The sequence below is a fragment of the Salmo salar genome, chromosome ssa09 (genome assembly GCF_905237065.1).
Source record: "Salmo salar chromosome ssa09, Ssal_v3.1, whole genome shotgun sequence".
NCBI lineage: Eukaryota > Metazoa > Chordata > Actinopteri > Salmoniformes > Salmonidae > Salmo > Salmo salar.
The window spans coordinates 108,015,141-108,076,088 of record NC_059450.1 but is presented as its reverse complement, the minus strand read 5'-3'; the positions used below and the strand labels follow the sequence as shown (position 1 = coordinate 108,076,088).

The window sequence follows — 60,948 nt, the reverse complement described above, 5'->3', positions numbered from 1 at the left end:
CTAAGTTCTAGACCTCAGCTGAATCTGGTAATGAATGGTGTGGCTGTTGAACAAGTTGAGGAGACTAAATGACTTGATAATACCTTAGATTGTAAACCGGCATGGTCAAAACATATAGATTCAATGGTTGTAAAGATGGGGAGAGGTCTGTCCGTAATAAAGATATGCTTTGCTTTTTTGACACCACACTCCACAAAGCAAGTCCTGCAGGCTCTAGTTTTGTCTTATCTTGATTATTGTCCAGTCATATGGTCAAGTGCTGCAATGAAAGACCTAGTTAAGCTGCAGCTGGCCCAGAACAGAGTGGCACGTCTTGCTCTTCATCGTAATCAGAGGGCTATACTGTATCAACACCGTGCCCACCAGTCTCTCTTGGCTAAGAGTCGAGGAAGACTGACTGCGTCACTTCTTGTTTTTATAAGAAATATTAACGTGTAGGAAATTCATAATTGTTTGCACTGTCAACTTCCACACAGCACTGACACACACACTTACCCCAGCAAACATGCCACCAGGGGTCTTTTCACAGACCCCAGGTCCAGAACAAAATTCAAGGAAACATACAGTATTATACACAGCCATGAGTGCATGGGACTCCCTTCCATCTTATACAGTGAACAGCATACCTGGTTTCAAAAACGAATAAAGCAACACCTAATTTCAGTTGAATGCATTCAGTTGTACAACTGACAAGGTATCCCCCTTTCCTCATGGCACAACGCCTCTCCTCCATGTGACCTACTTGTTGTGTGTATGTACTGATATGTATGTGGCTCCCGAGTGGCGCAGCGGTCTAAGGCACTGCATCTCACTGGATCACTACAGTCCCTGGTTCAAATCCAGGCTGTATCACATCCGGCCGTGATTAGGAGTCCCATAGGGCAGCGCACAATTGGCCCAGCGTCATCCTGGTTTGGCTGGGGTAGGCTGTCAACTGACTTGCCTAGTTAAATACAAATAAATGTGTAACTGATAGATGCATACACTATATGTCAATTATACATTATTTTGTCTGTACTGTCTTTTTCATTATGTGTCAGACTAGCTGTCACCATTGGCATTGGCTAATGGGGATCCTAATAAATCAAATCACCTGGGAAACCTGGATCATTTCAAATTTAAGAAAACCATTTTGAGAGACATTGCACTATACACCACATTAAAATGTATGTGTTTTCAAGTAATTGAATATTCATGCTTGGACATATAAGATTACCATATTTTATTAACATTTGACATTAGTCCTTATTTGACCTATAGTTGCCATTGAAGCAGATCTAAAGTATTTTTTTAAATATTGTTGAAATTAGTAAAATTGTATGGAAATTGACATTCTAATATGGCATTGCTGGTATGACCCTCAGACTTCTCAACCGCCTGGTAGAGAGAGCTCTGTTATTTCCTTTTGACTTCTCAACTGCCTGGTAGAGAGAGCTCTGTTATTTCCTGTTGACTTCTCAACTGCCTGGTAGAGAGAGCTCTGTTATTTCCTGTTGACTTCTCAACCGCCTGGTAGAGAGAGCTCTGTTATTTCCAAAATAACCATCAAGTAAAAAAAACTATTGGAAGTTATTATTTGGGTTGTCATTAACAGGAATTTAAAGTGAAATAATTTCTTCAACATGTTTTTCAGGAGACAGTTTTGTTTTTACATTGTTGAACATACAGTAGCTTACAGGTAGATTCAGCGTTACACCATCATTAAATACAGCGACACCCTGCTTACAGACATAAACAACAAGAACAACAGATATCAAATCTGCCACAAATCTGCCACAAAAATATAAATCTAACTAAATAAAACAGAGAGTATATAAGATAAACGCTCTTCCAGCTGTCTCAATGGCGATACAGCGTTGTTGTCACAGTCTGATGTTGATCTCACTGCGTGCTCCGTCATCACCGCCACTCTCGTTGCCGTCGGCGTCGGACAGCAAACCGCTTCCGACGGTAACCGTGGTGCCGACGCTGTGTTCCAGAGCCGTGATTCGCTGCTTTAGACGTTGCTGCGCGGTGGCATACTCCATTTGTAAACGTGCCAACCGCGTCTGGAGACGATCCACACACGCCTCCAACTTCTCCACCTATAAGAGGACAGTAGTTAAGATGATGATGATGAGTATTATAATTCTGTAACCGGTTCACACACACTTCCAGTTTGTCTCCTATGTGAGGCCCATGAGGAAAATGAGTCTTCCGTATACTCTTAGTGGGGCAGTCTTTAAGGCTAGAGTCCTACGGGGGCACTCCTTGAGGCTAGAGTCCTATGGGGGCAGTCCTTGAGGCTAGAGTCCTCTATGGGGGCCATTCAGGAAACACATAGGTCTTTAATGTGTCCACCTCAATCATCTTGCTATGCATGTTGTGCTTCCTTACAAACAAACAAACACACACCTTCTCCTCCATTTCCTCCACTCCCAGGCTATCTCCTCCCACTTCATCCAGTAGCCCCTCCTTCCTGAGGATGTCCCGCCCCCTCTGCTCCAACTGGGTTCTAGCATGAGGGAAGTCGCTGAGTGCCTCGGTCAGATCTCTCTTAGACAGACAGAACAGGTCAGAGTAACCAAGGCTACGGATGTTAGCTGTTCTCCTGTTTCCCATCTTACTGCCCCGGATGTTCAGGATGCTGACAGAGGGAAACACACAAACATTATAGTATTTATGTAACAACAATTAGACAAAAACACGCACAGTCGTGCAATCACACACACACACTAACACACACTCCCACGCCCACACACCCCCCACCCCTCCTACCTGATCTCCCCGAAGCAGCTTCCTGAAGTGAGCATGGCCAGCTGAGTAGCTCCATCATCTCCCACCACCGCCAGGCGGCCATCTTTAATAATGTACATCTCCTTCCCAATGTCTCCTTTACGACAGATATAGTCTCCTGGAGAGAAGACCTGGGGACGCAGCTTCAATACCAACTCTACTAGCAGGCCTGCTTCACAGTCCTGGAAGATACGCACCTAGAAGAGTGGGGGACAGAGAGGAGGAGAAGAGAGAGGAGGAGAGAGAGAGGCAGGCCGAGAGAGGAGGAGAGAGAGAGGCAGGCCGAGAGAGAGAGCGAGAGAGACAGGCCGAGAGAGAGAGAGAGCAGAGAGACAGGCCGAGAGAGAGAGAGAGAGAGAGAGGGGCAGGCCGAGAGAGAGAGAGAGAGAGAGAGAGAGGGGCAGGCCGAGAGAGAGAGAGAGAGAGGCAGGCCGAGAGAGAGAGAGAGGCAGGCCGAGAGAGAGAGAGAGGCAGGCCGAGAGAGAGAGAGGCAGGCCGAGAGGGAGAAGGCAGGCCGAGAGAGAGGCCAGAGAGGGAGAAGGCAGGCCGAGAGAGAGAGAGGCAGGCCGAGAGAGAGAGAGGCAGGCCGAGAGAGAGAGAGGCAGGCCGAGAGGGGAGAGGGCAGGCCGAGAGAGAGGCCGAGAGGGAGAAGGCAGGCCGAGAGAGAGGCCGAGAGGGAGAAGTAGAAACAGCTTCAATACCAACTCTACTTCAATACCAACTCTACTTCCTCACAGTCCTGGAAGTTACACACCTCGAGAGAGAGGGGAGAGAGAAAGAGAGGGAGGTGAAGAGATTGGACAGCAAGTGTGTGAGAGTATGTGTTTGTGGGTGTGGGTTCTACCTTCTTCAAAGTCTCCAGGTGCACATTGATAGCGATCTCAGCCCTCAGTTTATTGGGCAGGCTCTTCAGAACTTCCTGTTCGTCTACCGCCTTCTGATTGGTCCAGAGGTAGTCAAACCAGCGAATGACACGGTGCTCCAGGTCACGGCTGACGTGTCTGAACTGCATGTAGTGTTTTACCTGGTCGATGCGGCTCTGGAACTCTGCCCGCGTAGCGTTCATGTTGGAGATCATGGCTCCCACATTCCCACGATGCTGGCGAAGATCAACACGCCCACCTAAAATGAACATACCCAATATGTTAATATTCTAGGATTAAGACACCCAATATGTTAATATTCTAGGATTAAGACACCCAATATGCTATTGTTCTAGGATTAAGACACCCAATATGTTAATATTCTACGATTAAGACACCCAATATGTTAATATTCTAGGATTAAGACACCCAATATGTTAATATTCTAGGATTAAGACACCCAATATGCTAATATTCTAGGATTAAGACACCCAATATGCCAATGTTGCTAAGACACACAGTATGTGAAGGTTTCCACAGAGGGTTCTACATGGAAACCAAAAAGGGTTCTCCTGGAACCAAAAAGGGTTCTACCTGGAACCGAAAAGGGTTCTCCTATGGGGACAGCTGAAGAACCATTTAAGAACCCTTTTTCCTAAGAGTGTATCTGATCTGGGGAATAAGGTGCACTATCTAGGGAATAGGGAGCACTATCTAGGATATTGATTTTAATATAATTAATTTTGAGAAACAGACATACAACAAAATATAGAATGTGGATCCAGAGGATAATATTTGAAAGTATTAATTAAAACGGTTGTTTCCAAAGTGGTCGGTCGATGGTAAAAACAATACATATAATGATTAAAAGGCAAGACTAAATTACAAATTAACATAAATACATTCATTTATATTGACAAGTTAAAAGTGGCACTATTCACTGCAATTTTCCCTAACCTTCAATATCAATAAACATTTTACATTAAAACAATCTATAATTGCACATCATACCTATCATTCAGATAAATACACCTGACCAACAGCAGGGGGCACAAGGGGCAGTGAGTGGTTTCCCTTACTGAGACAACCTTGACAAATGAAAACCTTTGCCTGCTTTTTAAAGCTATTTCTACTTTTTCCCTGCTTGATCTCCAAGGGGAAGCTATTCCATAGACAAATGCCTGTATAGAAAAACCTGCTCCTCGTTGTAGTGTTTACTCTTGGGGATTTTACAAGACAACACAAGCTCTGGTATTGTGACTGTGTTGGTTATAGACCATATCAATGTGGTTTTCATATAACCTGGGGCACGATCATTTAAGAAATCATACATATAATTAAGTTGGTCCAATCTGGACACCAAAGGCAACCTCCCAGGACTCCTGTAGCCCCATGTGGGTCCTAAGGGGGGAGGGGGGACTTTCAACATAAACCTGGTAACATTATGTTGGTCCTGGGGGGGGGGCATTCAGCATATACCTGGTAACATTATGTGGGTCCTGGGGGAGGGGGCATTCAGCATATACCTGATAACATTGTGGGTCCTGGGGGGGGATATTCAGCATATACCTGATAACATTATGTGGGTCCTGGGGGGGGGATATTCAGCATATACCTGATAACATTATGTGGGTCCTGGGGGTGGGGACATTCAGCACAAACCTGATAACATTATGTGGGTCCTGGGGGGGCATTCAGCATATACCTGAAAATTATGTGGGTCCTGGGGGGGGACATTCAGCATATACCTGGTAACATTATTTTGCTTGACCTGGAGTTAACTTGTTCAGCTGTTTTTGATAGCCCACTATACCAAGCAGAGCAGGCATAATCAGATGACACTGAATCAAGTTTGAGACAAGCAGTTTCTTACCTTTGATGTTAAAATATTTAGTGTTACGATATCAAAACGTCAATTTGTTCGCAATTTTAGAAAGAATTTTCGAAGTCTTCAGAAAGGGATTGATCTAGAGACAAACTACGATACGTTACACTTGTTTTAGATTCAATCTCCACAGTTTACCTTTATCTTGTCAGCCCTAAGCAATCTACGTTTTGTTAAAAACAAAATCAATTCAGTTTTTCCCAAATGTAGTGACAATTTGTTGTCCATCAACCAATCTCTGTAACAAAATGCAATTCCTTACTCAGGGTCTTCTCTATGTAATCTGTATCCTTCCCTGATACCAGCATGGTTGAGTCATCAGCATAAAGCAGGATTTTGCACTTTACTGTATCTGGCATATCATTAGGCCTCACTCCCCCTATCTGAGATATTTACTGCAGCCTCATCCTCCACCCGTTCTGCCAGTCACATTCTGTTAAAAGTCCCCAAAGCTCACACATCCCTGGGTACAGTTTACAGTTCGCTGCAGGTAGCGGCTGGAACGAGCTGCAACAAACACTCAAACTGGACAGTTTTATCTCAATCTCTTCATGCAAAGACTCAATCATGGACACGCTTATTGACAGTTGTGGCTGCTTTGCGTGATGTATTGTTGTCTCTACCTTCTTGACCTTTGTGCTGTTGACTTTGCCCAATAATGTTTGTACCATGTTTTGTGCTGCTACCATGTCATGTTGCTACCATGCTGTTGTCTTAGGTCTCTCTTTATGTAGTGTTGTGTTGTCTCTCTTGTAGTGATGTGTTGCTGCCTTGCTATGTTGTCTTAGGTCTCTCTTTATGTAGTGTTGTGTTGTCTCTTTATGTAGTGTTGTGTTGTCTCTCTTGTAGTGATGTGTTGCTGCCTTGCTATGTTATCTTAGGTCTCTCTTTATGTAGTGTTGTGTTGTCTCTCTCTTGTAGTGGTGTGGTGTCTCTCTCTTGTAGTGTTGTCTCTCTCTTGTAGTGATGTGTGTTGACCAATATATATATATATATATATATATATATATATATATATATATATATTGTTTTCATCTCCGTCCCAACAGGAGGCCTTTTGCCTTTTGGTAGGATGTCATTGTAAATAAGAACATGTTCTTAACTGACTTGCCTAGTTAAATAAAAGGTTAAATAAATAAATACAAATAAATGTGTAACTGATAGATACACACACTACATGTAAATTATAAATTATAAATAATAATAAATAAATACATGAACATATATTAGAAATTAGAGAGGCCCTAAAATGGATCCCTGTGGTACTCCACAGGATATTTCTTTGGCCTCTGACATCACCAACATTACATACTTGTGTTGTGTTGGTCAGATAAGACCTAAACCACTGCTACATCATTTAGACCCCTGCATTTCAGTTTCATCAGGAGAATATCATTGGTCCACAGTGTCAAAAGCTTTCTACAAGTCTAACATGACCATAGCTGTATAGTTCCACTTCTCACTTTCCTGCTTAATGTGGTCAAAAAGGTGGATAAGGCAAGTAGTGGAATGAGCTGTTCTAAAGCCAGACTGGAGTTCAGAAAGAGGATTGTTCTCCAGAAGGTATCCTTCAAGTTGATTAGAAACTAATCTCTCAACAACTTTGGATGAGGTTCTGAGGATTGACACAGGCCTGTAGTTTCCTACATTTGTTTTACTGCTCTTCTTGTGGAGTGGAACCATCCAGGGCTGTTTTGAGATCATTGGGAAACGTACCACTAGTAATAGAAAGGTTTACAATATGAGTTATCATTTTTAGCAGTGACACAAGCACTATCCTTTATGAATCTTGCTGGAAGGTTATCCAGCCCAGTTGCTTTGTTGGTGCTCATTAAGCATAGTAGATTGGAAACTTTGTCCTCTGTTACCATGCACAGCTCAAACAAATCATTAGTGATCCTTTGCTATGGTAAAAGTTGTTAATAAAGACTGGCCATGGTGTCCAGAGTAGGTGGGTAACTTATTAACCAGATATGAGGCTATAGTTGTTAAAACTGGGTTAAAATAATTAGCAACCTTTGCCTGGTCATAACATGAAACATCATCAATATCCAGGTTAATACTACAGGATTTTCCCTTATGTAGAGCTTTTGAGCCATTGTCCTTTAAAATGTTCCACAGTTTACGAGGCTGATGTAAGTTGTCATTAACAGTGTCTATGTAATGTTAGGATTTGGCCTTATCCATTTTGTATCTTGCCTGGTTTCTACAGTTAATATAACCATCATAATCGTATTGTAGATTTGTCCTTCTGAATCTGGCCAGGTAGCGATCCCTTTTCCTTTTCTAAGATCTCAGAAGTGATCCATTTCCCTGACCGCTAGTTTGATTCTAATTTGTTTCATTGGAGTCAGAGAGTTGAGCGCAGACAGAAACAGATTGTTAAAAAGATACCAAGCTGATCAAATCAAACTTTAATTTGTCACATGCGCCGAATACAACAAGTGCAGACATTACCGTGAAATATTTACTTACAAGCCCTTAACCAACAGTGCAGTTCAAGAAGAGTTAAGAAAATATTTACCAAATAAAATAAAATAAAAAATAATAGAAAGTAACACAATAAAATAACAATAACGAGTCTATATACAGAGGGTACCGGTACCGAGTCAGTGTGCGGGGTACAGGTTTGTTGAGGTAAATTGTACATGTAGGTAGGGGTGAAGTGACATCACAGTTTAGTACATGAGACCAATCCAAATGTCCAAGTCCTTCTGCAAAACGTTCCTTTGAGTTTTGTTTTATAGATTGTACCTTCATGTAGTTATTACCTGTCTCTAGTAGCAGTTTGGATGTCTTACGGGTACAGCAGGTTACCATATGATCACTAAAACCAATATTTAAGACTCTGACTGACAGACGTTCTCTTGGTCTGATACAATAATCAAATCCAAAGTTGATTTACTGTCAATACACACCCGGGTTGGCTCAACAATCAGTTGTTTCAGTCCAAATAACTGATTAAAGTTATCCAGGGCATTTACTAGTGTATTTCTCTGGGATGGTAACTGTACATTTGTATTAAAACCACCAATCAGAATACATTCTCTATCAGCCAATACATTGTGATCACAGCAATTCAGTTCAATCATAGACATTCTTCTGCTTAGGAGGCCGATAACACAGACCAACCAGTACAGGACGACATTCAGGAAGAAGTGTTTCTACCCATGCAACCTCAAGACCATCCATTTTCAGATCTGAACAAGGGATAAAATGCACATCCTTCCTAGTAAAAACACACTGCCACCATTTCAGTTTCAGATTATTCTATAAATGCTTAAACCTGGTAGCTCAACCTCATCGTCCTCAGTAGACCCATCAGAGTCATGTCTCAGTCACAGCAACTACTGAAGCCTGGGTGTTAGAAGCCAGGAGTTTTAAGTCCTCTAATTTCGGCAGCAGGCTCCGTGCGTTCACATGGATAAAGTGAAGACCTCTCTGATTGAAACAGTCAAACATGTCATCTTCTGTGCCCACTGCTGATACATCAACTATCTCATCTAGATTTCACTCATCATCCCTGCTTGTGCCCAGCATCCCAATGTTTGGAACCACATTTACACAGCATACATTGCAAACAAGCGAAATGTTACTTTGAGACTTTACAGATTCATCATATGACAAGTGTTGGATATCTCCACACTTTATGTGATCAAACAAATCACAAATGTCATTAGCCACCGCATTGGAATTCTTCCTTACGGTCTTACCGCAGTTTGGGCATAGTTGTTTAGCTTGCTTTGTGGTGTTTGGGCCAGGACAGGGGTGTACATCACCACAGAGTAGCAGACTGAAAGTAAAAAGCAGCTTGTTAGGGTTAACACCGGTCTCAGCTGCGCTGCAGAGTTTCCTGTGTACATCAAGATAAGAGGATTCTACTGCACCTAGCACCAAGATAAGAGGTCTCTACCTCTTTGGGATACGATACAGTCCATGGAGAATAAGAGCACCTCCTCCCAGCTGCCCACTGCACTGAGGATAGGAAACATTGTCACCACCCGATAAATCTACGATAATCGATCATTTCAATAAGCATTTTTCTACCGCTGGCCATGCTTCCACCTGGCTACCCCAAACCCGGCCAACATTTCAGCACCCCCCGCAGCAACTTGCCCAAGCCTCCCCATTTCTCCTTCACCCAAATCCAGACAGCTGATGTTCTGAAAGAGTTGCAAAATCTGGATCCCTACCAATCAGCTGGGCTAGACAATCTGGTCCCTCTCTTTCTAAAATTATCCACCGAAATTGTTGCAACCCCTATTACTAGCCTGTTCAACCTCTGTTTCGTATCGTCTGAGATCCCCAAAGATTGGAAAGCTGCCGCGGTCATCCCCCTCTTCAAAGGGGAGACACTCTAGGCCCAAACTCTTATAGACCTATATCCATCCTGCCCTGCCTTTCTAAAATCTTCAAAAGCCAAGTTAACAAACAGATCACCGACCATTTCGAATCCCACTGTACCTTCTCCACTATGCAATCTGGTTTCCGAGCTGGTCATGGGTGCACCTCAGCCACGCTCAAAGGTCCTAAACGATATCATAACCGAAATCGATAAAAGACAATACTGTGCAGCTGTCTTCATCGACCCGACCAAGGCTTTCGACTCTGTCAATCACTGCATTCTTATTGGCAGACTCAATAGCCTTGGTACTGCACTATCTAGGGAATAGTGTTCTATGTCAGACATAAAGTAGTCCACTATCTAGGGAATAGGGTTTATGGTATAGGGTTACATTATACACTCACCAGGAAGTCAAAGACCACGAAGAGGAACTCCTCATCTCGTACGGGTGGCGGTGTCTCCTATGGTGGTGAGGGTGAGGGTGGACCAGTAGAGGCAGTAGATGTAACCCCGCGACAGAGTGGTCTGGTTGGGATACACCCAGGAGTCAGACCCCAGTCCCAGGGCCTTGGAGAAGGAGTAGTACATACAGGCATTCCAGTGGATGATCACCTGGAGGAGAAACAGCAGGTTAGGGTTAAATCAAATTAACATTTATTTGTCAACAGGTGTAGACTAACAGGAAAAGCTTACTTATGGGTCCTTTTCCAACAACCCACTGGGCAAAAACTGGTTGAATCAAGATTGTTTCCTAGTCATTTCAACCCCTCAAATCTATGCAATAACGTTGAATCAGTAGCAGACAGACTCAGGGTAGTAGACAGACTCAGGGTAGTAGACAGACTCAGGGTAGTAGACAGACTCAGGATAGCAGACAGACTCAGGATAGCAGACAGACTCAGGGTATTAGACAGACTCAGGGTATTAGACAGACTCAGGTATTAGACAGACTCAGGGTATTAGACAGACTCAGGGTATTAGACAGACTGAGGGTATTAGACAGACTCATTGGATTTGCTAAAAGTCATCAACGTAAGGGCATTTAGTATTTTTTTCACCCAACTTTTACCTTTAATCCAATGATAGGTAGCCTAGCGGTTAGGAGTGTTGGGCCAGTAACTCGAAAGGTTTGTCGTTTGAATCCCCAAGCTGACTAGGTAAAAAAATCTGCCGATGTGCCCATGAGCAAGGCACTTAACCCTAATTGCTCCTGTAAGTCACTCTGAATAAGAGGGTCTGCTAAATTACTCAAGTGTGTGTGTGTGTGTGTTGGGGTGTCAGTATATGTATGTGTGTATGTGTGTATGTTGTGTGAGTGTGTGGGTAGATTCAGTGCAAAGAGTTAGCTGGAAAAAGGGTCAATGCAGGTAGTCCGTGGTAGCCATTTGATGAGCTATTTAGCAGTCTATGGCTTGGGGGTAGAAGCTGTTCAGGGTCCTGTTGGTTCCAGACTTGGTGCTCTGGTATGCTTGCTGTGCGGTAGCAGAGAAAACAGTCTATGGCTTGGGGGTAGAAGCTGTTCAGGGTCCTGTTGGGTGGCTGGACTCTCCTCCTGATATAGAGGTACTGGATGGAAGGGGAACTCGGCCCCAGTGATGAACTGGGCCGTTCACACCACCCTTCCCAGTGATGTACTGGGCCGTTCACACCACCCTTAGCAGTGATGTACTGGGCCGTTCACACCACCCTTTGAAGTCAGTGCATTGCAGTTGCCATACCAAGCAGTCGGCGCAGCCAGTCAAGATGCTCTCAATGGTGCAGCTGTAGAACCTTTGAAGATCTGAGGCCCATGCCAATCTTTTCAGCCTCGTGAGAGGGACGAGGTTGTGCCCTCTTCACAACTGTGTGGGTGGACCTTGATAATTCCTTAGTAATGTGGACGCCAAGAAACTAATACAACCCCATTGATGTGGATATGGGTGTGCTCGCTCCTCCGTTTCCTGTAGTTCGCGATCAGCTCTTTTTAATGTTAGAGTCTGTGTGTGTTTATATACTGGCTTAATTCTGTTTGCTTATTAGTATAGCTTCCTTGCTGATGAGCCCAAACTGGTATTCGATGTTGAATCCTCAGCCTCGCATACCCATGTGTGACCACCCTGTTTGAAACACTTTGGACAGCTGCGCCACCAAACAACTCGCCACTGGATGGTGCAGGTGGTGGCATTTTTAGCTGAGCTGTAAGTTTAACTAATTCAACTTGGTTACACATGCATGCTTGTGTGTGTAAATGTGTTAGTTTGTGTGTGTACCACATATCTCTCACCAGTGTGTGTGTGTGTGTGTGTGTGTGTGTGTGTGTGTGTGTGTGTGTGTGTGTGTGTGTGTGTGTGTGTGTGTGTGTGTGTGTGTGTGTGTGTGTGTGTGTGTGTGTGTGTGTGTGTGTGTGTGCACGTACCCAGTATGTAAAGGACCAGGTTAGTGATGCGGAAGGCATTGGGGTAACTGGTCCTGGTCTCTGTGCGGTCGAAGAACTCGAACATGCGGTTGAACCGCAGCAGTCTGTTGAAGCGGAGGAGAGGAGTGTGTATTCCCAGAGATAGGTAGAACAGGTCAGTAGGCAGGATAGACAACAGGTCTAGTTTAAACTGAACCGTCTTCAGATAACTGTCTCTCAGCTTAGAGAGGTCCTTCACCAACAGACCCTGCTCCAGGAAACCTGATAAACAAACAGGTAGAGTTACACAATCAGTGTTAGGGCACAGGCTCAGGGTAGGCAGACAGACTCAGGGTAGGCAGACAGACTCAGGGTGGATATTGTCCTCCAATGCTCTTTGAGGAGGTGAGAACAGGGGACGTGAGGATTCAAGGAAAGAGAACAGAAACACGACAGAAACACATTGTGAGAAATTGACCTCTGACCTGTGCGTAGCCTGACGGCTGTGTCCAAGATGTAGAGACCGTCACACAGGTAGTCCAACACCAGCCACACGATGGCACCACTCGTCTGAAGCTCATCAAAACATGCCCTGCACAGAAACACAACAATTCTGTCACTACATTACTGTCACTACAATACTGTCACTACCTTACTGTCACTACATTACTGTCACTACATATCTTTAAGGTGAGCAAAGAATGAACCAGCCAGTCTGATGCTAGGTGGGGTAGCTTCAAATCAAGACACATTGTTGACTAAAAAGGAGTGGTCGAAATGTACACAATTTCCCTTGAGGAAAATGGGGGAGGGTCATCTGTTTAAAATTTGAATTTAGATTAAATGTCATATCGCTCAGGGGTTGATAATGAGCTGCTTGTTATAGTATCTCATCAGGGGTTTCACATTCTTGAAATAAAGTGGTGATCCTAAGACAGGGAATTGTTACTAGTATTAAATGTCTTATCGCTCAGGGGTTGATAATGAGTTGCTTGTTATAGTATCTCATGTGTGCCCGATGATGCCCCTCATCCCTGATGCTCTGCTGGGCGCTCAGTATCAAGTTATGTTAGTGTGGTCTTGATTACTATAGGCCATAGGCCTAGGCTACAGTGGCTTGCGAAAGTATTCACCGCCCCTTGGCATTTTCCTATTTTGATGCCTTACAACATGGAATTAACGTAGATTTTTTTGGCGGTTAATATCCTTTGATTTACACAACATGCCTACCACTTTGAAGATGCCAAATATGTTTTATTGTGTAACAAACAAGAAATAAGACTTGAGCGTGCATAACTGGTCATCCCCCCAAAGTCAATACTTTTAGAGCCACCTTTCGAACAATTACAGCTGCAAGTGTTGTGGGGTATGTCTCTATAAGCTTGGCACATCTAGCCACTGGGATGTTTTCCCATTCTTCAAGGCAAAACTGCTCCAGCTCTTTCAAGTTGGATGGGATCCGCTGGTGTACAGCAATCTTTAAGTCATACCACAGATTCTCAATTGGATTGAGGTCTGGGCTTTGACTAAGCCATTCCAAGACATTTAAATGTTTCCCCTTAAACCACTCAAGTGTTGCTTTAGCAGTATGCTTAGGGTCATTGTCCTGCTGGAAGGTGAACCTACGTCCCAGTCACAAATCTCTGGAAGACTGAAACAGGTTTCCCTCAAGAAACTCCCTGTATTTAGCGCCGTCCATCATTCCTTCAATTCTGACCAGTTTCCCAGTCCATGCTGATGAAAAACATGTCCCCAGCATGATGCTGCCACCACCGTGCTTCACTGTGGAGATGGAGTTCTCGGGGTGATGAGAGGTGTTGGGTTTGCGCCAGAGTACCAGAGTACCTTCTTCCATATGTTTGGGGTGTCTCCCACATGCCTTTTGGCGAAAACCAAATGTTTTTGCTTATTTTTTTTCTTTAAGCAATTACTTTTTTCTGGCCACTCTTCCGTAAAGCCCAGCTCTGTGGAGTGTACGGCTGAAAGTGATCCTATGGACATATACTCTAATCTCCGCTGTAGAGCTTTGCAGCTCCTTCAGGGTTATCTTTGGTCTCTTTGTTGCCTCTTTGATTAATGCCTTCCTTGACTGGTCTGTGGGTTTTGGTGGGCGGCACTCTCTTGGCAGGTTTGTTGGAATGCCATATTCTTTCAATTTTTAATAATGGATTTAATGGTCCTCCAGTGGGATGTTGAACGTTTTTTATAACCCAACAATGATCTGTACTTCTCCACAACTTTGTCCCTGACCTGTTTGGAAAGCTCTTTGGTCTTCATGGTGCCGCTTGCTTGGTGGTGCCTCTTGTTAGAGTGTTGCAGACTCTGGGGCCTTTCAGATCAGGTGTATATATACCAATTGAAGTCGGAAGTTTAAATATACCTCACCAAATACATTTTAAACTCAGTTTTCTCAAATCCTGACATTTAATCCTAGTAAAATATTCCTGTTTTGGGTCAGTAAGGATCACCACTTTATTTTTAAGAATGTGAAATGTCAGAATAATAGTAGAGAGAATGATTTATTTCAGCTTTTATTTCTTTCATCCCACTCCCAGTGGGTCGGAAGTTTACATACACTCCAATTAGTATTTGGTAGCATTGGCTTTAAATTATTTAACTTGGGTCAAACATTTCGGGTAGCCTTCCTCAACTTCCCAAAATAAGCTGGGTGAACTTGGGCCCATTCACTCCTGACAGAGCTGGTGTAAGTGGAGTCAAGTTGGTAGGCCTCTTTGCTCACACCCACTTTTTCAGTTCTGCCCTCGCATTTTCTATAGGATTGAGGTCAGGGCTTTTGTGATGGCCCACTCCAATGCCTTGACTTTGTTGTCCTTAGGCCCCATTTTGCCACAACTTTGGAAGTATGCTTGGGGTCATTGTCCATTTGGAAGACCCATTTGCGACCAAGCTTTAGCTTCCTGACTGATGCCGTGAGATGTTGCTTTGATAAATCCAATATTTTTCCTACCTCATGATGTCATTTTGTTCTGGGGTGAACAGTCCCTTCTCGCCAAGCAGCCCCACAACATGATGCTTGCCACCCCCGTGCCTCACGGTTGGGATGGCGCGCAGCTCCCCCTTTCCTCCAAACATAGCGGTGGTCATTTATGGCCAAACAGTTCTCTTTTTCTTTCATCACACAGAGGACACTTCTCTCCAAAAATACGATCTTTGTCCCCTTGTGCATTTGCAAACAGTAGATCTGGCTTTTTTATGGCGGTTTTGGAGCAGTGGCTTCTTCCCTTGCTAGACGGCCTTTCAGGTTATGTCGATATAGGACTCGTTTTTACTGTGGATATAGATACTTTTGTACCTGTTTCCTCCAGCATCTTCACAAGGTCGCTTTGCTGCTGTTCTGGGATTGATTTGCGCTTTCCGTAGGAAAGTAAGTTCATCTCTAGGGACAGACGTGTCTCCTTCCTGAGCGGTATGATGGCTGCGTGGTCCCATGATGTTTATACTTGCTTACTATTGTTTGTACAGATGAATGTGGCACCTTCGGGCGTTTGGAAATTGCTCCCAAGGATGTACCAGACTTGTGGAGGTCTACATTTTTTTCTGAGGTCTTGTCTGATTTCTTTTGATTTTCCCACGATGTCGCACAGTCAACTTAGTGTATGTAAACTTCGGACCCACTGGATTGTGATACAGTGAATTATAAGTGAAATAATCTGTCTGTAAACAATTGTTGGAAAAATTACTTGTGTCATGCACAAAATAGATATCCTAACCGACTTGCCAAAACTATAGTTTGTTAACAAGAAATTTGTGGAGTGGTTGAAAAACTAGTTTTAATGACTCCAACCTAACTGTATGTTAATGTCCGGACTTCCACTCTATACTGAGATCATGTGACAGATCATGTGACACTTGGATTGACACCACCTGTGACTTTTTTAAAACTAATTCTGACTTTTTGAACGTAATTGGTTGCACCACATCTTATTTAGGGGCTTCATAGCAAAGGGGTGAATACATATGCACCACCACTTTTCAGTTTTTGAATTTTTTTGAATTTTATGACAAGTAATTTTTTCATTTCACTTCACCAATTTGGACTATTTTGTGTATGTCCATTACATAAAATCCAAATAAAAATCGAATTTAAATTACAGGTTGTAATGCAACAAATAGTAAAAAAACATCTGTAACGATCGTTGTAGAGAGGGGACCAAGATGCAGCGTGGTACGTGTTCATGATTATTTATTTGAATCAAACAAACACTCGAACAAAACTAACAAAGGCAAAAAGAAAGCGTACAGTTCTGTCAGGTACTGAAAGCACAAAACAGAAAACAACTACCCACAAACACAGGTGGGAAAAAGGCTGCCTAAGTATGGTTCCCAATCAGAGACAACGATAGACAGCTCTGATTGGAAACCATACCTGGCCAAAACATAGAAATATTATGACATAGAATGCCCACCCCACATCCTGACCTAAGAAAATAGAGAAATAAACCGTCTCTCTCAGGTCAGGGCGTGACAACACTAAGGGGATGAATACTTGTGCAAGGCACTGTATATGAAGAGCATGCTCAGGGAGAAGCACAGGGCAAAGTTATATATCTAAGAAATTACCTTCCTTCCTGAGTATTTGCACTGCTGGAATGGTGTATAAAAACTAGGCTACCCTGCATTACCCACTGCAATGGATAGGCTATCCCAATCATAAGCCCTGGCCTGCCCTGCTCTTGCTGGATGTAAACCCTTTTGTGTTGCCTAAACAATGGCTGTGCTGTGTACAGTGGCACTCAGGAATGAATCAAAGGCTTCCTCTGATTATTTTCTTCTTCGTTTGTTTAAAAATGCAACAACTATGAGGAGAAAGCGAAGATGAGAACGAGGGCTGGAGGTAGGCTTGGTACTGCTATAGTTTTTTTTTGAATAAAAACAATACGTTTTGTTGCCCATAATGAAGCTATTGAACAAAAGTATTGACCACACAATAAGCCATATATTCAAAAAATTCCTATAATTTACATTACTATGAAGTGGAAGCTGCAGAGATTGACAGCGCCTGGGTGCTGAAAGTAGGCTAATTTGAGAAGGCCTAATTAAATTAAACAGTCTTTTAAATTGACTTCAGGCTACTAACAACACAAGGGTTTTGTGTTGGAGACAATTTCTTCCTATTCAGAAATAAGAGGTAGGCCTACCTGTTGGACATGTTATAATATATTATAATAATAATAATAATAATAATAATAATATCTGCATTGTGTCCCACCACCCACCAACCCCCCTATTTATGCTACTGCTACTCTCTGTTCATCATATATGCATAATGACTTTAACCATATCTACATGTACATACTAACTCAATCAGCCTGACTAACCGGTGTCTGTATATAGCCTTGCTACTCTTATTTTCAAATGTATTTTACTGTCGTTTTATTTCTTTACTTACACACACACACTTTTTCACACTACTGGTTAGGAGCCTGTAGTAAGCATTTCACTGTGAGGTCTACACCTGTTGTATTCAGCACACGTGACAAATAAACTTTGATTTGATTCTATAGCGTTTTTCATAACAATCTCAAAGCGCTTCCAAAAGCAACCAGAAGCAATACATCATCATGAGAAACGTAACTATAACCAGACTACTCATGATGTATTGGTTGATCTAACTATAACTAGACTACTAGTGATGATGTATTGGTTTTTCTAACTATAACTAGACTACTAGTGATGATATATTGGTTGATCTACTATAACTAGACTACTAGTGATGATGTATTGGTTGATCTAACTATAACTAGACTACTAGTGATGATGTATTGGTTGATCTAACTGTAACTAGACTACTAGTGATGATGTATTGGTTGATCTAACTATAACTAGACTACTAGTGGTGATGTATTGGTTGTTCCAACTATAACTAGACTACTAGTGATGTATTGGTTGATCTAACTATAGTTGCATTTGAATGAACTTTTAGGAACACACAGGTTTGGCCAGTCTTTGGATAGAGAATCATGGTGATTTGTGCATGCCTTGTTAATTTAGCCTATCAGATGCTCTTCCATTCCCATGCCCTGATCAGTCACCAGGACATATATTTTGCAACAACAATATAGAGGAATGAATTAGAAAATGTGCTTATATAAAATGTGCATACAGGCCTAACTAATGTGTTAAGAAACAAATGGCTTTCCCTCTAATTCATTGATCATCAGATACTTCAGTTGTAACTGCTGAGCTACATTTTTAAAGTTGTTAGATTTAGAAAAATATATATATGTATTTCACCTTTATTTAACCAGGTAGGGCCAGTTGAGAACAAGTTCTCATTTTACAACTGTGACCAGGCCAAGATAAAGCAAAGCAGCTGAGACTAAAACAACAACACAGAGTTTCACATGAAATAAACACATGTACAGTTAATAACACAACAGAAAAATCTATATACAGTGTGTGCAAATGTAGTAAGATTAGAAAGGTAAAAAGCAACAAATAGGCAGAAATAATTACAATTCAGCATTAACACTGGAGTGAATAGATGTGCAGAAGTGATGTGCAAGTAGAGATACTGGGGTGCAAAAAGAGCAAGAAAATAAATAACATTATGGGGATGAGGTATGGAATTTACAGATGGGCTGTGTACAGTACAGTGATCCGTAAGCTGCTTTGACAGCTGATGCTTCAAATTAGTAAGGGAGATATACAGTGAGGGAAAAAAGTATTTGATCCCCCTGCTGATTTGTGTACGGTTGCCCAATGACAAAAGAAATGATCAGTCTATAATTTTAATGGTAGGTTTATTTGAACAGTGAGAGACAGAATAACAACAACAAAAATCAGAAAAACGGATGTCAAAAATGTTAGAAAATTATTTGTATTTTAATGAGGGAAATTTGACCCCTCTGCAAAACATGACTAAGTACTTGGTGGCAAAACCCTTGTTGGCAATCACAGAGGTCAGACATTTCTTGTAGTTGGCCACCAGGTTTTGCACACATCTCAGGAGGATTTTGTCCCACTCCTCTTTGCAGATCTTCTCCAAGTCAAGGTTTCAGAGGCTGACATTTGGCATCTCGGAACCTTCAGCTCCCTCCACAGATTTTCTATGGGATTAAGGTCTGGAGACTGGCTAGGCCAATCCAGGACCAATGTGCTTCTTCTTAGTTCCACTCCTTTGTTGTTTTGGCCATGTGTTTTGGGTCATTGTCATGCTGGAATACACATCCACGCCCCATTTTCAATGCCTGGCTGAGGGGAAGGAGGTTCTCACCCAAGATTTGACAGTACATGGCCCCGTCCATCGTGCCTTTGATGCGGTGAAGTTGTCCTGTCCCCTTAGCAGAAAAACACCCCCAAAGCATAATGTTTCCACCTCCATGTTTGACGATGGGAATGGTGTTCTTGGGGTCGTAGGCAGCATTCCTCCTCCTCCAAACACGAGTTGATTTGATGCCAAAGAGCTCCATTTTGGTCTCATCTGACCATGCCACTTTCACCCGCAGTTGTCCTCTGAATCATTCAGATGTTCAAGGCAAACTTCAGATGGGCATGTAGTATGTGCTTTCTTGAGCAGGGGGACCTTGCGGGCGCTGGGATTTCAGTCCTTCACGGCGTAGTGTGTTACCAATTGTTTTCTTGGTGACTATGGTCCCAGCTGCCTTGACATCATTGACAAGATCCTCCACGTGTAGTTCTGGGCTGATTCTCACCGTTCTCTGATCATTGCAACTCCACGAGGTGAGATCTTGCATGGAGCCCCAGCGAGGGATATTGACAGTTATTTTGTGTTTCTTCCATTTGCGAATAATCGCACCAACTGTTGTCACCTTCTCACCAAGCTGCTTGGCGATTGTCTTGTAGCCCATTCCAGCCTCGTGTAGTCTACAATCTTGTCCCTGACATCCTTGGAGAACTCTTTGGTCTTGGCCATGGTGGAGAGTTTGGAATCTGATTTGATTGATTGCTTCTGTGGACAGTTAACAAACGGAGATTAGGAGCACTCCCTTTAAGAGTTTGCTCCTAATCTCAGCTCATTACCTGTATAAAAGACACCTGGGAGCCAGAATCTTTCTGATTGAGAGGGGTCAAATACTTATTTCCCTCATTAAAATGCTAATCAATTTATAACATTTTTGCAATGCGTTTTTATGGATTTTTTGTTGTTATTCTGTCTCTCACTGTTCAAATAAACCTACCATTAAAATTATAGACTGATCATTTCTTTGTCAGTGGGCAACGTACAAAATCAACAGGGGATCAAATACTTTTTTCCCTCACTGTAAGTCTCCAGCTTCAGCAGTTTTGCAATTCGTTCCAGTCATTGTTGCAGCAGAGAACTGGAAGGGAAAGCGGCCAAAGTAGTTTTGACTTTGGGGATGACCAGTGAAAATATACCCTGCTGGAGCGCGTGCTACGGGTGAGTGATGCTATGGTGACCTGTGAGCTGAGATAAGGCGGGGCTTTACCTAGCAAAGACTTATAGATGACCTGGAGCCAGTGGGTTTGGTGACAAATATGTAGCGAGAAAAGCCAACGAGAGCATACAAGTTGCAGCAGTGGGTAGTATATGGGGCTTTGGTGACAAAACGGATGGCACTGTGATAGACTACATCCAATTTGCTGAGTAGGGTGTTGGAGGCTATTTTGTAATGAGCATCGCAGTCAAGGATCGGTAGGATAGTCAGTTTCTACGAGGGTATATTTGGCAACATGAGTGAAGGAGCCTTTGTTGCAAAATTTAGGAAGCGATTCTAGATTTAATTTTGGGTGGAGATGCTTAATGTGATTCTGGAAGGAGAGTTTACAGTCTAAACAGACACCTAGGTATTTGTAGTTGTCCATATATTCTAAGTCAAAACTGTCCAGAGTAGTGATGCTGGACGGGCGGGCAGGTGCGGGCAGCGATCGGTTGAAGAGTATGCATTTAGTTTTACTAGCATTTAAGAGAAGTTGGAGGCCACAGAACGAGTATTGTATGTCATTGAAGCTTGTTTGGAGGTTTGTTAACCTGTTAGGGCTAGGGGGCAGTATTTGCACGGCTGGATAAAAAAATGTACCCGATTTAATCTGGTTACTAATCCTACCCAGTAACTAGAATATGCATATACTTATTATATATGGATAGAAAACACTCTAAAGTTTCTAAAACTGTTTGAATGGTGTCTGTGAGTATAACAGAACTCATTTGGCAGGCAAAACCCTGAGACAGATTCTGACAGGAAGTGGATACCTGATGTGTTGTATTACCTTTAAACCTATGCCATTGAAAAACACAGGGGCTGAGGAATATTTTGGCACTTCCTATTGCTTCCACTAGATGTCACCAGCCTTTACAAAGTGTTTTGAGTCTTCTGGAGGGAGATCTGAACCGAACAAGAGCCATGGAACGATGATGGCCCATTAGACACCTGGCGCGAGTTCATGTTGGGTACCCTCGTTCCAATACGTTATAAAAGAGAATGCATTCGTCCACCTTGAATATTATTCATGTTCTGGTTAAAAAAGGCCCTAATGATTTATGCTATACAACGTTTGACATGTTTTGAACGAAGCGGAAAATATTTTTTCCCCTCGTTCATGAAGTGAAGTCCGGCAGGCTTGAGATCATGTGCTAACAACACGGAGATTTTGGACATAAATGATGAGCTTTTTTGAACAAAACTACATTCGTTATGGACCTGTGATACCTGGAAGTGACATCTGATGAAGAGAATCAAAGGAAATGGATTATTTACATAGTATTTTCGATTTTAGATCTCCCCAACATGGCGGCTAGTCTGTATCGCAACGCGTATTTTTCTGGGCGCAGTGCTCCAGATTATTGCAAAGTGTGATTTCCCAGTAAGGTTATTTTTTAAATCTGGCAAGTTGATTGCGTTCAAGAGATGTAAATCTATAATTCTTTAAATGACAATATAATATTTTACCAATGTTTTCTAATTTTAATAATTTAACCTGTTAGGGCTATGGGGCAGTATTTGACGGCTGGATAATTTTTTTACCCGATTTAATCTGGTTACTAATCCTGCCCAGTAACTAGAATATGCATATACTTATTATATATGGATAGAAAACACTCTAAAGTTTCTAAAACTGTTTGAATGGTGTCTGTGAGTATAACAGAACTCATTTGGCAGGCAAAACCTTGAGACATTTTCTTACAGGAAGTGGATACCCGATGTGTTGTGATTACCTTTAAACCTATGCCATTGAAAAACACAGGGGCTGAGGAATATTTTGGCACTTCCTATTGCTTCCACTAGATGTCACCAGCCTTTACAAAGTGTTTTGAGTCTTCTGGAGGGAGATCTGACCGAACAAGAGCCATGGAACGATGATGGCCCATTAGACACCTGGCGCGAAGTTCATGTTGGGTACCCCTCGTTCCAATACGTTATAAAAGAGTATGCATTCGTCCACCTTGAATATTATTCATGTTCTGGTTAAAAAGGCCCTAATGATTTATGCTATACAACGTTTGACATGTTTGAACGAACGTAAATATTTTTTTTCCCCTCGTTCATGAAGTGAAGTCCGGCGGGCTTATATCATGTGCTAACAAGACGGAGATTTTTGGACATAAATGATGAGCTTTTTTTGAACAAAACTACATTCGTTATGGACCTGTGATACCTGGAAGTGACATCTGATGAAGAGAATCAAAGGTAATGGATTATTTACATAGTATTTTCGATTTTAGATCTCCCCAACATGACGACTAGTCTGTATCGCAAGCGTATTTTTCTGGGCGCAGTGCTCAGATTATTGCAAAGTGTGATTTCCCAGTAAGGTTATTTTTAAATCTGGCAAGTTGATTGCGTTCAAGAGATGTAAATCTATAATTCTTTAAATGACAATATAATATTTTACCAATGTTTTCTAATTTTAATTATTTAATTTGTGATGCTGACTTGACTGCCGGTTATTGGAGGGAAACGATTTCCTCAACATCAATGCCATAGTAAAACGCTGTTTTTGGATATAAATATGAACTTGATAGAACTAAAAATGCATGCATTGTCTAACATAATGTCCTAGGAGTGTCATCTGATGGAGATTGTAAAAGGTTAGTGCATCATTTTAGCTGGTTTTATGGTTTTGGTGACCCTGTCTTTGAATTCACAAAACATTACACACAACTCTTGTAAATGTACTGTCCTAACATACTCTAAATTTATGCTTTCGGCCGTAAAACCTTTTGAAATGCGTAAAGCGTGGTTAGATTAAGGAGATGTTTATCTTTCAAAGGGTGTAAAATAGTTGTATGTTTGAAAAATTAGAATTTTGACATTTATTTGGATTCAAATTTGCCGCTCTTGAAATGCACCTGCTGTTGATGGAGTGCACCACGGGGGGACGCAGGCGTCCCACCTAGCCCATAGAGGTTAATTTGTGGTGCTGACTTGAATGCGGTTATTGGAGGAAACGATTTCCTGAACATCAACGCCACAGTAAAACGCTGTTTTTGGATATAAATATGAACTTGATAGAACTAAAAATGCATGCATTGTCTAACACAATGTCCTAGGAGTGTCATCTGATGGAGATTGTAAAAGGTTAGTGCATCATTTTAGCTGGTTTTATGGTTTTGGTGACCCTGTCTTTGAATTCACAAAACATTACACACAACTCTTGTAAATGTACTGTCCTAACATACTCTAAATTTATGCTTTCGCTGTAAAACCTTTTTGAAATCGTAAACGTGGTTAGATTAAGGAGATGTTTATCTTTCAAAGGGTGTAAAATAGTTGTATGTTTGAAAAATTAGAATTTTGACATTTATTTGGATTCAAATTTGCCGCTCTTGAAATGCACCTGCTGTTGATGGAGTGCACCACGGGGGACGCAGAGCGTCCCACCTAGCCCATAGAGGTTAATTTGTGGTGCTGACTTGAATGCCGGTTATTGGAGGGAAACGATTTCCTGAACATCAACGCCACAGTAAAACGCTGTTTTTGGATATAAATATGAACTTGATAGAACTAAAAATGCATGCATTGTCCAACACAATGTCCTAGGGAGTGTCATCTGTTGGAGATTGTAAAGGTTAGTGCATAATTTTAGCTGATTTTATGGTTTTGGTGACGCCTGTCTTTGAAATGGCACAACATTACACACAACTCTTGTAAATGTACTGTCCTAACATACTCTAAATGTATGCTTTCGCAGTAAAACCTTTTTGAAATCGTAAAACGTGGTTAGATTAAGGAGATGTTTATCTTTCAAAGGGTGTAAAATAGTTGTATGTTTGAAAAATTTGAATTTGGACATTTATTTGGATTCAAATTTGCCGCTCTTGAAATGCACCTGCTGTTGATGGAGTGCACCACGGGTGGGGACACTTACGTCCCACCTAGCCCATAGAGGTTAACCTCTATGGGCTAGGTGGGACAAAGAATTATAGATTTACATCTCTTGAACGCAATCAACTTGCCAGATTTAAAAATAACCTTACTGGGAAATCACACTTTGCAATAATCTGAGCACTGCGCCCCAGAAAATACGCGTTGCGATACAGACAAGCCGTCATGTTGGGGAGATCTAAAATCGAAAATACTATGTAAATAATCCATTACCTTTGATTCTCTTCATCAGATGTCACTTCCAGGTATCACAGGTCCATAACGAATGTAGTTTTGTTCAAAAAAGCTCATCATTTATGTCCAAAATCTCCGTCTTGTTAGCACATGATCTAAGCCCGCCGGACTTCACTTCATGAACGAGGGGAAAAAATATATTTCCGTTCGTTCAAACATGTCAAACGTTGTATAGCATAAATCATTAGGGCCTTTTTAACCAGAACATGAATAATATTCAAGGTGGACGAATGCATTCTCTTTTATAACGTATTGGAACGAGGGTACCCAACATGAACTTCGCGCGCCAGGTGTCTAATGGGCCATCATCGTTCCATGGCTCTTGTTCGGTCAGATCTCCCTCCAGAAGACTCAAAATACTTTGTAAAGGCTGGTGACATCTAGTGGAAGCAATAGGAAGTGCCAAAATATTCCTCAGCCCCTGTGTTTTCAATGGCATAGGTTTAAAGGGTAATACAACACATCAGGTATCCACTTCCTGTCAGAAAATGTCTCAGGGTTTTGCCTGCCAAATGAGTTCTGTTATACTCACAGACACCATTCAAACAGTTTTAGAAACTTTAGAGTGTTTTCTATCCATATATAATAAGCATATGCATATTCTAGTTACTGGGTAGGATTAGTAACCAGATTAAATCGGGTACATTTTTTATCCAGCCGTTGCAAATACTGCCCCCTAGCCCTAACAGGTTAACACAGTGTCCAAAGAAGGGCAAGACATATACAGAATGGTGTCGTCTGCGTAGAGGTGGATCAAAGAGTCAGCAGCAGCAAGAGCGATATCATTGATGTATACAGAGAAAAGAGTTGGCCCGAGATTTGAACCCTGTGGCACCCCCATAGAGACTGCCAGAGGTCCGGACATCAGGCCCTCCGATTTGACACACTGAACTCTATCTGAGAAGTAGTTAGTGAACCAGGCGAGGCAGTCATTTGAGAAGCCAAGGCTATTGAGTCTGCCGATAAGAATGTGGTGATTGACAGAGTCGAAAGCCTTGGCCAGGTCAATGAAGACGGCTGCACAGTACTGTGTTTTATCGATGGCAGTTATGATATTGTTTAGGACCTTGAGCGTGGCTGAGGTGCACCCATGACCAGCTCGGAAACCAGATTGCATAGTGGAGAAGGGACGGTGGGATTCAAAATGGTCGGTGATCTGTTTGTTAACTTGGCTTTTGAAGACTTTAGAAAGGCAGGGCAGGATGGATATAGGTCTATAACAGTTTGGGTCTAGAGTGTCTTGCCCTTTCAAGAGGGGGATGACTGCGGCAGCTTTCCAATCTTTAGGGATCTCAGACGATACGAAAGAGAGGTTGAACAGGCTAGTAATAGGGGTTGCAAAATTGTTGGCGTATAATTTTAGAAAGAGAGAGTCCAGATTGTCAAGCCCAGCTATTTTGTAGGGATCCAGATTTTGTAGCTCTTTCAGAACATCCGCTATCTGGATTTGGGTGAAGGAAAAGCAGGGGGGGGCTTGGGCAAGTTGCTGTGGGGCGTGCAGAGCTGTTGGCCGGGGTAGGGGTAGCCAGGTGGAAAGCATGGCCAGCTGTGGAAAAATGCTTTTTGAAATGTTCGATTATCGTAGATTTTTTGGTGGTGACAGTGTTTCCTAGCCTCAGTGCAGTGGGCAGCTGGGAGGAGGTGCTCTTATCCTCCGTGGACTTTATATTGTCCCAAAACTTTTTGAAATTAGTGCTAAAGGATGCAAACTTTTGTGTAAAAAGCTAGCCTTTGCTTTCCTAACTAACTTTGTATTTTGGTTCCTGACTTCCCTGAAAAGTTGCATATCGCGGGGGTAATTCGATGCTAATGCAATACAACACATTATGTTTTTGTGCTGGTCAAGGGCAGTGAGGTCTGGGGTGAACATCAAGTTTCTTCAACATGATTTACAAATGACTTCTTAAATACATTAGAAATCGGGATTGTGTTCAGCAGGCACATAACAGAAGAAAACGGCTGAAAACACTCTTTAACTTGTCCAATAAGAAACGCTCATTTACTTTTTTTGGGTAGCAAAATGATTTAACATTTAGTTATGGTGTGCCCTGGTGAACAGGACCCTGGTAAATTATCACATTTGAGTAAATTACATATAAAATTACATATACAAATCGTTAAAATCCAGACGGAAAATATTTACACAAGAAGCAACCTAATATCACACAGTAAAACTCTCAGTCATTTAGTAAGCTCACCATTCTGCCATTCTCACTGCTAAACATCGCACAGTGTTCAACACAACGGCTCTTTATACAGTTGAAGTCAGAAGTTTCCATACACTTAGGTTGGAGTCATTAAAACTCATTTTTCAACCGCTTCAAAAATGTCTTGTTAATAAACTATAGTTTTGGCAAGTCGGTTAGGACATCTACTTTGAGCATGACACAAGTCATTTTCCCAACAATTGTTTACAGACAGATTATTTCACTTATAATTCACTGTATCACAATTCCAGTGGGTCAAAAGTTTACATACACTAAGTTGACTGTGCTGTTAAACAGCTTGGAAAATTCCAGAAAATTATGTCATGGCTTTAGAAGCTTCTGATAGGATAATTGACATAATTTGAGTCAATTGGAGGTGTGCACCTGTGGATGTAGTATTTTAAGGCCTACCTTCAAACTCAGTGCCTCTTTGCTTGACATAATGAAAAATCTAAAGAAATCAGACAAGACCTCAGACAAAAAAAATGTAGACCTCCACAAGTCTGGTTTGTCCTTGGGAGCAATTTCCAAATGGCTGAAGGTACCACATTCATCTGTACAAACAATAATATGCAAGTATAAACACCATGGGACCACACAGCTGTCATATCGCTCAGGAAGGAGACGCGTTCTGTCTCCTAGAGATGAACGTACTTTGGTGCGAAAAGTGCAAATCAATCCCAGAACAGCAGCAAAGGACCTTGTGAAGATGCTGGAGGAAACAGGTACAAAAGTATCTATATCCACAGTAAAATGAGTCCTATATCGACGTAACCTGAAAGACAGCTCAGCAAGGAAGATCCAATGCTCCAAAACCGCCATAAAAAAGCCAGACTATGATGTGCAACTGCACATGGGGACAAAGATCGTACTTTTTTGGAGAAATATCCTCTGGTCTGATGAAACAAAAATAGAACTGTTTGGCCATAATGACCATCATTATGTTTGGAGGGAAAAGGGGGACACTTGCAAGCTGAAGAACACCATCCCAACCGTGAAGCATCATGTTGTGGGGGTGCTTTGCTGCAGGAGGGACTGGTGCACTTCACAAAATAGATGGTATCATGAGGCAGGAAAATTATGTGGATATATTGAAGCTGCATCTCAAGACACCAGACAGGAAGTTAAAGCTTGGTCGCAAATGGTCTTCCAAATGGACAATGACCCCAAGCATACTTCCAAAGTTGTGGCTTAAGGACAACAAAGTAAAGGTATTGGTATTGGCCATCAGAAAACCCTGACATCAACCCTATAGAAAATGTGTGGGTAGAACTGAAAAAGTGTGTGCGAGCAAGGAGGCCTAAAAACCTGACTCAGTTACACCAGCTCTGTCAGGAGGAATGGGCCAAAATTCACCCAACTTATTGTGGGAAGCTTGTGGAAGCCTACCTGAAAAGTTTGACCCAAGTTAAACAATTTAAAGGCAATGCTACCAAATACTAATTGAGTGTATGTAAACTTCTGACTCACTGGGAATGTGATGAAAGAAATAAAAGCTGAAATAAATCATTTTCTGTACTATTATTCTGACATTTCACATTCTTAAAATAAAGTGGTGATCCTAACTCACCTAAGACAGGGAATTGTTACTATGATTAAATGTCAGGAATTGTGAAAAACTGAGGTTAAATGTATTTGGCTAAGGTGTATGTAAACTTCTGACTTCAATTGTATCTGTTCTTAGTTCTAATTTTTTGAATGGGGCATGCTTATTTAAGATGGTGAGGAAAGCACTTTTAAAGAACAACCAGCCATCCTCTACTGATGGGATGAGGTCAATATCCTTCCAGGATAGGGTTGAACCTGGTAGGTTCCTTGATAATTTGTGTGAGATTGAGGGCATATATCTTAGATTGTAGGATGGCCGGGGTGCTAAGCATATCCCAGTTTAGTTCACCTAACAGTACAAACTCTGAAGATAGATGGGGGGGCAATCAATTCACATATGGTGTCCATGGCACAGCTGGGGGCTGAGGGGGGTTTATAACAATTGGCAACAGTGAGAGACTTATTTCTGGAAAGGAGGATTTTTAAAAGTAGAAGCTCGGCACAGACCTGGATAGTATGACAGAACTCTGCTGGCTATCTCTGCAGTAGATTGCAACTCCTCCCCCTTTGGCAGTTCTATCTTAACGGAAAATGTTGTAGTTGGGGATGGAAATTTCAGAATTGTTGGTGGCCTTCCTAAGCCAGGATTTAGACATCAGATAACTTCATCACTGTTCCAAACTTAGACTCTTTTTAACAATAGCATGTATAGAAATCAAAACATTTCCGGTGCTGCAGCATGTGCTCACTCATTGTCATGCTCTGTTGTGATATTAAAATAGATTCTGCTTCTCCCCAGTCATGTAGAATTGCATGAAATACATTTATAAAAGGCAATTTTTTTCTCGGACGCAAATAAGTTGAAAGATTCAAGCAGTGCTTTATAGTGGCTATCTTTTCACCCCAACCCTTGTCAGCGGTGATCTGCAAATCTACAACCTTCTGCCTACTTTGGCATGTAATGCTTGCAAACCAAAGAACAGCAGGTTAGGCATGTTCTCTGCTATCCACTTTGATTTAATTATTATTTAGGGATTTCCAAGCGTTCAGGGAGGGTTGATTTTGCAACACAATCTGACGGTTGACCAGGCGATGCATTACGAGGTGCTGAAAAAGGAAATCATGTGCAGGTATGGCTACACCCTGATTAGCAGCACACAAAGATTCCATGATTGGCCATATGATCTTACAACATCCCCTGATCACAAATGCATGATCTAATTAGGCTGGCCAAGAGCTGGCTAATTGCTGAACCCCTGACACTCATGACCATTGAGAAAGTGGTCATAGATAAATGTATATGCTCTCTCCCATTCGAAGCTAAACAGTTAGCCAGCCAAGCTAACCCGCAGAGTGCAGATAAGCTGGTGGAACCGGTTGAAGGAGGTCCTGCGCAGTGGACAACCACAGAAGGCAGAAACCTCCACTCGCCCAAAGGAGCGAAAAAGGAAGGCAAGAACCCTCCACTCGCCTAAAGGAGCGGAAAAGGAAGGTAGAACCCTCCACTCGCTCAAAGGAGCAGAAAAGGAAGGCAGACCCCTCCACTCGCCCAAAGGAGCGGAAAAGGAAGGCGGACCCCTCCACTCGCCCAAAGGAGCGGAAAAGGAAGGCGGACCCCTCCACTCGCCCAAAGGAGCGGAAGGCGGACCCCTCCACTCGCTCCAAGGAGCGGAAGGCGGACCCCTCCACTCGCTCAAAGGAGCGGAAAAGGAAGGCGGACAAGGCCGGAACCCCAGGGTGGGGGATGAACCAACCGACAGCCAGCTCCCTGAGACGACGCCTCTTCCTGAACCTGGACAGCAGGAAGTGCTACGGTGTGGTGAGCTGGGACACATCGCCTGGAACTGTGCAGTCTGCGATGTCCCGATGCCTTCGGCCTCAGCCAGTGAGGTAGCCACCGGGCATCCCTGTGGCCTACTGAGGGCATGCTGGGCTGAGGAGAGTGGTTCTTCCCTGTCACCCGGGTAAGAGCCAACGGAAAGGACACCACGGCACTTTTGGACTCCGGGAGTATGATGACCTTGATCCGACCTGACTTTGCCCGGTCCCTGAACCTGACTGACACTGTGGCCATTACGTGCATAAACTGTGAGACCAAGGACTACCCTACCATACTCCTCCACCTACAGACCACAAAGGGACAACACACGGGACCAGTGGGAGTCGTCCCAAACCTGCCTGTGCCGGTCCTGATCAGACGGGATTTCCCGACGTACCGCCAACTGTGGACCAGTATGTCCGGAGATGTGTGGAACCGAGGTAACCAGAAGGGAGGAGGAAGTCAGAGAGGTGGGAGAGACACCAGAAGAAGGGATAAACTTGGTGGAACAGGTAGTAGACATGAGAGAGAGAGGATGGCAACCCTGTGGCCCCTGGTACAGGAACACATGCTGGAGGCCCAAGAGGCCCAAGCGAGGGTGTACAACAGAGGAACTTTTAGCCCGGAGACAAAGTGTTGGTGTTGGTGCCCACCTCAGAATGTAAGTTTTTGGCCCAGTTTTTGGCCCAGATTTAGCATGTGAATCTGCTAAAGAAATGGAATGCCTGTGACGTGCTCTACTCTATTTCCCAGAAGAAGGCTACCATAGAGACCGAGCCGGCGGAGGTGCCAATGGGGGAGCAGCTGAGCCAAGCTCAGAAGCAGGAACTGAGGGAGTTGGTCGGCCGAAACCTGGATGTGTTCTCCAGTGAACCAGGACACACCGATCTGGTACTGCACCGCATCATCACCAAACCCGGGAAAAAGGTGGAGTTGAGACCCTACCACATACCGGAAGCAAGGAGAGAGGCTGTCAGGACTGAGGTTTAAACGATGTTGGAAGCTGATATAATCGAAGAGCTAAGTAGTGAGTGGGGCAGCCCCATAGTGTTGGTGCCGAAACCAGACGGCACCATTCAATTCTGTAAGGATTTTAGGAAGGTAAATTAAATCTCAAAGTTCGACACCTACCTCATGCCCCGACTTGATGAACTAATAGAACGGCTAGGGACCGCCCGATTTATGAGAGTGAGTGGGAGGCACATCTAAACCAGGTGAGCGCAGTACCAACATCCCTAATAAACTTCCCCTTTGCATTCTATTTGTGCTACTGGTGCCTGTTTTGTCATTGAACTTGGTGATGTGGAAACCCCACACCCTTGATCTTGCTACAATGTAAAGTGCTGGTCCCATGTTTTATGAGCTGAAATGAAAAAATCCCAGAAATATTCCATATGCACAAAGATTATTTGTCTAAAATGTTGTGCACAAATTTGATTACATTCCTGTTAGTGAACATTTTATCCTTTGTCAAGATAACCCAGCCACTTGGCATATCAAGATGATTAAACATCATGATCATTACACAGCTGCACCCGCGGGATCGTCGGGGGGGATGAATGCTGAAATATATCCCATTTGTGGGGAAAAACTAATTCTGATTGGCTGGGCCTGGCTACCCAGTGGGTGGGTCTGGCTACCTCCCAGGCCCACCCATGGCTACACCACTGCCAGTCATGTGAAATCCATAGATTAGGGCCTAATGAATTTATATAAATTGACTGATTTCCTTATATGAACTGTAACTCAGCAAAGTACTTGAAATTGTTGCATGTTGCTTTTATATTTTTGTTCAGTATAAATAACATACAGTCCCTAACAGACTTTTAAAGGTGGAGCAAAATGCCTTGATTGTTAGCTGTCTAGCGCGTTGCTCTGAAAAATGCCTTGATTGTCAGCTGTCTAGCGCTGCTCTGAAAAATGCCTTGGATTAAATCCTGACCTACGTAAAACGACTCAGAAGTCTTACAACGTTCACAACAATAATGTTGTATAAAAGGAGAGAAGTGTGCTGCCATACCTGGCCACCAGGAGACACCAGTTGTAGAGCACAGCAGTCGAGATGATGAGGAGCCAGTGGTAATAGATATCATCAGCTGGAGATAATATCAACATACCTGGACTCTTACTGCAGGAAGGGGGGTGAGAGGAAGTGAGTGACAGAGAGGTGTAGGGAGAGAGAGAGAGCAAGAGGGGAAGAGTGGAATTGCTTGGCTGTGTTTGTCAGCTGACAGTGGTATGAAATGTCACTATTTCTAGTAAATCAGAAATTGGGTAATTATACGGAGTGTCATACGTGTGTATGTGATCGTTGTGGTCCGTGGGCTCAGCATCCGGTCGTGATTGGCTGATCCTGCTGGGCGGAGCCTGCAGATCGGGGCCTCGGAACCTTTCCAGGAACGAATCAGGTCTCTCTTGCTCCTCAACCAAACTCTTATGAGCCCACTCTCTCAAAGTCACCACCATGCTGACCAACCTGGAAACACACACACGTGTATATTAGGATATTGTGATATAACATTGTATTTTACTATGTTAGAAAATATTGACATATTATTTATACTGAAACAAAAATTATATAAACGCAGTTCATATAAGGAAATCAGTCAATTGAAATAATTTCATTAGGCCCGACTCTACGGATTTCATGACTGGGAAGGGGCGCAGCCATTGGTGGGCATTGGAGAGCATAGGCTCACCCACTGGGGAGCCAGGCTCAGCCAATCAGAATGAGTTTTTCCTCCAAAAAGGGCTTTACTACAGACAGAAATACTCCTCAGGATTTTTTAATTCAGCTCATGAAACATGGGACCAACACTTTACATGTTGCATCTCTATTTTTGTTCAGTGTATAAACATTATATATGAATATAACAGACAACATGGCAGTGTTTTCTGTGTCACCTGGACATGGCTCCTCTCCCTCTGAAGGAGTTTTGGGAGGTGAGTCCTCTCCGGTCAATGACAGCCATCCGTTGTAGTTCTGACGACGTGTCATCACACATAGACTGGGCTCTACACGCATACATGAAGGATAAAGAAATAAGTATGTGTGTGTGTGTGTGTGTGTGTGTGTACAGTACCAGTCAAACGTTTGGACACACCTACTCATTCCAGGGTTTTTCTTTATTTTTACAATTTCTATATTATAGAATAATAGTGAAGACATAAAAACTAAGAACACATATGGAATCATGTTGTAACCAAAAGAAGTGTTAATCAAAATATATTTTAGATTTTAGGTTCTTCAAAGTAGCCACCTTTTGCCTTGATGACAGCTTTGCACACTCAGAGGAAGGCTCCCAAAATGTTCAAAGACACAAGTCATAGACTGTTCTCTCTGCTACGACATGGCAAGCCATAAAGGAGCGCAAAGTCTACGTCCAAAAGGCTCCTTAACTTCTACTCCCAAGCTATGAGACTGCTGAACAGCTTCCACCCCCAAGCCATGAGACTGCTGAACAGCTTCTACCCCCAAGCCATCTTCCTGCTGAACAACTTCTACCCCCAAGCCATCAGACTGCTGAACAGCTTCTCCCCCCAAGCCATCAGACTGCTGAACAGCTTCTCCCCCCAAGCCATCAGACTGCTGAACAGCTTCTCCCCCCAAGCCATCAGACTGCTGAACAGCTTCTCCCCCAAGCCATCAGACTGCTGAACAGCTTCTACCCCCAAGCCATCAGACTGCTGAACAGCTTCTACCCCCAAGCCATCAGACTGCTGAACAGCTTCTACCGCCAAGCCATCAGACTGCTGAACAGCTTCTACCCCCAAGCCATGAGGCTGCTGAACAGCTTCTATCCCCAAGCCATGTGGCTGCTGAACAGCTTCTAACCCCAAGCCATCAGACTGCTGAACAGCTTCCACCCCCAAGCCATGTGGCTGCTGAACAATTAATCAAATGTCCACTGGGAAATTGTACATTGAACCCGCCCCCTACTAGACATCCTGCTAGTAGCTATGTTAAGCACCTGATAGACATCCTGTTAGTAGCTATGTTAAACACTTGATAGACATCCTGTTAGTAGCTATGTTAAACACCTGACCTGAGAGACATCCTGTTAGTAGCTATGTTAAACACCTGATAGACATCCTGTTAGTAGCTATGTTAAACACCTGATAGACATCCATTGGTCACTTGAATAATGTTTCATATTATTTTACTCATTTCATATAACATTACTCTAGCCAAGGCCATCCTCTTCAACTACTGCAGGATATAGTGCACTTTGCCACATTTTGTCATGTTAGAGCCTAAAATTAAAATGTTTTTTTTCCCCCCCTCATCAATCTACACACAATAGCCAAAAATGACAATGCAAAAACTGTTTTTTGGATTTTTTTGCTAATTGTTTTGCCAAAGAGTTCAATCTTGGTGTCATCAGACCAGAGAATCTTGTTTCTCATGGTCTTGGCAAACTCCAAGTGGGCTGTCATGTGCCTTTTACTTAGGAGTGGCTTCCGTCTGGCCACTCTACCATAAAGGCTTGATTGGTGGAGTGCTGCAGAGATTGTTGTCCTTCTGGAAGTTTCTTTCATTTCCACAGAGGAACTCTGGAGGTCTGTCAGAGTTTGTGCTTTTCCAAATAATTTTCAATCAATTGAATTTACCACAGGTGGACTCTAATCAAGTTGTGGAAACATCTCACCGATGATCAATGGAAACAGGATGCACCTGAGCTCAATTTCGAGTCTCATAGCAAAGGGTCTGAATATTCATGTAAATAAGGTATCTGTTTTTTATTCTTTATAAATGTTCTAACATTTCTTAAAACCTGTTTTCGCTTTGTCATTATGGGGTACTGTGTGATCCATTTTAGAATAAGGCTGTAACGTAGAAAAATGTGGTAAAAGTCAAAGGTTCTTGTCCTGTTGAAAAACAAATGATAGTACCACTAAGCCCAAACCAGATGGGATGGCGTATCGCTGCTGAATGCTGTAGTAGCCATGCTTAAGTGCACCTTGAATTCTATAAAAAAAAATAAAAAAAATCACAGACAGTGTCGCAAGCAAAGCACCCCCACACAATCACACCTCCTCCATGCTTTACGGTGGGAAATACACATGCAGACATCATCCGTTCAGCCACACCACATCTCACAAAGACACGGCAGTTGGAACTAAAAATCTCAAATTTGGACTCCAGACCAAAGGACAAATTTCCACCGGTCTAATGTCCATTACTCATGTTCCTTGGCCCAAGCAAATGTGTTCTTCATATTGGTGTCCTTTAGTCGTTTCTTTGCAGCAATTTGACCATGAAGGCCTGATTCACACAGTCTCATCTGAACAATTGATGTTGAGATGTGTCTGTTACTTGAACTTTGCAATTTCTGAGGCTGGTAACTATTGAATTTATCCTCTGCAGCAGAGGTAACTCTGGGTCTTCCATTCCTGTGGTGGTCCTCAGAGCCAGTTTCATCATAGCGCTTGATGTTTTTTGCAACTGCACTTAACTTTCAAAGTTCTTAAAATGTTCCATATTGACTGACCTTCATGTCCTAAAGTAATGGACTGTCATTTCTCTTTGATTATTTGAGCTGTTCTTGCCATAATATGGACTTGGTATTTTACCAAATAGGGCTATCGTCTGTATACCACTCATACCTTGTCACAACACAACTGATTGGCTCACACACATTAAGGAAAGAAATTCCACAAATTAACTTAAGGCACACCTGTTAATTGAAATGCATTCCAGGTGACTACCTCATGAAGCTGGTTGAGAGAATGCCAAGAGTGTGCAAAGGGTGTCTATTTGTTATCAAGGCAAAGGGTGGCTAGTTGAAGAATCTCAAATCTATTTTGATTTGTTTAACACTTTTTTGGTTACTACATGATGCTTATGTGTTATTTCATAGCTTTGATGTAGAAAATAGTAAACATATAATAACTCTTGAATGAGTAGGTGTTCTAAAACTCAACCAGTAGTGTACATGGCTCGTCCTAATATTTATAGATTTCTTAATGGCATTATTTTAGATGTGTATTTGTAACAGAGTAGGCCAGAAGGCTAAACTGGAAAACCTAACCTCTATGAAAATAAAAAGATGGCGGCGCCGCAAAAGTTCTTCTGTGCTTCTGGGTGTTTATTTACATAGTGATTCCAGAAACAAAAACAACAGTACTGCCATCAACCGTATACCTTATGGGACAGCTAAAAACAATGCTGCCCCACCCGCAGTTCAATCCAAAATGACTTCTCATGAACTGAAAGAGAGGCTCCTTTTGTAGGGGTAGCCCCTCCCCTCAGAACAATTAACACTAATTAATTAAGCAATTACTTATTCAAATCTACATTTTCCATTTAACTAAACATACTAAAGTATATACATTGGAACACATTTTTTATGAAACAATATCCCAATATAACATTTACAAAATTACATCACTGCTGACATAGTGTCTTTCAATACTCTCAATTTACATTAATGAGCCATTCGGGACAGGCACTACAAAGTCAGCCCATTCCCTTAGCTCGGGTCCTTATCCAGCATACCCGGAAGCTACAGAGATGGAGAGAGAGAGGAACAGAACAAACAAACAACGTGCTCATCCATAACATCTAAGTATAATAAATATTTCTTATATTAAATATGTACACTTGTCTGTTTATTTCTTTATACCATAACCGGTTACTGATGTAAGTGTGAAATGTATGTACTAAGATAGAAAAGTTAACTTGTGTGTCGACCCATATTGTTAACTTATCTGATAACGGAGCAGGGAGGAGTGATGAATGTGTACGTGGGTTAAAGTACCAAATGCTGCCTGCGGCCAGTGACGGACTTCTACGTCACAGTATTGTTGTGAATTGTTAGATATTACTGTATTGTTGGAGGTAGGAACACCAGCATTTCACTGTTGGAGCTAGGAACACCAGCATTTCACTGTTGGAGCTAGGAACACCAGCATTTCACTGTTGGAGCTAGGAACACCAGCATTTCACTGTTGGAGTTAGGAACACCAGCATTTCACTGTTGGAGCTAGGAACACCAGCAGTTCACTGTTGGAGCTAGGAACACTGCCATTTCACTGTTGGAGCTAGGAACACCAGCATTACACTGTTGGAGCTAGGAACACCAGCATTACACTGTTGGAGCTAGGAACACCAACATTACACTGTTGGAGCTAGGAACACCAGCATTTCACTGCACTCAAAATAACATCTGCTAAATATGTGTATGTGACCAATAAAATGTGGTTTTATTTTATTTTATTTGAGCCAAGTCAGCGGTGGAATGCAGGGTGGTGTGCTGCTGGTAAATAAGTGTGTGTGTGTTCATACCGACTCAGGTTGCTGTCTGCTCTCTCACATTCCTCGTCCAGCCATGTCTTCACTGACAGCCTCTGAGACGCCAGCTCAGTGCCCTCACCCAACACCTGCCCCGTCATCTAGACACACAGGTTGAAGGTCAGCCAGGACATGGATTATCCAGAAACATAACCAATTGTAACCAACAAGCTGCCATCACCATGGAGACAACCTTGGAAACCATAGCAACCGCCTGGTCACAGACACAAAGAATAGGATGAGTAACGAAAGAGCGAAAGGGAGAGGGGGGGAGGGGGAGAGAGAGAGGGGGGAAGGGAGAGAGGAGAGGGGGGAAGGGAGAGAGGAGAGGGGGGGGGAAGGGAGAGGAGAGAGGGGGGGAAAGGGAGAGGGGAGAGAGGGGGGGAAAGGGTGAGAAGGGGGAAAGGGTGAGAAGGGGGGAAAGGGAGAGAAGGAGGGGGGGAAAGGGAGAGAAGGAGGGGGGGAAAGGGAGAGAAGGAGGGGGGAAAGGGAGAGAAGGAGGGGGGAAAGGGAGAGAAGGAGGGGGAAAGGGAGAGAAGGAGAGAGGGGGAAAGAGGGAGAGAGAGGGGGAGAAGGAGAGAGGAGAGGGAGAGAACGAGAGAGAGAGGGGGAAAGGGAGAGAGGAGAAAATGAGAGGGTGAGAACGAGAGAGGAAAGAGAGCGTGAGGGAGAGAAAGGGAGATGGAGAGAGACAGAGGTAAAGATGAAAGGACTAGCGGGATGAAATGAGGAACCCTAGACAAATACCTTAACTAAAATTTGGTATTTTTCAGGCACTCACCTTTATGTTGTCTTCCTTCTGTCTGTGTAGAATGCTAGACACTACATCGTCCCATCCCAGCCAGTCAACCAGCCACACAACCTCAAAACCAACTCACTGTGTACTAACATTGAGTAGTAAACCACAGACTAAATCATCTGTCTCTCCAAAGCTGTGTGAATGTGTGTTGTGTTGAAAAAGTGTGTCAGTTGTTTAGATGCTATAGAGGTCTGCCTATGTGTCAGTCTGCCCCTGAATGCAACAGGTTATTACTGTGAAATCCAAACACAGACAGATGGAGGGAGGAGGGGAGAGATGAGAGGGAGGAGGGGAGAGATGGAAGGATGGAGAGATGTAGAGGGAGGAGGGGAGAGATGGAAGGATGGAGAGACGGAGAGATGTAGCGAGTGGGAAGAGCTGAGAGCAAATGAGAGGGTAATCATATGCCACTCCAAACAGAAACACACCACACGCCTCCCTTCATCTCAGTTCAACTTAGACAAATGCTTTCTCTCTCCCCATCCCTCTCTCTTCATCCCTCTCTCTCCATCGCCCCATGTCCTTTGAGTGGTGGTCTTCCAACGTTCTGTCTGTGTGTTCAACCCCCTGCCAGCTCCTTTCCTATTGTACCATGAGCTCATCATTATTCAGGAAGCGTGTTTGAAGTGTGTGAAGTGCACAGAACGTTTGGTAATGTGTGTGAGTGTTCTGTTTCATGTTCAGATCTGCTGATTAATACATGGTTCTAAGAGAGATACAGGAAGCTCATTATTACATGGTTCTAAGAGAGATACAGGTAGCTGATTAACTTCCTTGGGCTAGGTGGGACGCTTGCGTCCCACCTAGTCAACAGCCAGTGGAATCGCGTGGCGCGAAATACAAATACCTCAAATTCTATAACTTCAATTTCTCAAACATATTACTATTTTACACCATTTTAAAGACAAGACTCTTGTTAATATAACCACATTGTCCGATTTCAAAAAGGCTTTACAGCGAAAGCAAAACATTAGATTATGTCAGGAGAGTACCCTGCCAAAAATAATCACACAGCCATTTTCAAATCAAGTATATATGTCACAAAAAACAAAACCACAGCTAAATGCAGCACTAACCTTTGATGATCTTCATCAGATGACACTCCTAGGACATTATGCTATACAATACATGCATGTTTTGTTCAATAAAGTTCATATTTATATCAAAAACCAGCTTTTACATTAGCATGTGATGTTCAGAACTAGCATACCCACCGCAAACTTCCGGTGAATTTACTAAATTACTCATGATTAACATTCACAAAATACATAACAATTACTTTAAGAATTATAGATACAGAACTCCTTTATGCAATCGCTGTGTCAGATTTTAAAATAGCTTTTCGGCGAAAGCACATTTTGCAATATTCTGAGTAGATAGCCCGGCCATCACGGCTAGCTAATTTGACACCCACCAAGTTTGGCCCTCACCAAACTCAGATTTACTATAAAAATTGAGAATTCTCATGAATGCACTTCTCAGTCTCACTGTTCCCAGGCTGACCACTCACAAACAGAGCTGCTGTACTTCGCCCAGAGACTGCAGACACCCCATTACACTTTCTGGCGCATTCTGAGAGCCAATGGAAGCCTTAGAAAATGTCACGTTACAGCAGAGATGCTGTATTTTTGATAGAGATGCAACTGAAGGACAACAAATTGTCAGACAGGACACTTCCTGTATGGAATCTTCTCATGTTTTGGCCTTCCATATGAGTTCTGTTATACTCACAGACAACACTCTAAAGTTTCTAAAACTGTTTGAATGGTTTCTATCCAAATCTACTAATTATATGCATATTCTCGTTTCTGGGCAAGAGTATTTAGGTAACTGATTATTACATGGTTCTAAGAGAGATACAGGTAGCTGATTAATACATGGTTCTAAGAGAGATACAGGTAACTGATTATTACATTGTTCTAAGAGAGATACAGGTAGTTGATTAATGCATGGTTATATTAGAGATACAGGTAACTGATAAATACATGGTTCTAAGAGAGATACAGGTAGCTGATTAATACATGGTTCTAAGAGAGATACAGGTAACTGATTATTACATTGTTCTAAGAGAGATACAGGTAGTTGATTAATGCATGGTTATATTAGAGATACAGGTAGCTGATTACATGGTTATATTAGAGATACAGGTAACTGATTATTACATGGTTCTAAGAGAGATACAGGAAGCTGATTATTACATGGTTCTAAGAGAGATACAGGTAACTGAGTAATACATGGTTCTACGAGAGATACAGGTAACTAATTATTACATGGTTCTAAGAGAGATACAGGTAGCTGATTAATACATGGTTATATTAGAGATACAGGTTGCTGATTACATGGTTATATTAGAGATACAGGTAACTGATTATGACATGGTTCTAAGAGAGATACAGGTAGCTGATTATTACATGGTTATATTAGAGATACAGGTAACTGATTAATACATGGTTCTAAGAGAGATACAGGAAGATGATGATTACATGGTTATATTAGAGATACAGGTAACTGATTAATACATGGTTCAAAAACAAGGACTATTCTAAGTGACCCCAAACTTTTGAATGGTAGTGTATATGAATATAGTAGTAGTTATATATGTAGTATATATGAATATAGTAGTAGTTATATATTGTGGCAGACCAGGGGGTTTGGTCAAGACGTTTACACAGATCAGACACAGACAGAGTAGGATTAGTTCGGTTTCAAGGGTGTTTATTTAAATAATAAATCAAAAAGAAAAGAATAGGTCTCCCCCATGAGACCCTCTTCGGGATACTGTCTTCTGGGCTCTGGGTCTTGCTGTATCCTGTCGGGAACAAAAACTGAACTCCCTCCTCATACCTCTGCAACTGCCCCCAACTATACGGGAGTCCATTCTTCCCCCACCCTCCCTTGTGTGCTGCCCTTCTGGCAGCTTTATGGGCCTTGCACAGCTGGTGAGCAATCAGCCCTTGATTACTCACCAACTCCCAATCAGCCCCAATTTGTCCTGGCCGGAGAGCCTGTCGAGACCTGGCACGTCCAGCAGATCGCCTCGTGATGTATACTCCATCTGTCACCAGGCCTCGACGAGTCTCCCCCCTGGTGGCTGACCTGTTGTATGCCACAATATGTAGTGTATGTGAATATAGTTGAAGTTAGATATGTAGTGTATATGCATATAGTTGTAGTTATATATGTAGTGTATATGAATATAGTAGTAGTGTTTATATGTAGTGTATATGAATATAGTAGTAGTTATATATGTAGTATATATGAATATAGTAGTAGTTATAAATGCTGTATATATGAATATAGTAGTAGTGTATATATGAATATAGTAGTTGTTATATTTGTTATATATATGAATATGGTAGTAGCGTATATATGAATATAGTAGTAGTGTGTATATATGTGGTGTATATGACTATAGTAGTAGTTATATACAGTTGAAGTTGGAAGTTTACATACGCTTAGGTTGGAGTCATTAAAACTTGTTTTTCAACCATACCACACATTTCTTGTTAACAAACTATAGTTTAGGCAAGTCGGATAGGACATCTACTTTGTGCATGACACAAGTAATCTTCCCAACAATTGTTTACAGACAGATTATTTCACTTATAATTCATTGTATCACAATTCCAGTGGGTCAGAAGTTTAAATACACTAAGTTGACTGTGCCTTTAAACAGCTTGGAAAATTCCAGAAAATGTTGTCATGTCTTTAGAAGCTTCTGATAAGCTAATTGACATCGTTTGAGTCAATTGGAGGTGTACCTGTGGATGTATTTCAAGGCCTACCTTCAAACTCAGCGCATCTTTGCTTGACATCATGGGAAAATCAAAAGAAATCAGCCATGACCTCCACAAGTCTGGTTCATCCTTGGGAGCAATTTCCAAATGCCTGAAGGTACCACGTTCCTCTATACAAACAATAGTATGCAAGTATAAACACCATGGGACCACACAGCTGTCATACAGCTCAGGAAGGGGACACGTTCTGTCTCCTGGAGATGAATGTACTTTGGTGTGAAAAGTGCAAATCAATCCCAGAACAACAGCAGAGGACCTTGTGAAGATGCTGGAGGAAACAGGTACAAAAGTATCTATATCCACAGTAAAACGAGTCCTATATCAACATAACCTGAAAGGCCGCTCAGCAAGGAAGAAGCCTCTGCTCCAAAACCGACATAAAAAAGCCAGACTACGGTTCGCAACTGCACATGGGGAGAAAGATCGTACTTTTTTGGATAAATGCCCTCTGGTCTGATGAAACAAAAATAGAACTGTTTGGCAATAATGACCATCGTTATGTTTGGAGGAAAAAGGGGGAGGCTTGCAAGCCAAAGAACACCATTCCAACCGTGAAGCATGGTGGTGGCAGCATCATGTTGTGGGGTGCTTTGCTGCAGGAGGGACTGGTGCACTTCACAAAATAGATGGCATCATGAGGACGGAAAATGATGTGGATATATTAAAGCAACATCTCAAGACATCAGTCAGAAAGTTAAATCTTGGTCGCAAATGGGTCTTCCAAATGGACAATGACCCCAAGCATACTTCCAAAGTTGTGGCAAAATGGCTTAAGGACAACACAGTAAAGGTATTGGAGTGGCCATCACAAAGCCCTGACCTCAATCCCATAGAATATTTGTGGGCAGAACTGAAAAAGCATGTGTGAGCAAGGAGGCCGACAAACCTGACTCAGTTACACTGTCAGGAGGAATGGGCCAAAATTCACCCAACTTATTGTGGGAAGCTTGTGGATGGCTACACAAAACATTTGACACAATTTAAAGGCAATGCAACCAAATACTAATTGAATGTATGTAAACTTCTGAACCCACTGGGAATGTGTTGAAAGAAATAAAAGCTGAAAAAAAATAATTCTCTCTAGTATTATTCTGACATTTCACATTCTTAAAATAAAGTGGTGATTCTAACTGACCTAAAACAGAGCATTTTTACTGGGATTAAATGTCAGGAATTGTGAAAAACTGAGTTTAAATGTACTTGGCTAAGGTGTATGTAAACTTCCGACTTCAACTGTATGTAGTGTATATGAAGATAGTAGTAGTTATATACATACAGTACCAGTCAAAAGTTTTAGAACACCTATTCATTCCAGGGTTTTTCTTTATTTTTACTTTTTCTACATTGAAGAATAATAGTGAACACATCAAAACTATGAAATAACACATATGGAATCATATCAAAAACAAATCAAAATATATTTTATTTTTGATATTCTTCAAAGTAGCCACCCTTTGCCTTGATGACAGCTTTGCACACTCTTAGCATTCTCTCAACCAGCTTCACCTGGAATGATTTTCCAACTGTCTTGAAGGAGTTCCAACAAATGCTGAGCACTGCTTTTCCTCTGTGTGACACAGTCAACAACACAGAGTTACACATGGAGTAAACAATAAACAAGTCAATGACACGGTAGAAGAAAAAAAAAGTCTATATACAGTGTGTGCAAAAGGCATGAGGAGGTAGGCAATAAATAGGCCATAGGAGCGAATAATTACAATTTAGCAGATTAACACTGGAGTGATAAATGAGCATATGATGATGTGCAAGTAGAAATACTGGTGTGCAAAAGAGCAGAAAAGTAAATAAAATAACAGTATGGGGATGAGGTAGGTAGATTGGGTAGGCAATTTACAGATGGACTATGTACAGCTGCAGCGATCGGTTAGCAACTCAGGTAGTTGATGTTTAAAGTTGGTGAGGGAAATAAAAGTCTCCAACTTAAGCGATTTTTGCAATTCATTCCAGTCACTGGCAGCAGAGAACTGGAAGGATTGGGCTGGGTGGCAGTATTGAGTAGCTTGGATGAATAAGGTGCCCAGAGTAAACTTCCTGCTACTCAGGCCCAGAAGCTACAATATGCAAATTATTAGTAGATTTGGATAGAAAACACTCTGAAGTTTCTAAAACTGTTTGATGTCTGTGAGTATAACAAAACTCAAATGGCAGGCAAAAACCTGAGAAAAAATCCAACCAGGAAGTGGGAAATCTGAGGTTTGTAGTTTTTGAAGTATTGGCTTATCCAATATACAGTGTCTGTGGGGTCATATTGCACTTCCTAAGGCTTCCACTAGATGTCAACAGTCTTTAGAACCTTGTTTGAGGCTTCTTCTGTGAAGTGGGGGAGAATAAGATCTGATTGAGAGGTCTGCTAAGAAGGGCATGAGCTTCAGTCATGCGCGCACCTGTGAGAGGTAGTTGAGTTCCATTGCATTTCTAAAGACAAAGGAATTCTCCGGTTGAAACCTTATTGAATATTTATGATAAAAACATCCTAAAGATTGATCATTCTGATGAAGATCAAAGGTAAGTGAATATTTATAATGGTATTTCTGACTTTGTTGACTCCAACATGGCTTATTTTTGTGTCTGAGCGCCGCACTCAGATTATTGCATGGTGTGCTTTTTTGAAATCTGACACAGCGGTTGCATTAAGGAGAAGTTTATCTAAAGTTCCATGCATAACACTTGTATTTTCATCCACATTTATGATGAGTATTTCTGTAAATTGATGTGGCACTCTGCAAAATCACTGGATGTTTTGGAGGCAAAACATTACTGAACATAACGCACCACTGTAAACTGAGAGTTTTGAATATAAATATGAACTTTATCGAACAAAACATACATGTATTGTGTAACATGAAGTCCTATGAGTGTCATCTGATGAAGATCATCAAAGGTTAGTGATTCATTTTATCTCTATTTCTGCTTTTTGTGACTCCTCTCTTTGGCTGGAAAAATGGCTGTGTTTTTCTGTGACTAGTTGCTGACCTAACATAATCATTTGGTGTGCTTTCATAGTAATGCATTTTTTAAATCGGACACTGGTGGGATTAACAACAAGGTTATCTTTAATCAGGTCTTGCCGTGTAGTTCTGGGCTGATCCCTCACCTTCCTCATGATCAATGATGCCCCACGAGGTGAGATCTTGCATGGAGCCCCAGACCGAGGGTGATTGACCGTCATCTTGAACTTCTTCCATTTTCTAATAATTGCGCCAACAGTTGTTGCCTTCTCACCAAGCTGCTTGCCTATTGTCCTGTAGCCCATCCCAGCCTTGTGCAGGTCTACAATTTTATCCCTGATGTCCTTACACAGCTCTCTGGTCTTGGCCATTGTGGAGCGGTTGGAGTCTGTTTGATTGAGTGTGTGGACAGGTGTCTTTTATACAGGTAACGAGTTCAAACAGGTGCAGTTAATACAGGTAATGAGTGGAGTACAGGAGGGCTTCTTAAAGAAAAACTAACAGGTCTGTGAGAGCCGGAATTCTTACTGGTTGGTAGGTGATCAAATACTTATGTCATGCAATAAAATGCAAATTAATTACTTAAAAATCATACAATGTGATTTTTCTGGATTTTTGTTTTAGATTCTGTCTCTCACAGTTGAAGTGTACCTATGATAACAATTACAGACCTCTACATGCTTTGTAAGTAGGAAAACCTGCAAAATCGGCAGTGTATCAAATACTTGTTCTCCCCACTGTACAGGTCGCAGTGGTGGGTGGTATAAGGTGATTTGGTAACAAAACGGATGGCACTGTGATAGACTGCATCCAGTTTGCAGAGTAGAGTAATTGAAGCTATTTTGTAGATGACATCGCCGAAGTCGACGATCGGTAGGATAGTCAGTTTTACTAGGGTAAGTTTGGCGGAGTGAGTGAAGGAGGCTTTGTTGCGAAATAGAAAGCCGATTCTAGATTTGATTTTGGATTGGAGATGTTTAATATGAGTCTGGAAGGAGAGTTTACAGAAAAAGTTCACAAAAAGCATAACAATTATTTTAAGAATTATAGATATAGAACTCCTTTGTGCAATCGAGGTGTCCGATTTTAAAATAGCTTTTCGGTGAAAGCACATTTTGCAATATTCTGAGTACATAGCCCAGCCATCACGGCTAGCTATTTAGACACCCACCAAGTTTAGCCCTGACCAAACTCCCATTTACTATTACAAAAGTTTGATTACCTTTGATGTTCTTCGTCAGAATGCACTCCCAGGACTGCTACTTCAATAACAAATGTTGGTTTGGTCCAAAATAATCCATCGTTATATCCAAATAGCGGCGTTTTGTTCGTGTGTTCAAGACACTATCCGAAGTGTAAATAAGGGTCACGAGCATGGCACAATTCGTAACTTGCCGGGTGTCTAAATAGCTAGCCCGTGATGCCTGGGCTATGTACTTAGAATATTGCAAAATGTGCTTTCACCAAAAGCTATTTTAAAATCGGACATATCGAGTGCATAGAGGAGTTCTGTATCTATAATTCTTAAAATAATTGTTATGCTTTTTGTGAACGTTTATCGTGTGTAATTTAGTAAATTCTTAGTGAATTCGCCGGAAGTTTGCGGGGGTATGCTAGTTCTGAACGTCACATGCTAATGTAAAAAGCTGGTTTTTGATATAAATATGAACTTGATTGAACAAAACATGCATGTATTGTATAACATAATGTCCTAGGTTTGTCATCTGATGAAGATCATCAAAGGTTAGTGCTGCATTTAGCTGTCTTCTGGGTTTTTGTGACATTATATGCTAGCTTGAAAAATGGGTGTCTGATTATTTCTGGCTTGGTACTCTGCTGACATAATCTAATGTTTTGCTTTCGTTGTAAAGCCTTTTTGAAATCGGACAGTGTGGTTAGATAAAGGAGAGTCATCTTTAAAATGCTGTGAAATAGTCATATGTTTGAAAAATTGAAGTTTTTGTATTTTTGAGGAATTTGTAATTCGCGCCACGCCTATCATTGGATATTGGAGCAGGTGTTCCGCTAGCGGAACGTCTAGATGTAAGAGGTCCAAAGAAGGGCCAGAAGGATACAGAATGGTGTTGTCTGCGTAGAGGTGTATTAGTCAGGGTATTAGTCAGGGAATCGCCCACAGCAAGAGCGACATCATTGATATATACAGAGAAAAGAGTCGGCCCAAGAATTGAACCCTGTGGTACCCCCATAGAGACGGCCAGAGGTCCGGACAACATACCCTCCGATTTGACACACTGAACTCTGTCTGCAAAGTAGTTGGTGAACCAGGCGAGGCAGTCATTAGAAAAACCAAGGCTATTGAGTCTGCCGATAAGAATACGGTGATTGACAGAGTCGAAAGCCTTGGCCAGGTCAATGAAGACGGCTGCACAGCACTGTCTTTTATTGATGGCGGTTATGATATCATTTAGTACCTTGAGCATGGCTGAGGTGCACCCGTGACCGGCTCGGAAACCGGATTGCACAGCGGAGAACTGTGGGATTCAAAATGGTCAGTGATCTGTTTATTAACTTGGCTTTCAAAGACTTTAGATAGGCAGGGCAGGATGGAAATAGGTCTGTAACAGTTTGGGTGTAGGGTGTCACCCCCTTCGAAGAGGGGGATGACCGCGGCAGCTTTCCAATCTTTAGGGATCTCGACAATACAAAAGAGAGGTTGAACAGGCTGGTAATAGGGGTTGCAACAATGGCGCCGGATAGTTTTAGAAAGAGAGGTTAGAGATTGTCTAGCCCAGCTGATTTGTACTGGTCCAGGTTTTGCAGCTCTTTCAGAACATCTGCTATCTGGATTTGGGTGAAGGAGACACTGGGGAGGCTTGCGCGAGTAGCTGCGGGGGGTGGGGGGGGGGCTGTTGGCCGGGTTTGGAGTAGCCAGGAGGAAGGCATGGCCAGCCGTTGAGAAATGCTTGTTGAAATTTTCGATTGTCATGGATTTATCGGTGGTGACCGTGTTACCTAGCTTCAGTGCAGTGGGCAGGTGGGAGGAGGTGCTCTTGTTCTCCATGGACTTTACAGTGTCCCAAAACTTTTTGGAGTTAGAGCTACAGGATGCACATTTCTGCTTGAAGAAGCTAGCCTTTGCTTTCCTGACTCACACCCTGACATCTCACACCCTGATCTGTTTCACCTGTCTTTGTGCTTGTCTCCACCCCCCTCCAGATGTCACGCATCTACCCCATTATCCTCAGTGTATTTATACCTGTGTTCTGTTTGTATGTTGCCAGTTCGTTTTGTGAAATCTACCAGAGTTTTCTGTCTGCCCTTACCCTGCCTGCCGTTCTGTACCTGAGCCTGCCTGCCGTTCTGTACCTGAGCCTGCCTGCCGTTCTGTACCTGAGCCTCCCTGCCGTTCTGTACCTGACTCACACTCTATAGAGAACCACTGGCTTTGGAGCTATAGAGAACCACTGTGTTTAGAGCAATAGAGAAGCACTGGATTTGGAGCTACAGAGAACCACTGGCTTTGGAGCTATAGGGAACCACTGGCTTTGGAGCTACAGAGAACCACTGGCTTTGGAGCTACAGAGAACCACTGGCTTTGGAGCTACAGAGAACCACTGGCTAGGTAGCTACAGAGAACCCCTGTGTTTAGAGCTACAGAGAACCACTGGCTTTGGAGCTACAGAGAACCACTGGCTTTGGAGCTATAGGGAACCACTGGCTTTGGAGCTATAGGGAACCACTGGCTTTAGAGCTACAGAGAACCACTGGCTTTGGAGCTATAGAGAACCACTGGCTTTGGAGCTACAGAGAACCACTGGCTTACAGAGAACCACTGGCTTTGGAGCTACAGAGAACCACTGGCTTTGGAGCTATAGAGAACCACTGTGTTTAGAGCTATAGAGAACCACTGGCTTTGGAGCTACAGAGAACCACTGGCTTTGGAGCTACAGAGAACCACTGGCTTTGGAGCTATAGAGAACCACTGGCTTTGGAGCTACAGAGAACCACTGGCTTTGGAGCAACAGAGAACCACTGGCTTTGGAGCAACAGAGAACCACTGGCTTTGGAGCAACAGAGAACCACTGGCTTTGGAGCAACAGAGAACCACTGGCTTTGGAGTTATAGAGAACCACTGTGTTTAGAGCTATAGAGAAGCACTGGCTTTGGAGCTATAGAGAAGCACTGGCTTTGGAGCTATAGAGAAACACTGGCTTTGGAGCTATAGGGAACCACTGGCTTTGGAGCTACAGAGAAGCACTGGCTTTGGAGCTATAGAGAACCACTGGCTTTGGAGCTACAGAGAAACACTGTGTTTACGGTTTATTAACTGAGAGTTCCTAGTGAATCACAGATCACACAGTAGAACAGACACTATAAAGCCACTCCGTTCCATCTGTCTTGTCACCTTGAAGCAGGAGATATTGGAGCTCTTCCTGGCTCCAGTCAGGGTTCTGTTGACCCAGTTGATGATGAGGTCATCGTTAGCAGCCTCTCCATCTCAAGGTCCTCCAGAATATTCAGAGTGTATCTGAGGTGATCTATTAGTCAGGTCTGATAGAGGAGCAGGAGGGGGTGATCTATTAGTCAGGTCTGATAGAGGTGCAGGAAGTGGTTATCTATTAGTCAGGTCTGATAGAGGAGCAGGAGGGGCTGATCTATTAGTCATGCCTGATAGAGGAGCAGGAGGGGGTGATCTATTAGTAAGGTCTGACAGAGGATTAGGAGGGGGTGACCTATTAGTCAGGTCTGACAGAGGAGCAGGAGGAGGTGATCTATTAGTCAGGTCTGACTGAGGAGCAGTAGGAGGTGATCTATTAGTCAGGCCTGATAGAGGAGCAGGAGGGGGTGATCTATTAGTCAGGTCTGACAGAGGAGCAGGAGGGGGTGATCTATTAGTCAGGCCTGACAGAGGAGCAGGAGGGGGTGATCTGTTAGACAGGCCTGATAGAGGAGCAGGAGGGGGTGATCAATTAGTCAGGTCTGATAGAGGAGCAGGAGGGAGTGATCTATTAGTCAGGTCTGATAGAGGAGCAGGAGGGGGTGATCTATTAGTCAGGTCTGACAGAAGAGCAGGAGGGGTGATCTATTAGTCAGGTCTGACTAAGGAGCAGGAGGAGGTGATCTATTATCCAGGCCTGATAGAGGAGCAGGAGGGGGTGATCTATTAGTCAGGCCTGATAGAGGAGCAGGAGGGGGTGATCTATTAGTCAGGCCTGATAGAGGAGCAGGAGGGGGTGATCCATTAGTGAGGCCTGATAGAGGAGCAGGAAGGTGTGATCTATTAGACAGGCCTGATAGAGGAGCAGGAGGGGGTGATCTATTAGTCAGGTCTGACTAAGGAGCAGGAGGAGGTGATCTATTAGTCAGGCCTGCTAGAGGAGCAGGAGGGGTGATCTATTAGTCAGGCCTGATAGGAGCAGGAGGAGGTGATCTATTATCCAGGCCTGATAGAGGAGCAGGAGGAAGTGATCTATTAGTCAGGCCTGATAGAGGAGCAGGTGGGGGTGATCTATTAGTCAGGCCTGATAGAAGAGCAGTAGGGGAGATCTATTAGACAGGCATGATAGAGGAGCAGGAAGGGGGATATATTAGTCAGGTCTGACAGAGGAGCAGGAAGGAGGAATCTAATGGTCAGGCCTGATAGAGGAGCAGGAGGAAGTGATCTATTAGTCAGGCCTGATAGAGGAGCAGGTGGGGGTGATCTATTAGTCAGGCCTGATAGAAGAGCAGCAGGGGAGATCTATTAGACAGGCATGATAGAGGAGCAGGAAGGGGGGATCTATTAGTTAGGCCTGATAGAAGAGCAGGAGGTGGTGATCTATTAGTCAGGCCTGATAGAGGAGCAGGTGGGGGTGATCTATTAGTCAGGCCTGATAGAAGAGCAGCAGGGGAGATCTATTAGACAGGCATGATAGAGGAGCAGGAAGGGGGGGATCTATTAGTCAGGCCTGATAGAAGAGCAGGAGGTGCTGATCTATTAGTCAGGCCTGATAGAAGAGCAGTAGGGAAAATCTATTAGACAGGCCTGATAGAGGGGCAGGAGGGGGTGATCTGATTTTTCAGACCTAATAGAGGAGCAAGAGGGAGTGATCTATTAGTCAGGTCTCATAGAGGCGCAGGAGGGGGTGATCTATTAGACAGGCCTGATAGAGGAGCAAGAGGAAGTGATCTATTAGCCAGGCCTGATAGAGGAGCAGGTGGGGGTGAGTCAGGAGGAGATCTATATACAGATCTACAGAGTCAGGAGGAGATCTATATACAGATCTACAGAGTCAGGAGGAGATCTATATACAGATCTACAGAGACTCATGATATCTATTTACAGATCTACAGAGAGTCAGGAGGAGATCTATATAGAGATCTACAGAGAGTCGGGAGGAGATCTATATAGAGATCTACAGAGAGTCAGGAGGAGATCTATATACAGATCTACAGAGAGTCAGGAGGAGATCTATATACAGATCTACAGAGACAGGAGGAGATCTAAATACAGATTAACAGAGAGTCAGGAGGAGATCTATATACAGATCTACAGAGAGACAGGAGGAGATCTATATACAGATCTACAGAGAGTCAGGAGGAGATCTATATACAGATCTACAGAGAGTCAGGAGGAGATCTATATACAGATCTACAGAGAGTCAGGAGGAGATCTATTTACAGATCTACAGAGAGTCAGGAGGAGATCTATATAAAGATCTACAGAGAGTCAGGAGGAGATCTATATACAGATCTACAGAGTCAGGAGGAGATCTATATACAGATCTACAGAGAGTCAACAGGAGATCTATATACAGATCTACAGAGAGTCAGGAGGAGATCTATATACAGATTTTCAGAGAGTCATGAGATCTATTTACAGATCTACAGAGAGTCATGAGGAGATCTATATACAGATCTACAGAGAGTCAGGAGGAGATCTATTTACAGATCTACAGCGAGTCATGAGGTCTATTTACAGATCTACAGAGAGTCAGGAGGAGATCTATATACAGATCTACAGAGTCAGGAGGAGATCTATATACAGATCTACAGAGAGTCATGAGATCTATTTACAGATCTACAGAGAGACAGGAGGAGATCTATTTACAGATCTACAGAGAGTCAGGAGGAGATCTATATACAGATCTACAGAGAGTCAGGAGGAGATCTATATACAGATCTACAGAGAGTCAGGAGGAGATCTATATACAGATCTACAGAGAGTCAGGAGGAGATCTATATACATATCTACAGAGTCAGGAGGATATCTATATACAGATCAACAGAGAGTCAGGAGGAGATCTATATACAGATCTACAGAGAGTCAAGAGGAGATCTATATACAGATCTACAGAGAGTCAGGAGGAGATCTATATACAGATATACAGAGAGTCAGGAGGAGATCTATATACAGATATACAGAGAGTCAGGAGGAGATCTATATACACATCTACAGAGAGTCATGAGATCTATTTACAGATCTACAGAGAGTCAGGAGGAGATCTATATACATATCTACAGAGAGTCAGGAGGAGATCTATATACCGATCTACAGAGAGTCAGGAGGAGATCTATATACCGATCTACAGAGAGTCAGGAGGAGATCTATATACAGATCTACAGAGTCAAGAGGAGATCTATATATAGATCTACAGAGAGTCTAGAGGAGATCTAAATACAGATCTAGAGAGTCAGGAGGAGATCTATATACAGATCTACAGAGAGTGAGGAATATATCTATATACAGATCTACAGAGAGTCAGGAGGAGATCTATATACAGATGTACAGAGAGTCAAAAGGAGATCTATATACAGATCTACAGAGAGTCAGGAGGAGATCTATATACAGATTTTCAGAGATTCATGAGATTGATTTACAGATCGACAGAGTCAGGAGGAGATCTATATACAGATCTACAGAGAGTCAGGAGGATATCTATATACAGATCTACAGAGACACAGGAGGAGATCTATATACAGATGTACAGAGAGTCAGGAGGAGATCTATATACAGATGAACAGAGAGACCGGAGGAGATCTATATACAGATCTACAGAGAGTCAGGAGGAGATCTATATACAGAGAGTCAGGAAGAGATCTATATACAGATCTACAGAGAGTCAGGAGGAGATCTATATACAGATCTACAGAGAGTCAGGAGGAGATCTATATACAGATCTACAGAGAGTCAGGAGATCTATAAAAATATCAACAGAGAGACAGAAGGAGATCTATATACAGATCAACAGAGAGTCAAGAGGAGATCTATATACAGATCTACAGAGAGTCAGGAGGAGATATATATACAGATCTACAGAGAGTCAGGAGGAGATCTATATACCGATCTACAGAGAGTCAGGAGGAGATCTATATACCGATCTACAGAGAGTCAGGAGGAGATCTATATACAGATCTACAGAGAGTCAGGAGGAGATCTATATACAGATCTACAGAGTCAAGAGGAGATCTATATACAGATCTACAGAGAGTCTAGAGTTGATCTAAATACAGATCTAGAGAGTCAGGAGGAGATCTATATACAGATCTACAGAGAGTGAGGAATATATCTATATACAGATCTACAGAGAGTCAGGAGGAGATCTATATACAGATCTACAGAGAGTCATGAGATTGATTTACAGATCGACAGAGTCAGGAGGAGATCTATATACAGATCTACAGAGTCAAGAGGAGATCTATATACAGATCTACAGAGAGTCTAGAGGAGATCTAAATACAGATCTAGAGAGTCAGGAGGAGATCTATATACAGATCTACAGAGAGTGAGGAATATATCTATATACAGATCTACAGAGAGTCAGGAGGAGATCTATATACAGATGTACAGAGTCAAAAGGAGATCTATATACAGATCTACAGAGAGTCAGGAGGAGATCTATATACAGATTTTCAGAGATTCATGAGATTGATTTACAGATCGACAGAGTCAGGAGGAGATCTATATACAGATCTACAGAGAGTCAGGAGGATATCTATATACAGATCTACAGAGACACAGGAGGAGATCTATATACAGATGTACAGAGAGTCAGGAGGAGATCTATATACAGATGAACAGAGAGACCGGAGGAGATCTATATACAGATCTACAGAGAGTCAGGAGGAGATCTACATACAGAGAGTCAGGAAGAGATCTATATACAGATCTACAGAGAGTCAGGAGGAGATCTATATACAGATCTACAGAGAGTCAGGAGGATATCTATATACAGATCTATAGAGACACAGGAGGAGATCTATGTACAGATGTACAGAGAGTCAGGAGGAGATCTATATACAGATGAACGGAGATCTATATACAGATATACAGAGAGTCAGGAGGAGATCTATATACACATCTACAGAGAGTCATGAGATCTATTTACAGATCTACAGAGAGTCAGGAGGAGATCTATATACAGATCTACAGAGAGTCAGGATGAGATCTATATACCGATCTACAGAGAGTCAGGAGGAGATCTATATACAGATCTACAGAGAGTCAGGAGGAGATCTATATACAGATCTACAGAGAGTCAGGAGGAGATCTATATACAGATCTACAGAGTCAAGAGGAGATCTATATACAGATCTACAGAGAGTCTAGAGTTGATCTAAATACAGATCTAGAGAGTCAGGAGGAGATCTATATACAGATCTACAGAGAGTGAGGAATATATCTATATACAGATCTACAGAGAGTCAGGAGGAGATCTATATACAGATCTACAGAGAGTCATGAGATTGATTTACAGATCGACAGAGTCAGGAGGAGATCTATATACAGATCTACAGAGAGTCAGGAGGATATCTATATACAGATGTACAGAGAGTCAGGAGGAGATCTATATACAGATGAACAGAGAGACAGGAGGAGATCTATATACAGATATACAAAGAGTCAGGAGGAGATCTATATACACATCTACAGAGAGTCATGAGATCTATTTACAGATCTACAGAGAGTCAGGAGGAGATCTATATACAGATCTACAGAGAGTCAGGAGGAGATCTATATACCGATCTACAGAGAGTCAGGAGGAGATCTATATACCGATCTACAGAGAGTCAGGAGGAGATCTATATACAGATCTACAGAGTCAAGAGGAGATCTATATACAGATCTACAGAGAGTCTAGAGGAGATCTAAATACAGATCTAGAGAGTCAGGAGGAGATCTATATACAGATCTACAGAGAGTGAGGAATATATCTATATACAGATCTACAGAGAGTCAGGAGGAGATCTATATACCGATCTACAGAGAGTCAGGAGGAGATCTATATACCGATCTACAGAGAGTCAGGAGGAGATCTATATACCGATCTACAGAGAGTCAGGAGGAGATCTATATACAGATCTACAGAGTCAAGAGGAGATCTATATACAGATCTACAGAGAGTCTAGAGGAGATCTAAATACAGATCTAGAGAGTCAGGAGGAGATCTATATACAGATCTACAGAGAGTGAGGAATATATCTATATACAGATCTACAGAGAGTCAGGAGGAGATCTATATACAGATGTACAGAGAGTCAAAAGGAGATCTATATACAGATCTACAGAGAGTCAGGAGGAGATCTATATACAGATTTTCAGAGATTCATGAGATTGATTTACAGATCGACAGAGTCAGGAGGAGATCTATATACAGATCTATAGAGAGTCAGGAGGATATCTATATACAGATCTACAGAGACACAGGAGGAGATCTATATACAGATGTACAGAGAGTCAGGAGGAGATCTATATACAGAGAGTCAGGAGGAGATCTATATACAGATCTACAGAGAGTCAGGAGGAGATCTATATACAGATCTACAGAGAGTCAGGAGGAGATCTATATACAGATCTACAGAGAGTCAGGAGGAGATCTATATACAGATGTACAGAGAGTCAGGAGGAGATCTATATACAGATGTACAGAGAGTCAGGAGGAGATCTATATACAGATTTTCAGAGAGTCATGAGATCTATTTACAGATCTACAGAGAGTCATGAGGAGATCTATATACAGATCTACAGAGAGTCAGGAGGAGATCTATATACAGATCTACAGAGTCAGGAGGAGATCTATATACAGATCTACAGAGTCAGGAGGAGATCTATATACAGATCTACAGAGAGTTAGGAGGAGATCTATATACAGATTTTCAGAGAGTCATGAGATCTATTTACAGATCTACAGAGAGTCATGAGGAGATCTATATACAGATCTACAGAGAGTCAGGAGGAGATCTATTTACAGATCTACAGCGAGTCATGAGGTCTATTTACAGATCTACAGAGAGTCAGGAGGAGATCTATATACAGATCTACAGAGTCAGGAGGAGATCTATATACAGATCTACAGAGAGTCATGAGATCTATTTACAGATCTACAGAGAGACAGGAGGAGATCTATTTACAGATCTACAGAGAGTTAGGAGGAGATCTATATACAGATCTACAGAGAGTCAGGAGGAGATCTATATACAGATCTACAGAGAGTCAGGAGGTGATCTATATACAGATCTACAGAGAGTCAGGAGGAGATCTATATACATATCTACAGAGTCAGGAGGATATCTATATACAGATCAACAGAGAGTCAGGAGGAGATCTATATACAGATCTACAGAGAGTCAAGAGGAGATCTATATACAGATCTACAGAGAGTCAGGAGGAGATCTATATACAGATATACAGAGAGTCAGGAGGAGATCTATATACAGATATACAGAGAGTCAGGAGGAGATCTATATACACATCTACAGAGAGTCATGAGATCTATTTACAGATCTACAGAGAGTCAGGAGGAGATCTATATACATATCTACAGAGAGTCAGGAGGAGATCTATATACCGATCTACAGAGAGTCAGGAGGAGATCTATATACCGATCTACAGAGAGTCAGGAGGAGATCTATATACAGATCTACAGAGTCAAGAGGAGATCTATATATAGATCTACAGAGAGTCTAGAGGAGATCTAAATACAGATCTAGAGAGTCAGGAGGAGATCTATATACAGATCTACAGAGAGTGAGGAATATATCTATATACAGATCTACAGAGAGTCAGGAGGAGATCTATATACAGATGTACAGAGAGTCAAAAGGAGATCTATATACAGATCTACAGAGAGTCAGGAGGAGATCTATATACAGATTTTCAGAGATTCATGAGATTGATTTACAGATCGACAGAGTCAGGAGGAGATCTATATACAGATCTACAGAGAGTCAGGAGGATATCTATATACAGATCTACAGAGACACAGGAGGAGATCTATATACAGATGTACAGAGAGTCAGGAGGAGATCTATATACAGATGAACAGAGAGACCGGAGGAGATCTATATACAGATCTACAGAGAGTCAGGAGGAGATCTATATACAGAGAGTCAGGAAGAGATCTATATACAGATCTACAGAGAGTCAGGAGGAGATCTATATACAGATCTACAGAGAGTCAGGAGGAGATCTATATACAGATCTACAGAGAGTCAGGAGATCTATAAAAATATCAACAGAGAGACAGAAGGAGATCTATATACAGATCAACAGAGAGTCAAGAGGAGATCTATATACAGATCTACAGAGAGTCAGGAGGAGATATATATACAGATCTACAGAGAGTCAGGAGGAGATCTATATACCGATCTACAGAGAGTCAGGAGGAGATCTATATACCGATCTACAGAGAGTCAGGAGGAGATCTATATACAGATCTACAGAGAGTCAGGAGGAGATCTATATACAGATCTACAGAGTCAAGAGGAGATCTATATACAGATCTACAGAGAGTCTAGAGTTGATCTAAATACAGATCTAGAGAGTCAGGAGGAGATCTATATACAGATCTACAGAGAGTGAGGAATATATCTATATACAGATCTACAGAGAGTCAGGAGGAGATCTATATACAGATCTACAGAGAGTCATGAGATTGATTTACAGATCGACAGAGTCAGGAGGAGATCTATATACAGATCTACAGAGTCAAGAGGAGATCTATATACAGATCTACAGAGAGTCTAGAGGAGATCTAAATACAGATCTAGAGAGTCAGGAGGAGATCTATATACAGATCTACAGAGAGTGAGGAATATATCTATATACAGATCTACAGAGAGTCAGGAGGAGATCTATATACAGATGTACAGAGTCAAAAGGAGATCTATATACAGATCTACAGAGAGTCAGGAGGAGATCTATATACAGATTTTCAGAGATTCATGAGATTGATTTACAGATCGACAGAGTCAGGAGGAGATCTATATACAGATCTACAGAGAGTCAGGAGGATATCTATATACAGATCTACAGAGACACAGGAGGAGATCTATATACAGATGTACAGAGAGTCAGGAGGAGATCTATATACAGATGAACAGAGAGACCGGAGGAGATCTATATACAGATCTACAGAGAGTCAGGAGGAGATCTACATACAGAGAGTCAGGAAGAGATCTATATACAGATCTACAGAGAGTCAGGAGGAGATCTATATACAGATCTACAGAGAGTCAGGAGGATATCTATATACAGATCTATAGAGACACAGGAGGAGATCTATGTACAGATGTACAGAGAGTCAGGAGGAGATCTATATACAGATGAACGGAGATCTATATACAGATATACAGAGAGTCAGGAGGAGATCTATATACACATCTACAGAGAGTCATGAGATCTATTTACAGATCTACAGAGAGTCAGGAGGAGATCTATATACAGATCTACAGAGAGTCAGGATGAGATCTATATACCGATCTACAGAGAGTCAGGAGGAGATCTATATACAGATCTACAGAGAGTCAGGAGGAGATCTATATACAGATCTACAGAGAGTCAGGAGGAGATCTATATACAGATCTACAGAGTCAAGAGGAGATCTATATACAGATCTACAGAGAGTCTAGAGTTGATCTAAATACAGATCTAGAGAGTCAGGAGGAGATCTATATACAGATCTACAGAGAGTGAGGAATATATCTATATACAGATCTACAGAGAGTCAGGAGGAGATCTATATACAGATCTACAGAGAGTCATGAGATTGATTTACAGATCGACAGAGTCAGGAGGAGATCTATATACAGATCTACAGAGAGTCAGGAGGATATCTATATACAGATCTACAGAGACACAGGAGGAGATCTATATACAGATGTACAGAGAGTCAGGAGGAGATCTATATACAGATGAACAGAGAGACAGGAGGAGATCTATATACAGATATACAAAGAGTCAGGAGGAGATCTATATACACATCTACAGAGAGTCATGAGATCTATTTACAGATCTACAGAGAGTCAGGAGGAGATCTATATACAGATCTACAGAGAGTCAGGAGGAGATCTATATACCGATCTACAGAGAGTCAGGAGGAGATCTATATACCGATCTACAGAGAGTCAGGAGGAGATCTATATACAGATCTACAGAGTCAAGAGGAGATCTATATACAGATCTACAGAGAGTCTAGAGGAGATCTAAATACAGATCTAGAGAGTCAGGAGGAGATCTATATACAGATCTACAGAGAGTGAGGAATATATCTATATACAGATCTACAGAGAGTCAGGAGGAGATCTATATACCGATCTACAGAGAGTCAGGAGGAGATCTATATACCGATCTACAGAGAGTCAGGAGGAGATCTATATACCGATCTACAGAGAGTCAGGAGGAGATCTATATACAGATCTACAGAGTCAAGAGGAGATCTATATACAGATCTACAGAGAGTCTAGAGGAGATCTAAATACAGATCTAGAGAGTCAGGAGGAGATCTATATACAGATCTACAGAGAGTGAGGAATATATCTATATACAGATCTACAGAGAGTCAGGAGGAGATCTATATACAGATGTACAGAGAGTCAAAAGGAGATCTATATACAGATCTACAGAGAGTCAGGAGGAGATCTATATACAGATTTTCAGAGATTCATGAGATTGATTTACAGATCGACAGAGTCAGGAGGAGATCTATATACAGATCTATAGAGAGTCAGGAGGATATCTATATACAGATCTACAGAGACACAGGAGGAGATCTATATACAGATGTACAGAGAGTCAGGAGGAGATCTATATACAGAGAGTCAGGAGGAGATCTATATACAGATCTACAGAGAGTCAGGAGGAGATCTATATACAGATCTACAGAGAGTCAGGAGGAGATCTATATACAGATCTACAGAGAGTCAGGAGATCTATATAAATATCAACAGAGAGACAGAAGGAGATCTATATACAGATCAACAGAGAGTCAGGAGGAGATCTATATACACATCTACAGCGAGTCATGAGATCTATTTACAGATCTACAGAGTCAGGAGGAGATCTATATACAGATCTACAGAGTCAGGAGGAGATCTATATACAGATCAACAGAGAGTCAGGAGGAGATCTATATACAGATCTACAGAGAGTCAAGAGGAGATCTATATACAGATCTACAGAGAGTCAGGAGGAGATATATATACAGATCTACAGAGAGTCAGGAGGAGATCTATATACCGATCTACAGAGAGTCAGGAGGAGATCTATATACAGATCTACAGAGAGTCAGGAGGAGATCTATATACAGATCTACAGAGTCAAGAGGAGATCTATATACAGATCGACAGAGAGTCAGGAGGAGATCTATATACAGATCTACAGAGAGTCATGAGATCGATTTACAGATCGACAGAGTCAGGAGGATATCTATATACAGATCTACAGAGACACAGGAAGAGATCTATATACAGATGTACAGAGAGTCAGGAGG

General features: G+C 42.2%; 1 pseudogene; it reads right to left on the bottom strand.

Moving 5' to 3' along the window:
* Window positions 1-1,330: 1,330 nt before the first annotated feature.
* Window positions 1,331-38,760, bottom strand: LOC123744701 (cyclic nucleotide-gated cation channel-like; annotated as a pseudogene).
* Between the last annotated feature and the right edge of the window lie 22,188 nt (window positions 38,761-60,948).